Source organism: Glycine max, chromosome 17 (genome assembly GCF_000004515.6).
Source record: "Glycine max cultivar Williams 82 chromosome 17, Glycine_max_v4.0, whole genome shotgun sequence".
NCBI lineage: Eukaryota > Viridiplantae > Streptophyta > Magnoliopsida > Fabales > Fabaceae > Glycine > Glycine max.
The window spans coordinates 23,617,206-23,689,034 of record NC_038253.2 but is presented as its reverse complement, the minus strand read 5'-3'; the positions used below and the strand labels follow the sequence as shown (position 1 = coordinate 23,689,034).

General features: G+C 37.5%; 4 protein-coding genes across 8 annotated transcripts; 3 read left to right on the top strand and 1 right to left on the bottom strand.

Moving 5' to 3' along the window:
- Positions 1 to 30,492: 30,492 nt before the first annotated feature.
- LOC121173861 (ATP synthase protein MI25) lies at positions 30,493 to 34,838 on the top strand. Its single transcript, XM_041011385.1, has one exon. It carries the CDS (start codon positions 30,655 to 30,657, stop codon positions 31,240 to 31,242), a length of 588 nt encoding a protein of 195 aa, XP_040867319.1. The 5' UTR covers positions 30,493 to 30,654; the 3' UTR covers positions 31,243 to 34,838.
- Positions 34,839 to 44,815: 9,977 nt separating this feature from the next.
- On the top strand, positions 44,816 to 50,493 carry IQD60 (protein IQ-DOMAIN 60). 4 transcript variants are annotated; one of them, XM_006600963.4, is made up of 6 exons: positions 44,816 to 45,012; positions 45,706 to 45,789; positions 46,201 to 46,488; positions 47,701 to 47,928; positions 48,337 to 48,456; positions 49,114 to 50,493. In XM_006600963.4, the coding sequence occupies exons 2-6, from the start codon at positions 45,721 to 45,723 to the stop codon at positions 49,792 to 49,794; spliced, it is 1,386 nt and encodes a 461-aa protein (XP_006601026.1). In that variant the 5' UTR covers positions 44,816 to 45,012; positions 45,706 to 45,720; the 3' UTR covers positions 49,795 to 50,493. The 4 variants fall into 4 exon arrangements, with proteins under 4 accessions (XP_006601026.1, XP_014624844.1, XP_014624845.1 ...); XM_014769358.3 differs by having other exon boundaries at positions 45,012 to 45,064; positions 45,712 to 45,789; XM_014769359.3 differs by lacking the exon at positions 44,816 to 45,012 and adding an exon at positions 45,027 to 45,094 and having other exon boundaries at positions 45,712 to 45,789.
- A 2,191-nt stretch (positions 50,494 to 52,684) lies between these two features.
- Positions 52,685 to 55,404, top strand: LOC100808900 (mitochondrial import inner membrane translocase subunit TIM14-1). The gene is made up of 3 exons (XM_014769570.2): positions 52,685 to 52,759; positions 52,872 to 53,050; positions 55,260 to 55,404. Exons 1-3 carry the CDS (start codon positions 52,685 to 52,687, stop codon positions 55,402 to 55,404), a joined length of 399 nt encoding a protein of 132 aa, XP_014625056.2.
- Positions 55,405 to 68,225: 12,821 nt separating this feature from the next.
- LOC100815663 (NAC domain-containing protein 68-like) lies at positions 68,226 to 71,056 on the bottom strand. Of its 2 annotated transcripts, none has more exons than XM_041010923.1 (3): positions 70,495 to 71,056; positions 69,196 to 69,437; positions 68,226 to 68,652 (listed from the first exon to the last, which is right to left on the bottom strand). In XM_041010923.1, the coding sequence occupies exons 1-3, from the start codon at positions 70,676 to 70,678 to the stop codon at positions 68,416 to 68,418; spliced, it is 663 nt and encodes a 220-aa protein (XP_040866857.1). In that variant the 5' UTR covers positions 70,679 to 71,056; the 3' UTR covers positions 68,226 to 68,415. The 2 variants fall into 2 exon arrangements, with proteins under 2 accessions (XP_040866857.1, NP_001239882.1); NM_001252953.2 differs by having other exon boundaries at positions 68,252 to 68,652; positions 69,205 to 69,437; positions 70,495 to 70,846.
- Between the last annotated feature and the right edge of the window lie 773 nt (positions 71,057 to 71,829).

Below are 71,829 nucleotides of genomic sequence, written 5' to 3'. Positions count from 1 at the left end.
GAGAGGCGAGGGTGACATCATAAGTAGGATCGTCGAACGGATAGCAGCATCACATTGAGAATTGACTCGTCAGATTAACCACTTAGACGGAGAGTTCCCCATATTCCATTTCATTGGCAACCGAAATAGATCTAAACAGCGTGCCCGGAGCGAAGGAAGGGCTTCCAAAATGAATTGAAAAGTCAAATTAATGAAAGGCCCAGATGTAGCCTTTGTGTGCGGAGCAAGCCTACACTGGCTGAGATGAATAAAATTTCGACACGATGAAATGTTTGAAAACATAGACAGCGGAAGAAGTCACTCTTAATCCGATCTAGCAAGAAATGCTATACCAATAAAGTAAAGTGAGAGAGCTCATTAAGAAGGCCATCTTCCATCCGCCTTTTAGTTTTAGATAGGGCGAGGCTAGTACGTGACTCCGAACCACGACGGATCTTGTCTTAGGAAATAGAATGGGACGGGAGGCCTATCTGACCTTTTGTTTGATTCCATTTTCCAACCCTTTCTTTAGAACCAACCTGGAATGCAAACAAGGAAGGAAAGGGCTGAAATCTCCATATCTGATCCAGCAAAAAAAACCTGACCTTAGCAGTGATAGAGATAGCATAGCTGTAGACAGGGGGAGGGCCCGGATTACCTTTTCTATTAGAATAAGGAAGGGAATCGCTTTGATTGCTTGCGACAGCTTATCGATGCTCGTTAGCGGTGAAGTCCCTCAAACCAGAAGTTTCAAAAGCTTTTGACTGGGCAGAGAAATGAACTTTACATACTGATATCGCATACCGAAGGGAAGGCCTAATTGTACCACTCCCCCTGACCTTCCGCCTGAACTGATAGAAGTTGGCTTGAGCTGAGCGTCTCTTACAAAAAAGGTGCCCTAGTCGCCTCGGTGGAATGCATTGAAGAAAGGAATCCACTCTCAACCCTTTCATTTTATTTAATAGAATGGTAAGCCGGTCTTATTCTTTTATATATACGAGTAAACAACTTCTGCTCTAACTCCTTGAAGAAAAAGTCTTGCATCTCGCCCAACTCTTACAAAGCCCACCCCCGAAGGAGAAAAAAGTTATCAGCACCGATGTTACTAACCTTATGCTTCGCCAATCTTTATATGCCACGGGGAATCGATCGGTTGAATCCGTTGCAAGCCTATCTTCCGAACCCCGCATCAAAGTCTTGTCACCGTGCCTGCTTGGGGTCTGTCTGAGTAAGGAAAAAGCTCGTAGTCACGTGATAGGTCTTGTCTTGTTGATAACCTGGAGACCGGCGAAGACTGCGCTCCAGCTGGTGGTGAAGGAAAGAGGGAAGGAACTATAGAATAGAAGGAGCTGGACATGAACCGTCACGGTCTTTCTGGTGAATCAGTGCTGTTTGCATGGCACTCATAGGCTCTGGGACTGATGACCTTACTCTTCTAGTCTTTTCCAGTAAGCCTTGTTGGATGACTCAGAGCTCTTGTGCTCCCTCTTTTCAATATCCCTTTGTTGTCTTCGTAACCGCAGTGAGAGTAGGAGCTCAAGCAGTTGCCGCTGCAAGACTAGCCGCTCTTGAGTAAATAGCAGCTCTTATCGCGCTTGATGGTGAATAAGCCTTGGAATCCGTGTTGAGAAAGCATCCAATTGCTATTACAAAAGCATATCCCTTATCTAATTAGAAGGAACTTCTATCCAGCGAAGTGACAGCGGGGAAGGAAAGCAAGGGACTGATTACACTAGTCAAACATGCCCAAAAGAGGATAAGATCACAAAAAGGCACAATGCCTCTTGAGATTGTTGAATAAGCTATTCATCAATGCTCGAGTCATATTCTAGTAGACAAACTTTCTTCTTATGTCCACTGGGGAAAAGAATACAAAAGGATTGATAGGCCATTCATTCCCTTCTCTCTCTCCGAATCTTGCTCCCTCATTCCCCTCCATTCGACTATCGATATTTGCGGAGTTGAAGGCTTAGGCTTAGGTCTAGGTCTTCGCACCGTCTTGGAACCTTTTTTCTGAGCTTTTGACAGTTGAGTCTTGGATGCTAACTAAGGAGACTACTGCATCTCGCTCTTATTATAAAAAAAACAATAAAAAAGAAGACAGGTTGCCCTGCACTGTCAGTCTCGAGCTCGAGGTTGTCTTTCTTGTGTCACACAAGAGAAACCTTCTTTATATAGACAGGAGTTAGATAAGCATGTAGCTTATGGCTTTATCCTATAGATATATATAGAAAAAAAGAAACGAGGATTAGTCTTCATCCTTTCGCTTTTCAAAGTGAATGATCCCCTCGCTCTTAACCTTTATGTGACTGCAATAGCAAGGGACAGGAGCTCCCCCTAGCTCAGTAAGCAAGTGCTAGAAACCTTTGAAACTAGAGTAAAGGTACCCAGGGACATAAAATGCTAGGTTGTGAGGAAGTGAATCGGTTCTTACCTGACAGTTCCTAGAATTGGACAAAAAGGTTTTGCACGTTAATAAAAAAAGGAAGAATACGATCTTGTCGCAATTGAATCCGTAATTGCAGCTATTGAGTCTGCTGTGGGAATAAGCGCCTAGAAGAGAGCTTTCACTGGCTTTTTCTTACTATGAGGATGGATGTAGATATAAGTCGTCTCTTGGCCAAGGCATTAGCAGAGCAGCTTCCACTCCTCCCTTCGATAAGCTTCCCTTTTTGGGCACTGGACCTAGTTACTGCTCCATGGGAACATCTATAGATTCCGCTATCGGGAAAGTCAGGCATGGAATCACGCTAAGGTAAGGTTTCTATCTAATCCATCTAGAATAGGATCTACTCTATCTATTTGATTTTCCACTTCTGCCTGGCTGACTGAATAAAGAAATGGAACCATAGCTAAGACTGATCGATGAGCCTTCTCTCTCCTTGATCTGTCTAGTTCTATTTTTTTGACTAATCCGAATCTGTGGACTGAGTGAGTAGCTAACTAAAATAGAATATTTGAGGATACAGGAGTAGGGCTATTCTTCGCACCGAGAAAATCTTTTGTTAATCTTGTTATCTCCATGGGCACTGGGTTAAGGGCAAAATCAGACCTTGGGGAACCGGTACAAAAGGGAGCTAGCTAAGGCAGCAAGTCAAGAAAGGCAACATAGTAGGCCTTTTAGAATTAGAAAAGAAGCCAACTCTTGTTCGACGTAGGGTAGAGTCACTTATTTCATTCCATGGGCTTTCCATCCTATTATGGGGCTTGAATGCAGGTCTTTGGCTAGAGACAAAGACTTTCCCAGTGAAAGCGCTGGCGTTCAGTTTGGTTGCGTGCTTTCCGATCTCTTTCCCTTCCTTTCTGTGGTAGCATGGTTAACGGTAGCATGTTTGCTAGTCTTGTCGGACTAGGAGCTCTACTAGGCTTGACCGTGGGAAATTGACTTATTCTTGCTCAAGTCAAGTGGAATCAGTTCCATTTGGCTCTAGACTACGATTCGATAGAGAACGATTTGGCACATCTTCGATTTCCTGGTATGAAAGTAGTTAGGCTTGGTTTTCTTTGAGTTCAAGATATTTGGCATAAGCCGTCTTTGCTTTTGCTCTTATCGATGTGATCCTTGTCTTTAGTTTGGCACCAGGGCGGCTTGCTTACCTACCTTATGAATGAATTTCAGACTTTCTTCTTTTCTGTTAGCACGCATCCAGTGACCGATGAATCTGTTGTCGGAATAAGCGTAAGCGCAACAAGAGAATTCGCAGCTTTTGTGCCTAAAATCCCTACTTTAAACTGGGTTGGCTTTCAAAGATAGAGACTATCATTGGATTGCTTGCTCAGTTCCTCAATCCAATTTCCCATTTGACTTCCTGACATTTTCAAGAGCTTGAATAAAAGAAAGGCCTGCTTACCCGCTTCAACTTCAAAGAGGATTTCTCACGGGATTGGTGTAACTGTCTTTCTCCCACTCGATGGATTGCTCCTATTGACCTAGCTGTCTTACTCGCTGTCTAGCCCGCTCTCCCTGACTTTCTTTTTTATCCGTAGCTTGAAGGAGGGAGAGGCTAGATGGCAGAAGAGAAGGCAATGCCTCCTCGTTCTTCATTTTCGATTTGCTTGTCCATTTTATCATTTTCACGTGAAGGAAGCAAAGCAACCTTAGTCTTAGTCTGCCCTATCCTTTTTTTTCGAATATCCCTTTTCGAAGCTTCGAGCTAAGGCAATCCGAAGACCAGTACGGACAGCCCAAGCCCAGAGTTCAACATTCAAGTTTGTAGCAACTCCAATTCTAGCTGCATAACCTCGAAGCCAGACGCCCTATCTTCCTCGATCCCACTCATGTTCGGATTCACTAACCATTCCCTTTCTCTTTTTGCATGTATGATTTCTTGGTTAGTCGCTTCCTTTCTCTTTCATACGGAAGGCCCCCTACCAGCCAGAAATAATTGTTTTAGATAGTATAGAGCGTAGCGTTGGCTATGGTGCCATTTGCGAAGAAATGAGTTCGCTTTCTTTACTACTACGCTCTTTCTCCCGTCTCGGACGTGATTCGTATTGGATGCTCTTCTCGGATTGATTGGATGTTTGATTCCTTAGCAGAGCTACTGATTTTAGATGCAGAACCAGAGCAGAGCTAGAGAGTCTCAGCCTTGGTGAATGAGCCAAGGTTCCTTACTTCTATTCGCTATAGCTTCCATGCCAAGCTAGCATAGCGCTTTCGCTTTTTGTTGAGAAAGTCAAGCTCAGTTCTTTCTCCTCCCTAACACCCTACTCTCTTCTCTTCCTCAAGTCCCACAGGGCATTCTTCCACTGGCCATTTGAAAGATGAATCTCTAACTTTTGAAGAAGGTGCCTAGCCTTAGCAGATTCCTACTTAAAAGAGGGAAAGTGCTAAGACCGCGAATGTCGCATCCACGGGATAAGCATTCATTTACCTTTCAAAGATCGTTTATCCCGCAGCATCTTCAGTATGCTACAAAGAAGCATGAAAGGGTTATCCGAAATAGACAAAATCGGTTTCATCTAATGCTTGCTGGCTAGCGCTATAGGGCTTTGAACCATAGGCCTTTCTTCTTTTGTTTTGAGAAGAGCTTGCACACTAGCATTCCTTCACCCGATCGGAGACTACCCGGCTACGTCTTAATCAGAGAATTCCAGATGTCTTGGAATAGATTGATATAGGAATTTTTATGTATGCGAAGGCTTAGTCAAAAGACAGCTTTCAAAGACTACTTTCACTCGCTTAAAAGCGCCTCACTGTGCAAAGAATAGCCCATCAAGCTAGATGAAAGATCTGCCAGAGTCTTGATGTTAAACAAACCCCTCCCCCTGGCTTTCGGTTTTGCAATCTAGCTCGGAAACATCCCGCGTGAAGTCCGTACCACAAGCTATACGTTCAACGATTCTGATATCAAGCTGATGACGCAAGAAAGGATAACTTCTTTACTATGAAGATAGTCCCTTTTGGACCTTCTATAGATTTTTCATTCTGCCTGGAAGGCATTGGAAGTTGTCTGCGAGTCCTGATAGAAGACCCTGTCCCTGCCAACTCACTTGAGAGTGCTCTGAGCTCCTTCTCCCCTTCTCTCCTCTTTTTCACCGGCCAGAAAGCCTCCTTTCAGCCGGGTGGGCATAAACCAATGCTTTCCTCCTTTTCGCCCAAAAGCCCTCTTTTAGCCTGAAACCCATGTAGGATGGGATAGTCACACTCAACAGTGATTAGCGATTAAAGGAATATATAACTATGCAACAGCAGATATGCCTACTTTCGAATTCACTGTAACAAGCCGTTTTTCCACTTGCTTCTTGCTTTGAAAACCGTCCTCTTAGTTGTAAACTAGTCTGAGAAGGGTCAACGTAGATAACATTAGGCTGAGCGCAGCCATCAGAAAGACCTCGAGATTCACCGAAGAAAGACCGGAACCTTTTACAAAACTCAATGAGCAGAACGCTTCTGAACGGAATGGGATCAAATCCCGACGAACCCATCAGTACGGGTGAGGGGTCGAGATCTGTTATTAATGAATGTCTCCTCTGGCCGCTTCTTTTTTGGATTGCCCTTCTATCTTAAGGAGATTGCTGCCTTCCTCGTTCAGTGGGGAAGTCTATTCCCTCTCAATCAATGCCCGGGAAGGGAACTATGAGAAAGGCACTTCAAGAATACATATGGAGATAGGCCATTTAGATAGACCGATTCCAATGGCGTCCCACAAACTACCGGGAAGCCAACTACATAGGTAGGGGGCGTGCTGACATGCTTGACTTTCTCAATTAAGGAGGTTTGCTAGCTGCTTGAGCCATAAAGACTTCTTATTTCAACGGATTTCATTCACCGACTTTCCTTTCTAAGAAGTCAGGTCGATCCAAAGCCATTGCTTGAAGTGATTTCCTTGACCGAAGTCTGCTACCGAAGCAGGATTGCTTGACACACAAGCATACCAACCCGAGGGAAGGTCAATAAGGATGGTGGTCGATCAAGATATTCTATTAAGAAGTAGGAATCTGCTTCTCCATGCCCTTCCATTTTCAAGGGGTAGGCCCTTTGCGGCACACAAATAAGATTTGATTGTCTCACTAGCGCATTCGGTAGTCCCTTCTAGTGCGCGTACTAGGACTAAGGCTATAGCTCACTTCTTCCTTACTAGACCGATTGCCATGAATGAATGAACTGGCTTGACTTTAGCTACAGGGACAATTTCACCGACCTAAGAACCATTTCCTTTAGCAGCAGCGGAGGATCTTCTATAAAAGCAAAGAACACACCGAAGCTCCCTTTAGATCGAAGGCCTTGCATACTAAGATTCTTCTAATAAGTGCTTTCGTGGAAGTCTCACCTATCAAGGAAGTTTGACTAAGAAAGTTTATCCCTGCGGGAAGCATTAGCATCGAAGCTCAATATGCATAGAAGTCAAGTCTACCTCTATTTAGCTCTACTGGCTTTCTTATACCTATACCAGGAACCCGAGCCTACCTCTTCTGGTTGAAGTTCCGATGAACCGGGTATTCGCTCAAGAGAAAAATTTACCTGTACCGCACAAGGAAAGATCTCAATCGGTGTAGGGCGAGGGTCAAGCTCCACTACTGGGCCAGGGGAAGAGTCTACAAAAAAATCAATTGAATAGACAGAGAAGTCCGGTAAGCGTATCGATTCAAGCAAGTCCGACTAGTTTAGGCGCCGCCTTCCAGACTTCTGATGAACCGCCGGGTGGTATGAACTCCAGAGCCCTATTCTGGTTACAGAGTGCGGGTAGCCGACAAGTAGGTTAGCGAACAGGTGAATCAATAGGCTTTGCTCCTGCCTTCGCTTCCAGGAGAGAAAGAGTACTGGCCTGAAAGCTATTTTTACACAAGATAGGATGGCTGGGAGGGAGTTCTTGAATGCTGAATCCCTTCATACCCATCGGCAGGCTTTCTTCCCGGTTAAGATAGACCCGATTCCAGTGTATCATAGAAAAGAAACTTCGCTTCTGGTTTGGAACCCTGAGTAGACTCCGGTGATATTGAATCAGCCAAAAGGTTCACTCCTCACCTTTGAAATGGAGCTTGAGCTGCTAATAAATAAGTCAATACCCTATTTTCTTATTTCACACAATCCAGGAACTTCAATAAATATGGGAAGAAGTCTGTAGGAAGCTATCCGAAGATAGGACTTTCCTCTAAGGCAACCAAAGCCTTTAGCTACTCAACTACTTGAGCTCATTCGATACCAGACAAGCGCTCATTGGCTACCAGAACTACTCAGATCAGATCTTGGCTTCCTAACTCCTTTAATAGGAGTGCGTATGAGAGAATCATGTTCAAGAGAACTATGAGGAAGCAGAACCTAGTAATAAGAAGAGCTAGCAGCGGAGAAGATCCCAACAATGACTATTTGAACACCGCTTACTATACCAGCGGTTGCTGATTCAATTGGCTTAGATTCTATAGCTGCCGAGTCGATAACCGGATTCTTCAATACGGATACAAAAGCTCACTCATTCCGGAATGGTCGAGTAGATTCATGAGAGGCAAGAGCAGGAACCACTGCTTGACTGGAAAGACGAAAGGTGGAAAAAGGCTCCTTAACCCACTCACTCTGAAACCCAGAGAAAGAAAATGAGCCAAGCCCGTAGGGTGTAAATTGATAAGACCAATAGGGAATCAAAAGGCAAGATTGAGAGATAGAAGGCCAGGCTTGTCGCCAAGGGGTTCACTCTGAAAGAGGACATCGACTACACTGAGACCTTCTCCCCACTTTCTATTCCTTCCCGACACAAGTTATACAGAAGGGTGGCTTATACCAGCTAACGAAAACTTCCCCGCTAAAGAATATCATCACACAGGTGAAAGGCGATCCTTAATAGCCATAAGAGATTTTCGATTACTTAGCACTACCAAAAGGAAGGAGAATAAGGGAAGGTACCAAGCCTGATTGCAGCACGAGTAAGGGCTTATCTTGCCCATTTCCAAATAGACGGAATTGGAGCTAGCCATATAGAAGAAGACTATCTGCGTAGCTACAGAGAGGATAAAAGGTGGGAAGATGCCTCTAGCTAAGCTATTCAGGGTCTTTTCTGTACCCAGGATTCGATCCCGTTGATCAGTGATCAGGATGATACGATTGGTTGTAAGACTTGGTTGGAACACGAGGTTTAGCCGAATATTAGTTATTCGTTTTTGAACTGGAATGCCTACGTTCGAGTGCGTGAATTCCCTTCCAGACAGGAAGAGGAGCTTTAGCTTTAGAGCGCCCAGAGGAGTAAAGATCAGCTATTCTATTCCTATCTTTTGATGCTTAGCTGCTCTTCCGTAACTGGTTTTTAAACCTATATGTCTTAAGGAGGGCTAGCTCATTCTTTAATCCGCATTAAATGGGTTAATGGGAAGCTCAAGAAGGATGGGTATTGCGCCCGAGTGAGCGAGTTAAAGGTAGTCATAATCCTGAATAACGTGAAGTCAGTCCTGCGAAGCTAGCTAATAAGGAAAAACCCCTCTTCTAACTCCCTGCCTGTAAGCCTTCTTTCTTCCTTACTCTAACAAGTAAGCAAGTCAACTAACTTCTGTCTTCTTTTCGAAAAAATATCCCCAATAGTCAAGATCTCATGCAGGAGAGAAAGAGTCTGTTGATTCTATGGTAGCTGAACGTCTTCACTTTCATTATTCCTAAAAGAAAGAGTTCCTTCGCTTAGTAATCAATTCCATCGCTTCTCCTTCGGATCCTTCATTTAGTGAAATTCGATTCCTATAGATTACTCTTCTTAGTAGCTCCTTATTAGTCTAGGGCCCAATACCAGGGGTCACGAACGATAATAAGACTTTCTTTCTCTCTTTCCTCGCTATCTTGACTTAATGGCAAGCGGAGTGGGAAAGCCACTAAGAAGCTATTTTGTCAGGCCCTCCGCCATGGGACCCATGTGGGAACTGCTAGGATCAAGCACGTCCGTCCTGTCTCCAGGACTCCGCATCCCTCAGTTTGATACTCAATCTTGACCCTCTCTTGCATCCCATTGGACGAGGCGGACAACCGAAGTTCTGAAAGAGGAGCGAATACTCACCCCGTTTGCTAAGCGGGCTCATAGTCCAAGCCTCTTGGTCCGAGGAATTCGAGTACCAATCCGGTCCATGTGCTGGCTTGGCATGGAAGGCTACCCAATAAGTCTTTTTCGCAGCTTGGTTCGCGTAAGCTCAATGCTTAGGGCAGAGTTATGTCTTTACGCCTTCTTAATCTAGCATTGCTACTCTTCTTACTATGTCTAAAATGGGACCAGATCGACAACCCTCCTGCTGAGACTAGCCTCGCTCTCGTTCGGCTCATCCCCGCCTGTCTTCTTCCAACCATAGTCAACTTTAAGAAAGATCTTTCAGTTCACTACAGTTGGAACCTCACTGACCTTCTCGGGTAGTTACTCTAAGCTGGGGTCTCCGCCAGCTTTACCTTTCCCTCCCTCCCCAAGTCCGTCGGGCCGACGACAACCCACAGCTACAATACCAGGACTAACGAGATCTCTTTCTCCCTCACTTTTTGGCGCCAAAAACCGGTTCGCCCGGCCAGGGCACATAGAGGTGTGTCCCAGTCCTACGTTCAATTCAATCTCAATACGGAGCCTTATTTCTTTATAGAAGAGGAGATTTCATTCCTACTTGCTTGTGGTTTCCGAGAGAGCCCGACCTCTGCTGAGGTCTGTTTAAGTAGTAGAATTTTCATTTTCTAAAGGTCGAGGTCTTCAAAAAAATTTGTCTTTCAATCTTTCAAAGGTCTCGGAGTCCCGCCCATTCTCATTCAGGTCGTCCTTCAGGCGATAAAGTTCTTCTAACGACGTCTCTCCTGAGGCCGCGCGGGGATTGTCCAGGGCCCGCGCTCCACGGTTCAGCCAATCTTCTTCGGGGTCCTGGGGTGTCATTTGCCGGATGATATCCACCTTGACCTCGAAAAGATCTTCCGCCTTTATCTTGGTTATTTTTATTTCTTCCGCAGAAGGAAACTCGTATTTGGCTAACAGTCTCCTCTGTATGGAAAGTACATAATCCCCACCAATCACCTCATTCTCATCATATGGAAAGGGCACGACATGAGATTGACCGGCTTCAGCCTCCCCGGAAGCGACTGGATTAGCGAGAGGCACAGGCCATGCAACTCTGTCATTGACGGACGTGCCCGTGCCCCCCATTTCTGTTTCCGAAGATAGAAGGGCACCCATCCACGAGGATGAGGTGGATGGTTCGTTGGCGGACTCCCCTTCCATATTTGAGGTTAGATATTGATGCCAACTACTCACCCGATTTTCCGCTCCAGACGACGCCGCTATTTGATTTCCAAGACCGGGTGCGGCCTCGGCAGTGAAGAAAAGCACAACAATGGCCACGGTCAGACCTACGGAGCATCCCCTCTGAAGCAATAGCCTAGATAAGGCTTGATTGCCGAGGGAGAAAGCAAGTCTTCTCACCAGACTCTCGAATGTATCCATCGATGAATAATAGAAGACTGCAAAAAATGAGAAGAACAATAGATGGAATAGCAGCAAAAAGCATCTTCCTAGCTTGCATATTCGTGGAACTCAATCTCATTTAGTTGGAAAGGTTCTATCTATCTTTCAACAACTGAATGGGAAGTGGTTTAGGAAAGGACTTTTGAATCAATCAGATGCGCTCGCCCGGCAAGAAAGGCCCTGACCCTGCCAACCAAGTCAAAATAAAAAAGAAGAGAACTTCGTATTTTGGTAATTCTCTAGTAGTCATGTTTAACCTTGAATGCTATTAATAAATTCTACAGCAATAGTCCCTCGGACTCGGAAAGTGATAATGAAAATGGCTAACCCAATAGCGGATTCCGCAGCTGCCACCGTTGAAACCAATGAAGCAAATGATTGACCCATCATATCATCCGAAGAAACGGAAAATACCAAAAAGTTCGAATTCACAGCTAATAACATTGATTCAATTGGCATTGACATAATAGGAATATTTCGTCTATTAAGGAGGATTCCCCGAATACCTAAAATAGAGATGATCATAGAAAATGTAAAATATTTGATAGGATCCGTTTCGGAAATGTGGAATGTAAGAGAAATTCAAATGTTATAACCAATACGCCTAGTAGGTAAACGTGCGCCGTCGCCTTTATCGTTCTTGCCTTTTCTCCATTTCAATAAACCCATTTGGGATTCCCTTATCCTTAAATAGTTGCGGTTGCGACACAACCTCGTACAAAAGCGGCGTGCATCGCAATGTATAGGGGATGTCCCTTTTTTGTAAAAAGTCTATTGTTCCCTTCAGATTTCTTTGCTTTAACCATACAAATAAAAATAAGATTATGAGTAGAAACAAACCATAAAAACAAATGATTGATAAGGGGAAGTACAAAAGTAGGTTTTGGATTTCGATCGGATTATTTGGCACTTTCATTTGCTTTGGTTCATTTTTTAACTGCTTCCCCCAACAAGAGGAAAGACTTGTTTGTTGTAAATCGCTGGTTGGGTTTACCAATCAAGAAAGACATGGGAAAAGGAAAGAACTCATTGAGTTACTTACGAATCTGAAAGATGGAGGCTGACTACGGCCTCAGATGATTAGGCGGGGACAGGATTCGAACCTGCAATGTTCAGGTCATGAGCCTGATGAGTTGACCAATTACTCTACCCCGCTTCTTCCCTCTTGAAACTGAAAACATATAGATTAGCAAATGAGACTGCCCACACTGAAGACCAAGCCAATCTCGAAGAAAAAAGTGAACTACACGCAACTACATCTCCTTATTCCATTCAAAGGGCCCTAACGTGAACAGGCGCTTTCTCCAAAAACTGTCAAGATTCGCGTACTTACTTAACGATTTCTATTGTTATTTATGTTATTTCAGGATTTATTTTCATTGATCAGATCAAGCACATAGGGTGCGAGCTCGAAGTCAATTAATTCTCTTTGGCTGAAAGCAATCTTCATCCTTACAGCTGACCGAGGCGAAACCTACTGCTCAGGTCTGACGAATGTCGTTATGTTCCTGGTGAAAAAGAAAAGAGTCGCTTTCCTTCCTTCCCCATCTATCTTTGATACAACTAGAGTTTTCACACAAATGCCTTGACTCGCCTATCTGAATCCTCTACTTTCCTTGGTCGTTCACTTGCCCGGTCTGGTGAACCTTACCCGCTGGCTTGGACGAGTACAGTTCACTGATTTGAATCACTTAAACTAAAGCTCTGATATCCGTAGTACTTCAACCTTATTTTCTTACTTGTCACAGTACAGATCCCGCGCGTCAAATGATTACTGACTTGAACTAGCACTTGCTGCTATTCACTCAGTAGACGATCAGGCAAGATGCTAATTGGAGAAGGGCTAACCGGACCAGCCTTCCCGGAAAGCACGAGCATACATATTCGAAGTGATCGTTCGGAGATTCCACTATACCTTTTTCACTCGGGAAAGCCACTCTAGCCTATACTCTTTGTCTTGAATCACAGAGGAAGGACAAGAGCTCGGACAACAACTATCAAAACTGGAAATGCACCTGGAACCACACTGCTTTAGCTGCTTGAGTACTCGTATCTGCTCCTTCTATCATTGTTGTGGTGGTATCGTATATAAGATCCCGACTGCATTTAGGAGTGATCTTTTTCTCTAACTATCCATTTCATACATAGATGGTATCCTAGCATAGAAAAGAGATCAAAGGAAGAGAGCTTTTTCTACTGATTGCTTGTATCAAGCAGGACGTCCACATGAGAGTTGTACCAAGCAAGTGTTCTCCCTTCACTATCGGACCAGCTTCTTACTTATTTGTTAGCGCCTACGGGCGGAATCCAAGAAAAAGAAATACATGGGGCTTTCACCACCTGAAACCGACGATCATTCAAGATTATCTGTTTAGTATGTGTAGGCAAGAGACATAGTCTGAGTATTAGGAATTGCGAGTTATCCCTCCTGTCCGCAGAAGTTAATGCAACTGAACCATTCGCTACTCCTTTTTGTGTGACTGACTAACTTACTTAATCTCTAATTTCATATTTAAAAAGGAGGAGGCACATCAAGGCTGAAGTCGAATCAAGCAAAGGTCCTTTGACATTAGCTGCTTTCCTGGGACTTGCACTTGCTTCTTTTAGAGAAGGCTTGGCTCTATTTATGCTATTTCCATCCACTTGGCTATGACTGTTCATCGCGAGTCTCTTTCCTTTCTTCCTGGGAATCAAATGCATATGTAAAAGAAAGAAGAGTTCAACCATTAGATTATGAGAAGAGTGGAAAGAAGTGAATCCATATGAAACCATTCCTTGCCAGGTGGCTTGGGCTACGGTCCTACCAAGTACATCATCCGAACGAACTAGGTTCTATTGATTTGTAGGACACTCGATCCGTTTCAGCTAAGCTAATAGAATATATATAAATGAAATAAACGCTGTCACTTTAAGCGAGTTAGGAGATTCACGTGCTGCTGAGAACCATTCCATAATGGAGGACTTTATAACATCAACCGACTGTAGCCAGGAAGCACTTCTAAAATCTTTCTTGGCGAGTCACCACTGTCTCTCTTCGATCGAGCCCCCTATATGCCCTACCCCTCCGTCGAGGGAAGAGGAAGAAAAGACCCATTCCTAATGAAAAGAAGAAGTTAGCAATCCAACCATGTTACCAGAGGTGGAACTATACGTTTAACTGGGCGATCGCTATTTTCTATTTGGGTCGTTAAGGCTTTCCCACGGCAGACTCTACCAAATGGATTCCAATTCCATCTTTCCGAGAAAGAAGAGATGAATGGGCTTTTTCGGTGTGGAAGATTTTAAAAGTAAAGGTTCGAGCATATTGTAGATGGAGAAACTACTATTTATAGGAATTGACATTTGGAAAGTAACTTCATACCTTAGACGATTTAGGCTTTCGATTCGACAGTTGGGATTGAGCTTATCACTAAAGGACCTATTCTTGTTATTGCCAATTCCCAGTCCTCTAGGCCCAATAGACTGAAAGCAAGGAACTTCACTCAAAGCTGGGGAAGTAATGAAGGGTAAATAGCATAAGAAAATGCGTCGTTAGCTATAGCTAAGGTTGTCCGATTCGACAAGGGTAGAAGTCCTATCCGACCCAACCCCAGAACTAAAATAAATGGCGATATCTAATAAATCATCTCCATTTTTTCAAACTAATTCATAGGCGCTAACAGATGATGAGATTATAAGCACTCCTAACTGGAAGATATAGTAAAGGTCTCTGGAATGAACGATTCCTTTTTCTTTTAAAGAAAGAAAACCTTAATTAAAGAGCATACTGCGTGAAGAGTTAACGTAAAAAAATCGATGAAAGCTGAATTGGAATTGAATTACTTATTAAAAAGATAATTCTTTCTTATTTTGATACCTTTCGATCTTGGCATGGCTCAGTGACGTTGGCTTAACGGTATGCTCAGACTTCTTCACAGCAGTTCCCACCAGACTTTAAGTCAAAAAGGCGGTCTTCGCCATGGGAGCTTTAAAGCCCCCTGGCCGGATGGTTTTAAGCCTATCTTATACCAGAAGTGATGGGAAATAGTGTAAGGAGATTTAGTGTCAATAGTGCAAAAAGCCTTCACAACAGCATCGTTGGAGGAGAGTCTCAACCATACCTTCATCGTCGTAATCCCAAAAGTTAACGCACCCCAGTCCTTTGGCCAGTTCAGACCCATTAGCCTGTGTAACGTGGCATACAAGGTGAAAAAAAAGTCATAGCTAATAGGCTCAGAAAAATCATGCCTAACTACACCCCACCCAACCGCCCTCCATCCTTTATGTTGCATCATTGCATATAGATGATGATATTTTATAAAAACTAAAAAAGACAAGTGTGCCCCTCCCGTCCTCAGAAAAGAGTTTGACAGAGAGGTTTAGAACATACTGGATCACAGGACCGTGGGTCAGAGCTAGAAGAATATAAGGAAAGATTACTCGGTTTAGTGGAAGGGTGAGTCAGAGACTGATGCAAGATGGGAAGAGAGATTGAATGGAAAAGAATGTCGACAAAAAGGAAGGTCTCATTCCAGTTTGATTTCCATGCCTGCAGGAAAGATAGAAGATTGGGAATGCCGAAATTGAATAATATATGCTTGTTTGTGATTCAAAGCAAAGTGCTTGAACTGCACTTTTTCCTTCAATAGGTAAGGGCGCGTTAGCGCCCCTTGATCAAAGACCGGTTACACCGAATCAATCATGAAGTTCTACCCTTGGTACCGAGCGAGGATTAGGGGATCACTTTCATCCGCATCTCTTTCTTTTGTTTTCTTCTCTTATGCTGGGTCTGGGGAAATGAATTTCGAACTGAAAGTATGAATATACAATTTACCACGAGCGAGAACTAGAAACATAATAAGATAAGCAAGCGAAAGGCTAGAATGATTTAAATAATGTACAAACGCGAAGAAAACCTCCTGCAGTACCGGCCATGTCCTTGGCTCTCACTCCCATGAATCAGATAGTGCCATACGTCCCACCACAACCGTCTGATCCTCTGATGGAGAAGATCAGTCGCCTTGAACGGGCAGTTAATAAGTTGAGTAGGGACAAGTATGATGTTGCAGATCTTGAGAATCTCTCCTTATACCCCAAAGTCAGGCTTCCGTACGGTTTTCAGTGGCCATAGAAAAGTTATGGATAAAGCGGGTTTCGTCTCATTTTCCGGAAAGCCAGTCATACTATTCCACTTTAGCTAAGCTAATGATGAAACAAGATCTGGATTTGTCTGCAGATGATGATGTCCACTCCTAGCTTGATGCGATTAACGAAAGGGAACTCCCTAGATTGAGAATGAATTTCCTTCATAATTAAGCAGCATCCTTTAAGTGAGTAGGGGTGCGCCGGACCGCCGACGAATGAATAATAGGTAGCCCCAAACCCCAGGCAGAGTTAGTGAGCCGTGTAATAGGCGACCATTTTGCGCGGTTCGGGGGGCACTTGAGTCAGCCGCTGGCGCCCGACTGTGTCTTGACCCTATCCAATTTTTGGGCCAATTCCCCCTTCGTACTACCAAAAAATGAGATTCTTGCCGAATCCGAGTTTGCTGCTCCAACCATTACCAAACTAATACCTATTCTGTTTAGTACTTCAGGTGCTTCTGTTGCGTATAATGTAAATCCCGTAGCGGATCAATTACAACGAGCCTTTCAAACAAGTACTTTTTGTAATCGACTCTATAGCTTCTTCAATAAACGCTGATTCTTCGATCAAGTTTTGAATGACTTTCTAGTCAGATCGTTCCTGCGTTTTGGATATAAAGTCTCATTCGAAGCTTTAGACAAAGGTGCTATTGAGATATTGGGCCCTTATGGTATATCGTACACATTCCGACGATTGGCCGAGCGGATAAGTCAACTTCAAAGTGGATTTGTAGTGCGAAGAGTGCGTTATGACCTGTGGCCGCCTGCCTGGTCAGGTGGGGTCCTCCGTTGTGGGTAAACGGGAAACCCGACTCTACGAACCCAAGGAAAGGGTGCACAGCAGTGGTAGGGGTGTTAAGACCGGAGCTTTTTGTAGTGCTAGCAGGAATGCAAGTGAATGAATCCCATCCCCTAGCGAGTGAAGTGCTTACCCCCCTTTTAGAGAAAGGGGCGCGCTAGCGCTTAAATAATAATAGAAAGGTTAGGGGGCTGAGAAAAGCTTGCTGTCTACTTCTCGAGCCTTCACTGCCCCGTTCTGTAACTTCCCTTCTTTAGTCCGTCCACGAGGCTGTAAAAAGATAGATAGGGGCGGCTATATAGCGGGAGTCGTTTCGGTTGTATGCCACGAGGTCCCTATGGACAAGGGGAATCATCGCTTTTGGGCGCAGGCAGCCCTCTACCATCCATCCCATTGCATTCCATCGTCTCGTATTGTACTGTACCGTACCAAACCAGATACATCTATTGAGTGAGAGAAAGGTAGCTTCTCTATAGATATATTATTTATTCATTTTTGATATGGATAGGGATCCCCAGATTCCCGTCACTACGGATTGATTGTCTCTACCTAACTACATGGTAGTGGTCTAGGGAGCGCAATTGCTAGAGCACGGGAGAATGAAGAGTAATGATTTCAGCAAGAGCAGCCGGACGGACTACTATAGTGAGTCCAGTGACTACTAGAGTAGAGTGGAGTCAAAAGGTATGGTATAGCAGCCTTTCCGAGCGAGCCTCTGGGATCTCCTGTAAACCCCCATGATGTGGTAAAGGGAGGATATTAGGGGAAGCAGTGAGTGGAGATTCCCCTGCAGAGAGCCGGATGAGGGGAGACCTTCACGTCCGGTTCGGAGGGCGGGGATATCCCGACCCTACTATCATTATGCCTTTGCAATGTTACTTGGTTCAACTCTATTTGTGACCTTTTTTCGTATGTGGGACTCTCTATCTTCTTGGGTAGATAATCGATCGTCTTTCATTTTGATAGTTAGTAGTTTTTTTAATAATAAGTCAAGTCAATAATAATAAATAAAAATCGAACTGGAGGAGCGAAAAGCCAGGATGGCTTGGTAAGCAAGCAACCTGTTATGTAGGCGCCACCCTCCATTTCTTTCTCTTCTTTCTTTTTGAATGACAGTTCATCAAAACAATTGCTAGATCGAGCACGCGACGCGCATAGTCTTTCAAGAGCGGGTTGTCTCCTCTTCAACATTTCTACTACTTCCTTGCCTCCCCTTTTCAGAGATCTCCTTGTTCTCTTCCCAGATTTTCCTCTAAACTTTCGCCGCCTTCTTCATCATGTTGTTCCATCCTTCAGGGATGTTCGGTAGGTGTCCGGGCTTCCTAAAAAATCCTTCCGGCAAGAATGCTGCTTGAACATTGTAAGACATTGAACCGTCTCGTTCCTGTGAACACTGATCATAAGTGGCAAAAGCCGCTGGAATCCTAATTTATTGTCCATAAGCTTTCCTCACTACTGTAAAAATTGCAAATGTCTTTTTATATTATACACTGGCGCAGATGATTGCCCCTAAGGCACCGATGGACCAACGCCTTCGTCTATCACCCGAATTTATAGTAGTAGTGCCAGATCAAGCAGATAGCGCTTTCAAGGAACAAAGTTTTTTTAGTACTATAGTAAGTAGAGGTAAACTTCGTTCTAAAGAGGTATCCGACTCAACACAATCAGTCACTTAATAGGGCTTCTCACATTGGTCCACGGCAAAGAAAGAGCAAACAAAAACTGGATATGCTATTAAACACGGGGGGACCTCCCGGGCTTTCAATTCCTATTCCATAATAAGCCCTACCTACTAGTATAGTACTAGGATCAGGGTTCATGTTCAAGAATGAGCTACTAAAGCCTTTTAGTTGCCTTTCATGACGATGAATGAATAGTCTTCTCCCTCTGATCATGATCATGGCTTGCTTACTAGGACTTCACTTTTCCCTTGGATGGAAGTAGCCTCATCTCGTGGCGCTGGTATCGACCATCGCACGAGCAGAGTGGCCATTTCATTCAGCACTATCTCAACATACATAAGCCCAGCAGACGTAGGCTTCTAATGGGTGATCGCATTCCGCAACTGTAACGGATTCACCCTAGGTGTTCTTCCCTCTGGTCCTCGGCAACCAGCAAGTTTATCCTTCATCGGAAAATCTCGTGCCTGAGGAGGACTCTTACATACAAATGAAAGAGCCAGAGTCCGCCTTAGAAGGCCTTCTTTGTTGTCCATCTGTGTGAGAGGCATTCTTCCACTTCTGGCCCGATTTCTTCTTGTCAATTTCAACCCCTCTGTTGTGCACAAAGAACTTTAGGAAGTTTCCTGTTGTTACGCCAAATACTGTCTTGAGATCAGACAAATAACCCAAATAAACAAGGAAAGACTTCACAACTACATCGTCAATATACACCACCTCTACGATGTTGACAATAAAGTAATGGAAGATGAGGTTCATTGCTCGCTGGTAGGTAACTATAGCGTTATTCAGACCGAAGGGCATCACCTGCCAGCAGAATAGTCCGTCCAACAACACCTGGACAACGGAACGCTGTTTTTGCCTCGTCCTCTTTGGAGATGAAAAAAAAGGTTATACCCTAAGTGACCGTCCATGAATGAAAGAATTGATTGCCCATAAGCTCTGTCCACTAACAGATCAGCGATTGGCATTTGGTTCTGGTATTTTGGTGGGGCAACATTGAGATTCCGGAAATGCATTCTTTCCCCCCAGCCCTTGCTCTGGGCTTTTTGTTGGGGCAAAAATACGATAGATAAGCGGATCTAATGCGAACCTTGACGCCCGACGGGCGATAAAGGTAAGGTAAGGGACAAAACCAATGTTGTGTGGAAAGATGCAACGAGGAAACCTCTTCCCGTCCCGGTCGAAAACTGTGCAAGCAAAGACGTTAGAGGATACTGCATCTCGTAACGGTAAAAAGAGGAAAGGCTAAGCGAAAAAGGTTAAGATTTCTTATTGAGTTATGGCCACTAGTCATTCAGATTTCTCCTTACTCATGTCAGTATTCTCAATGGGCATTTTAGCCTATATCTCCGCTTTTGCTTCCGTACTCAACCGTCTCTCTCCTTAGTCCGATCTAGCCTCTATTGATTGAGAGGGTTGAAGACTCCTTTTATTTTATCAAGGAGTCATATTATTAAGGAGTCTTATTATTGTATCGGCCTTGTAAGGAGGATTAGGGAGATCATAGCTAAATAAGTCGTAGGTGAAGAGAGATAGAAGGATCGGTGACAGATAAGAGTATGAAGGTCCCCTACGCTCGCTAATGAGTAGCCCATCCTCATCATTATAACCTTCCCTTTCCCATGGCATACATAATGGATATATATGGAGCTTTGGGTGGTGCATTAATAACTTCATGATCTAAGGAATAAGCTTTTCCACTTCATAAAACTCAAGGAAGGGCTTTAGACCTTGGTGCATTTGAAAAAACTACTCATACTTCCCCGGCCACCTTGACTTCGGTCGTAGGTTGAAAGCCTATTCCAGTCTGTAGCCCTTTTGTTTACCTTACTCAAGATCCCCGAATAGAATGAATGAGATATCCCTTTCTTTAAGAAGAACTGTTAGCAAGAAGACAATTTATCGGATCGGCGAATAGATTGTCGATCTTTAGCCAATAGCAGTAGGAGTAGTAGTCACTGGTCTTTCTTTAGCAGGGAAAGATCTAAAAAGAGAGCAACTCGTAGAGGAATTCTATCTTTTGGTTTACCCTATAATAGAATAGGCTCTTAGCCGGCTCGAGAATTCACTATTTGTTGAGATAAGACAGTTGAGATGGAGCTTTCCCCCATAGCAAGATGGGATTTGGCTCTTTGTTTGAAGGACAACTACTATTTCATCAAATGCTATTGAATCAGAAGAAGAAAGCATCAAAGCAGAGGAATAGCTATCTTTTACAAACAATAGAGTGTCGATGGAATTGAGGACTTTCTTTCTCTACTGTTTAGTATGAGATCGCTGCCATAAAGAGGGAGTGAGATTCGGCTTAAGTGAGTTCAGTGCCCCGATAAAATGAGTTCGCTTCGACAGCACAGCGAGTTAGTTCAGTGACAAAGGGGTCTCAATCAACATAAATAAAGTACGACACTGCTCTTTAATTTAAAAGGGTCCGGAAATCTCATAAAAGTCAAAGAAGACATATCGTAGCGGATTCACGGTATCCCGGATCGAAGACTGTCCTTCTTATTCCGCTTCTCACCTTAGGTGAGTGCAGTTACTTCCGAATTCAATTCTTTTTGATTGAGTTCCCGAGGAAGGGTAAAAGAGTTAGGAACGATCCCAAGTGAGACCGTCTTCGAGTTTCTTTGAATAGCCGTAGTCATCTCGTAGTCAAGTACCCCAGCGATTCGACTCGTCTTATCAGACTAAGATCAGATGCGGGATTACTTGTTGATTGCGGTGTGCTTGTCTTGGTTGATTTCACATATCTCTTTCTTGTTCTTCGGCAAGCTACTCTTGCTCAAGTGGAATCAGTTGCAGTTGGCATATATAAATAAGTAGAAGATCCTGTCTTCTTTTATTTAGGAATTTAAAGAGAGGAATCCACTGACCTTAGCTCATCTAGCCGTAGCTCATTGGGCGGATTGCTTTGAATAGCCAAAGTCTTTTTTTTGAAAGAGAAGAATCAACATTCTTGGATTAGGCTGGTGCTATCTCTTATTTAAGAGAAATAATAAGGAGAAAGGCTGCCTTAGGTTTAGGAGTTTTGAGTTTTATCTGCTTTCATAGGCTATCGCTCCTTGGTGCCTAGCCTTTCGAAAGGAAGCCTATCTGTCTGTACACACCTTATAACTCGAGTGTACCAAAAGAGATCGGATCCCATCCCGATTCAATACTTCCGAGATTTAGGGGTTCGCTGAGAGCTTCTTCACTCAATTACCAAGATTCAATCGACTTTCTTTTTCCGCTCGCTGCCCGATGCGTTCTTTAAAGCCCTGCTATACCTGCAAGGATAGGTGGAAGGCACATGCTTCTCTTTACGACGTAAAGGAATTACCTCTCTTCTAATTCGATACTAGTTCCTATGACGTAAAAGAGTTTCATTTCGGCTATTACATCTATGGGTCAACTACTTTCTGGAGTCTCTTAAAGAGGGGATCGAAGCAAGGTCCAATCCCATTATTCTAACTTATAATACGATCATCTCACAGATGAAGAAGTGAGCAAGCCTTTCTCCAAGGGATTCTAACAACGTAGACTAGGCATCTTTATCTGATTTCAATTTCTATATTAGTAATAAAGCCCCTTGTTTCAAGGCTAGGGCTTCCCGGTTTAATTGCTATTTGAATTTAGCAGCATTGGTCGTTGAATCAAATATGGACGGTGACTGACCATTAGATCTGTCGATCGAGACCTTGGTCTTCCTGCAGTGCTATAGGCTTTTGACTCTCTCTCTATGGGCTTCGGGCTAACGCCCGCAATCCTCCAATGGTGAGACTGAGTGTCTTACTTTCTCTTAAGACTACAGAGGTACGTAAAGTAGAGGTCCCTCAATTCAACTATCTTTGAATACTTTTCTGGGTGACCAAGACATAGACTAAGATTCCTTTGTATCCGGGCGCTTACCTCGCTTGTTAGGGATCGATGCTTCGCCTCATCTGTGCTCATTGGAAACCTTGACTCTTCAATAGATTCATCTTAACTTAAGATAATAAAAGTGGTACTTTCTGTTTGCCTTCCAGTCTTTTCTCAGCGGATCCGCCACATACTCCGAAGTAAGGTTAGTGACGGGAACGTAGCTATCTTTTGGTCAGGTTTTCTGGGGGTTGGTTCCTCTACTAGAATAGGTTCCGAACGCCTCACTTCTCTTACTTTCGGTGCTTATCTTCAATCATAAGATGGTCACCCGCCCTAAGCAACATCGGTTCACCATAGATATCTGGAGAACTTCTCTTCTTGAGTAGGATAGCGCTCTTCCTTCTCAAAGATTTGCCTTTTCTTCACTTCTCCCAGCGCTGCTCAAGAATCATTCTGGTATCTACTACTCTGGTACCTACTATTCTTCCCGAACCTGGGGCTTCGCTTGCTCGCCCACCGTTCTTTTGTAGGGGTAGGCAGCATAGCATCTTTTGGTTTTCCACTTCCAAGAAAGACTTGAGTGAATTAACCATTCGCTTACTCTTCTCTTTGTTATTCAAAATCTTTCTTACATGGGTAGCCGGATCTTGATAATTCGAATAGGCAAAGCTCTTCCTTTGGTGATGAAGTTGGGCCGTCTTTATTATGTCAATTCTGGGTCAACCATATTCCCATCCTCGGCTTTCAGCCTCAGATACTTTCCAACCGGAAGGATCACTACAACTTTACTCAGGTCGGGCACTACCCAATGAGAAAGTACCGGTTACAGTACAGGATACCACAACTAATTCACGACTCCTCCATCGAGCAATGCAACTCGAGATGGAACATGTATTATTTCATTCAAAATAGCTATTCTAAAAATATGATATGAACAGTATTTTCTCATGAAAAATGCAACTTTGAAATTTCGGCAGAAAATCTTCAAACGGTGGTGTGATCCACACGAAAAGATACAAAAAGGCTGTCATTGGGTGGAGAATTTCCATCCATTTGCTGTCTCGTTCGCTACCTCAGGTCATAATTACGCCATTGGCCCAGTTGGAGTTCTGACTATAGCTGCAATCTATCTCATATTGGGGAGAAGTGTACCGCAGTGGAGATATTGATTTGGTAAAAGGATTTACCGGACCCCAAGCAAGAGAGCTCAGACCGGCATATATTTAAAAAAAAAGAACTGGATTGACCAGCCAACCGGCTAATACATTTATACAGAAAGACTAAGCTGGTGTGCCACACCTTCAACTCTAACTACTACAGGAAATATTCCACCTCCCTCTCATGAATCAATTTGATGGATCGTACCTTCCTCTTTTGGAAGTTGGAACTCCCGCCAACCGGTGACTCTGGTTTACCATTATGATGATTTCCCGTTACTTCCTCTTCCCTATTATTTGATTAGTGATTAACTACGACTTTACCCTCGAATTAGTATGTTGTGTTGGATCGAGTGGCCTCAAAATAATTAAGAAGGGGGGGTTGAATTAATTATTTCTAAACCTTTACCGATTAAAAAATTACTCTTTTAAGACTTTTACTAAATTGTTAAGAGAATGAGGAGTAGAAGAGAAACTTAACAGAAAGTAAAAGCGGAAATTAAATGCACAGTGGAAAGTAAAAGAGTAGGGAAGAAGGAAACAAACACACAAGAGTTTTTATACTGGTTCGGCAACAACCCGTGCCTACATCCAGTCCCCAAGCGACCTGCGGTCCTTAAGATTTCTTTCAACCTTGTAAAATCCTTTTACAAGCAAAGATCCACAAGGGATGTATCCTCCCTTGTTCTCTTTGAACCTAGTGGATGTACCCTCCATTAGAACTGATCCACAAGAGATGTACCCTCTCTTGTTCTCAGTCAAACCCAAGTAGATGTACCCTTTACTTGTACCACAAAGGATGTACCCTCCAATATGTTGAGACAAAGATCTCAGGCTGTTAAACCTTTGATACTTTGTGAATGGGGATACAAAAGAATTCTCAGGAAGTTAGTCCTTTGAACACTTTTGTATTAGGGAAATGGAAGAATCAAAAGAATTCTCAGATTGTGTCATTTTGAATTCTTTGACAAGGGAGAAGGGACATACAAAAAAATTCAGGCAGTTAGTCCTTTGTTCTTTTGGAAAAGGGAGAAGAAAGACACAAAAAGAATTCAGGCGGTTAGTCCTTGGCGAATTCTTTTTGGCAAAGGGAGAAGAGAATGAAAAGATGAATAGCACAAGTTTTCAAGGTTTGGAAAATCAGAAAACTTCAGAAAGCTTTTGGTACAAAGAAGAAGAAGAAGTTCAAAGAGATTCAAGGCTTGTAAAGGATTGATTGGAAAAGTAAAAAGTATTGAATGAATTTATAATTTGCAAAACAAAGCCTTGCTTTTATAGACTCTTCATGTTTGGTCAAGAAGACCATTTAGAAGAGTTATAACTTTTTAGAAAAACTTAAAACCAATTTGAAAAAGTCAAAACCTTTTTGAAGAGTTACATCTTTTGATTTATCAGAAACAATCACTGGTAAACGATTACCAAATTAGTGTAATCGATTACACAAGGCTTTTAAGTGAAAGGATGTGACTCTTCACATTTGAATTTGAATTTCAACGTTCAAGGGCACTGGTAATCGATTACCAAAACATTGTAATCAATTACAGCTTTTTGAAAATAATTGAAACGTTGTAAATTCAGTTTGAAAACTTTTTCAAACTCATTTTGCTACTGGTAATCGATTACAACAATATGGTAATCGATTACCAGAGAGTAAAAACTCTTTGGTAAAAGGTTTTGTCAAAAACTCATGTGCTATTCAAAGTTTTGAAAAACTTTTTAATACTTATTTTGATTGAGTCTTTTCTTCATTCTTGATTCTTGAGTCTTGATTCTTGATCTTGATTCTTGAGATCTTGAATCTTGAATCTTGAATCTTGATTCTTGATTCTAGGCTTTCTTCTTGAGTCTTGAATTCTTCTTGATTCTTTTCTTGAACTCTTGACTTGTTCTTGAGGCACTATTCCCACAGCAGCAAGTTGGATTCTCCAACTTTTGCAAATGAACACCGTTCAAGCTCAATCCCAATAGTCTCATCTGGATTCGAGAACAAGGCATTCTAGCGAAAACAGCTCCTTTTCTGTGCGTGGATATCTTATACCAATTATTGCAAATAACCCAATCTTCCAAAGAGTCAAAAGAACCATAAGCAAGAGACCTAAATAGGGTGCGAAGAAAACTACATCGTCGAAGGGAAGCCGGAAGCGAAGGCTATCCACAAGGAAGCGACTTACCTTCTTACTAGCAGAATGACATGGCAAAGCCTTTAGCACAATCAAGCAATCAAAGTAAGAGGAAAAGATCCAAGCTAGCCCAAGCCCCGAAAGGAATCCATCTCAACCCCTCTTACTAGATTGAGAAAAAGCGATCTCAATACGATCTTTTTAAACCAATTTATCACTGGCATTGGAACGCACCATTCTATACTAGTATACTGAGCAGCGTGATCAAGTCAAGTCCTTCTCTTACCGGATTTCAATTAGATTAATGTGCGCTCGTATGGGAGTAGAAGCCACTACTTCCCTCTTCCCCCGAGATGAACTACTCTCGCAAAGAACCTTCCTTCTATTCCTTACGTCAAGAGCCAATATCTATTCCTTCTAGCGAGTTGCTTATTCTCTGGGTGCACATGGAGCTTTCCTCTTCTTTAGAAAGAGTCCTGCATGCATGAAAAGTGGACAAGGAATGAATGGCAGTTGCTAGAGCGATAAAGACAAGGGACGTGGGATAATGGTAGGAATAGCTCCTAGGAAATAAGCAGTCGGGGCACCCGTTGAAGATAGATTTGCCCGTGCTACGGCCGGGAATGGGGAGAAGGCATAATAGAATGTCCTTCCTTCTTTTGAGATAGATGTTATGGAGCCCTTTCCCAGAGAATCTTTAAGGATAAGGATTAGCCCCATGTTTAGGGAATCCGATGAAGAATCACCAATAGACGTACCTGAAGACGCAGTCTAACGCTAACGAAAGCCCTTACGGCTTGTTCCTGAGTTCCAGATCAGATTGAGAGTTCAGACCATTAGAAATCCACTCCTTTTTATCAACAAGGGAATGGCCAAGCACAATAGGGATCCGCTCGGGAAGAGGAAGGAATTCGAGTAAAAAGGTTATTAGGATCCTAGCCTAGCTAAACGCAACGGAAAGGAAAAGAGCTTAACGAAAAGCAAAGATTTCTCGGGCAAGTGCTCTATCAAAGACGAATTCCCTGGAAGAACAGCAGGATTCAGGGTCAGCTCTTTCATCATAAAGAAGTGAAAATGAAGACTCGGACTCGGCTACCGGCTGCCAATGGGATAGCACCAGAGCTACTGCCATCCTCTTTACTTCTCTATTATTTCGCGCATTTTTTTCTCCGGAATAAATCCACTATTAAATTCTTACACCTAAACTTCTTAGCAAACTCAGTGCCACCAACATCTGAGACTAAAGACTTAGGAAGTGATATAGTCACACCTAAATCCTTAAGTTAAGGATGGATGACAGTCATGCAGCTCACACCTTAGGTCATACCAAGGTGCCCAATATAGATAGGGTTCCCACGCAATGATGGGTTGGTGTCGAAGACCAATCTTGTGAACGACGCAGAGGGCTAATCCCTTCTCGTCGCTCAATCTGGAGTAAGAAGCCGGCTACCAACACGAGTGTACACATCTTGGGATGGTACATCTTGTGACCACCTGCATTGCAGGGCACCGAATGAGAGTTTTCATTCTCCATCCTAAAGCCTTGGCTTCGCACCTTATCTAACCCTAACGGGCTTATGGGTACTGGTGGGAAGAGGGTGTAAGCAAAGTGATTATGAATCATTTTGCCTCCTTCCCAGATTCGTCTTTCGCCATTACGACAGTTCTTCGAAGACTTCTCTCAACTCCAAATCTAAAGCTAGTGGAAGTAGTCCTTTTTAAGTTGTCTAATCACAACTTTAGTGGAGATGCGGGTGAAGAAAATTAAGAAGTTGCATGAGCGAGAAAATTTCTAAGCAAAATGAGAAGAAGTATCAAGCTCAAGCTAACAAGCATCGCAAATTTTCTGAGTTCAAAGAAGGTGATCTGGTGTAGGTTCATCTTTGAAAGGAGCGTTTCCCGTGAGGACAATTTGCTAAGCTCAAGCCTAGAGCTGATGGACCATTCAAAGTTCTCAAACGCATGGGTGAAAATGCCTACAAGATTGAACTACCAGCTGAGTATGAGGTTTCAGAAACATTGAAAGTTTCTGATCTTTTTCCTTATTATGGAGAAGAAAGCATTAACGACTTGGGGGCGAGTCTTCTTCAACTTGACAGGGAAAACTAGAAATAAAGGAAGTCGTTTTAGCTATAGTTTTTCTGGGTAAATTTCTTTAGAAATGTCATAAAAGAGAAGGGCATTCTGCAGCATGTGAGGGAAATGCCCCGGGTACCGAAGTTAGCGGATAGAGAGGGCGGCGGGTGGAGGGAGCTTCACTTACCGAGAGGGATGAATTCGAGTAGTAGTTAGGGGAGGATCAAATCCGCTACACCCCTTATTTATTTACCTTTTTGCTTTTATTAACTTCTTCATTGAAGACATCCATGTAGAAGAACGTTGAATCCATTCTCGATCAAATAGAAGTAGGGGATGGATGGCATGTCTCATTAGCTGGCACTGGCTTTGGACACAGGGGGCAGGCTATTTGGCTAGAATATTATTGCTTTCTATCCCTTGATGTGAGGAAAGGGGAAAGGGATCATCATGCAAAAACTAGAAGAGGCTCCTCTCAGAGGTGGTCCTTCCTTCTATTGATCGGTTGAGTCGACGAGAGCTTTCCTAGAGATTCTCATAGATCGAATGATCCTGAGACCTATTGTACCTCAGTTGGGGAATCTTCCAGCGACTAAGCTATTTGTCTGGCCAGGCGCTTCTCTGTGGGCTCTTGGGAAACAGTCTCATCTGGTGGATATCAGGGAATTAGCAGAAAACAGTACCAAAGAGGGACTTAGCGGCAAAGAGGCGATTAGATAAGGAAATATGGAATTTTGTTTACTGCACTTTCTCTTAAGCAGTGCGCGGTGTCACTGCAGCAAGCGTATGCAGGTTCCGAATCTCCGAAGACTCTGTTACCTTTTCTTGTCTCGTTGACAAGGTCAGGTTATCCCATGACTTTCTTATGAGTCAGCTGTGGCATTTAGGTTTCCTATCTACAATTCATTAAACACCAGAAAAGCATTGCAGTCTTTCTTTATTTATGATCTCCGACCCCGCAAGGCACTACTGGGCCAAGCTTCTCAATCCAATTCCTTACCACAGCTGCTTTAAGCTTTCGTTCCTTTCGTATAGTGGAAAAGGGCTGGCTTTCCCAAGACGGAAGAAATAATAAAAAAGAAACTTACTAAATTAAGAAGACCAAAGCCATAAGCTACAGCTTCCCCTGCCAGAGTTGTTCTTGGTGGAATTCAGGCCTCAAATCATCACTTTCTCACCGACCTTTACCCATGCTAAACGTGTCCCAGTTTACTAACGAACCGGTGACGTAAAGCTTCTATTCTCAATTGATCCTTTTTTCTTCCCCTCTGCAGCCTCGCAGTTGTCTTTTATTGCCCATCGATAAAGGAATGACTCTTGGTGAGCCAATGAGCTCAAATCAAGCTAGAGAACTTCCTGAACCAGATAGTGTGATGGCAGAACTTATTGCTATCTATCAATTCCCAGAGTTTATTTCAGAACCTCGTAGGCTGGGAATGCCATCAAGAAGCCTTTTCCTCTCGGTGTCAGTGTCAGCCAAGTTAGCATCGGCTTCGCCAAAGCCATCATTTTAAGCGGATGACATTGATGAGTGACCCAACAGTCTTGAGTGGTAGTTCTCAAAGGAGAAGGGATCTGAGGTACTAAGTAGCTATGGAATGAAGGCGAACTAAAAGCTTTCTTCCATTCTCCTTCGATTCGTGACGTGATTAGCTGGAACAGTCGATTGATCTGATCTACTCATATCAGAGTACCGTGCCAATGTCGTTTAAGACAGCGGAGTTTGACAGACTCTGTACGGGAAGAAGGGCGGCTCATTAAATTATTCTTATTTTATTAATCACAGGTATGCGTTTTAGGGCGACGGGCCTACGCCTACTATGAGAAGTGCCCATCCTTCTCTCAGGTATTCTTTCGACCGTGTCTAAAAAAAGAAAAAAACTTGACCTTTTTTAAAGACATCCCTCGAGCTCCGCAGCTTTAACACCGGATGGAAGTACGGTCAGATGAATAGAACCAATACTATTAGTCTTAGCGGTTGACGGCAAGGAAGGAAATGAAGTTTTCCCCTATCCTGTATGACTTTTAAAAGTAGGGTCTGTAGGCAGAATAGCTGCCCTAGGCAAAAGACTAAAAAATCAGTGATTCATTAGATAGAGAAGTCGTGAAAAGTTCTCCGCAAGAAAGAAGGACGCGACTCCTCTCTAGCCTAGCACCCTTTCCCTCAAACCTGAGAACAGGCATCTCAGAAGGAAAGTTTTTGAAATTTCGGGCGATATCCTTACTAAAGGACCGGATAAGCAGCTAGATCGATTCCTAACAGATTGGAAAATCTTTCTTTGCTTAAAACACAGGAGAGCTAACTCGATGATCGACTAAGCCATTCAATGGCATCGGTTTTTCCCAGACCTCAAAGACTGGCACCTCCTTCAGATTCTAGAAAAGAAAGTAGAAGACAAGGATAAACAAACCAGACCTAACCTAGTTCCCCTTCTATTCTAAAAGAAGGCTAGTCTAGGCTAGTTGTCTAAGTAAGTCTCGCTAGTACCTTTTCAATTGGAAGAAAGGATAGTTCAATTCTAAGGTAAGCTTTCTTAGCCGACAAGCCAGCCTTCTTTTACCTCAAGCCTAAGGAGAAGATCGGTACATCGATTCATCGACCAAAGAGTCCGGGAACTGAGTCCCTATAAGCAATAGAGGCCTCTCTGCAGGCTTTCACGGAACTACTTAGCCTAGCCTATAAGGATAAGGAGCTTTTCTAGCTCTTTTCTTTCTATTTACGAGAATACTTCGCTTGTCCTCCTTCCTTTCCTGAGCTTATGTCAATCAATAAAAGAAGTCAGTCTACCCCTTCTCTTTATTATACTAGGATAGCTAAGAATTACCAAAATACGAAGTTCTCTTCTTTTTGATTTTGACTTGGTTGGCAGGGTCAGGGCCTTTCTCGTTGGGCGAGCGCATCCGATTAATTCGAAAGTCCTTTCCTAAACCACTTCCCGTTCAATTGCTGAAAGATATATAGAACCTTTCTAACTAAATGAGATTGAGTTCCTCGAATATGCAAGCTAGAAAGATGCTTTTTGCTGCTATTCCATCTATTTGTACATTAAGTTCGAAGAAGATCTCAATCTATAATGAAGAAATGATAGTACCTCGTTGTTTTATAGGCTTCATCATATTCAGTCGGAAGAGTTTAGGTAAGACTTTCAAAGTGACTCTCGACGGGAGAATCCAGGCTATTCAGGAAGAATCGCAGCAATTCCCCAATCCTAACGAAGTAGTTCCTCCGGAATCTAATGAACAACAACGATTACTTAGGATCAGTTTGCGAATTTGTGGCACCGTAGTAGAATCATTACCAATGGCACGCTGTGCGCCTAAGTGCGAAAAGACAGTGCAAGCTTTGTTATGCCGAAACCTAAATGTTAAGTCAGCAACACTTCCAAATGCCAATTCTTCCTGTCGCATCCGTCTTCAAGACGATCTAGGCACAAAGTTTCACTTATTAGTTAGGAGGAGATTTTGCCCCCAGTGTATCTCGAAAGCAGAAAAAATAGAACTCATTCGAGAGAGCTTGGTGGTCTTAAGAATGGTTCGGGTGGGGGGTTCTCTTAAGAATAAATAAGACGAATAGAATCTAATTCATGTTCATGCAAATAGAAGAGCGGATCTAAGACACAGACAACTTCTTTCTCAAAAAGTACTTGCTGCACTTCTTTCTCATGAAGTTGCAAGAAAGGAGTTAGTTCCCTCCGGGGGTTCTAAGAGCCAATGCTTCCTACGCTCCAGCCCTTAGCCCTGAACTCCTTAGCACAAGCACTAAGTAAGCCCGTGAAGGCCTTCAATATCGCACCTACTAGGACAAAAATTTCGTTTTCGAATAGGACTACTTCTTTCTTTTCTGTACGCTAGGGTCGTTCGGGCGGAAAACTGAGTTGCATACTGGGTGAAGCTTAGTCCTTTGGACCTTTCAATCTCGCAAATTTTTTAGATTAGCTAGGGCCGCCCGCACGCTTTAAGGGTTGTTGAAGGTATTGCACTAAGAAAGACTTTTGCCGTTGCTATGCTAAAGGTAAGATTTTCTTTTAAAGCCGCTCAAGTAATTTCTTTAAAAAAAGAAAAGCAAGCAAGACAAGAAAGATAAGGCTCGAAATCTGCGAAGAAAGAAAGTAGAGCTGCTCTAATCGAGCTGTGAAATTGGTGTGGTGAGGTATTGGAAGTGTTCAGCGAATTTAAAGAAACTAAAAAAGAGCACCGTGCTATACTGGCAGAGCTTCAGCAAAACTAGGTAGGTAGCTTTCGCTAATGAGAGATGGATTTGGGAATTCGATTAGGTCTCCTAATTCATGGAATTTGTTTTCTCTTTATTAGTTTCTTTTTAAAGCAGCATTCTCCCTTGACTCGATCTTTAATTGAATTATCGATAGAACGTTGATCAATATTCAGGAAGAGATCGAGGATCATAGCAGGATCCTATCTGATCTTTGTCAACACAGGACTCGAAGCCCCCTACTCAAACTAAAGGGTAATCCTTCGGAATTGAAAATTCCTATCTTTCGGATTTCTTTCTTATATTAATTATAGTGGAGGGGAGAAGACTTATTTTGAATTCTATCTATAAAGGGGGGAGCCATTGTGAAGCCTAGAGAGGCGGAAGCGGCAAATCGCTTCTACCGAGTTCCACAACAGCAGCTTAGCTTAGTAGCTTAACTCTTTCTACTGGTGTGGCGCTGCTGGATGCTTCTGATCAATAGAACAGGAAGAGGAGTCAGCCAAAAAGAAAGACCACCAAAAGTAACGACCACCAAGATACGCATAGTGATTCGATCTTTTGATCACCCATTTTTGGAAAACCATTTTGGGGGGCTTCAGCCTTACACACGGAAGATTGGATTGCCTGAATCACGAGTCTTATATATTGTGTCACGATCACCTCATATTGATAAAAAGTCCAAAGAACAATTTGAAATGGAAATAAAGAAAAAATTTCCGATCATAAAAACATAAAAGCATGAATTGCGCAAGAAGTTCTTTCGATTAAAACGTCGTGCGACTCGAAGGACATAAGACTTCTTGGTCATGCCAAAATGCCGGCAGAATGCTCTTACCCCACCATGCCTAGCCCTTTACCTTACCTTAAGAAAGAAAAGAAATGGGGGTATGAAGCGTGGGAAAGATTGAGAGAAGTGTCTGATACAACAGGTAACCTTAAGGAGTGGCGGCAAAGCTCTTGATTGATCAACGCGAGTGAACTGTGCCTAGACGCTTCGTAAAACCGCATCGATCTACGAGAGGAGCTAATGGATGAGTAGGCTTCCCCTTTCGATTTACGGAATGTGATCTGGGACACGATGGGGGTTTGCGTGCCTCGGTAGGAAAGAGATCACCGAAGTATAGCACAAGATCGCCTTTTTTTCTAGCTGCCATGGGGTCGACCTGTAAACAAGGTAAACCCAATGGGAACCAAAAACGGGAGGGTACCACATTGATTAACATTGGGCAGAAGACAATCCAAAAAGCGAAGGCTCACCCAGCTGAGATCGGCAGTGAGGGATGCTTACCTTCTTCTTAGAGAAAGGGGAAATGGGCAACCTATCTTACTAATAATAAGAAAAGGGGTGGCATCGACTGGGGTTTTACACCCAGTTGGTGTAAGGGATGAATCACCCTTTGCGGTCGGATTGCCAGAAATGATGCCGACTGTCCATGAGGCGAACAATCGATAGCGAGATACAGATCCAGAGAGATCTGGGTCTTCTATCTCAACATTTGGTTGTTTAACCTCACTCCACGACACATGGAGTCCTATTTGTTTGGTTTGGTTAACTAGGTGCCCCCCCACGACTGATGCGACATTCAGTCGTTTAGGCGAGTTTTGGTGTTTATTAAGATAAACCAATTTATCAAATGAATCCGGTTGGATTCGCAAATGTCTTACACTTGAGTATTGACATTTAAGGGCGGTGATCTGGAAGCCATCCCAGTGGAGGTTAGTCTAATGACTGACTTTTGCATCAGGTACCCAAACCGGATAAGGAAAGACATGAAAATGAATTTTTCCAGGTATTTGTTTGACAAACTGTTATCTCTTAAGGCCATCAAATGGCACAAAATTTTGGAAAATCTTATTAATTAGTATTATAGATACAAATAATAGCTACCGACGATCTAACCAAGGAACTCTGTATAGGAGCATACCTCGTAGCCAAACAGGTCATTCAGTTAAACTGACGATCTGGCCCTCTGTTTACTGCTTTATATCTAAAACAACTACTTGATGTAAGCAAGCGTATGCAGGGGTCAGTCAGTCGCACAGTTTATTACATGTGCCAGTGTCTCTGACGAGGTCAGGATACCCTAAGATTATACCTTCCTTCCATCGCAAAATGATTATGAAGAAGGATCAGAAGGTCGACTTATGGGTTCATATATATTTGTCTTTAGTCTTTGTCGGGCTATTCGCCTGGCGAAACGGATTGACAGATCAATATTGAAATCGATAGTCACTTCCACCGGCCTGCCAAGACAGTCTCAATTAAAAAAATGATATTATCGTTTTCTCTAAAGACCTGATCCTAAGGTACTATCCTAGTTTTCTCTCAACTCCCTTGTGTCAGGGGTACGTTGGGAGCCAACTTGGAAAGCGAGACCTTCGTGGAGGCTGTAAAGGTGAAAAGACACGTGGAGGAATATTCTACCCTACCATTTGCGTCATGAAATCGTTTGGTTTGTACATCAATAGCCATTGTGACTATGATGCAGGGTTTCCTCAATGGTCCCCCTTTATCCGATACCCTTATGACCAAAAGAATGAAGAAAGATCTCCATGGTCTACAAAGACCGCTGAGAGTACCATCCACTCTCTTTCGGGTCTAAACACTTCAGTGAGTCTATTGACTCAGGCTCCCCTGGTAGACTATCGCAATCTACCGAGGCTGGCGCTGGTAAGAGATAGTCGCCATAGGTAACTTTGTGAATCAAAGGGTATTGAAGCCTCTTCATGATTTCCTCATGGACACGCTTCGGTCTATCCCAATGGATGGAACTTTTAATCAGCTCCGACTATTCGTTGGATAGATGAAAAGGTTTCAGTAAGGTTTATTCTTTTGACTAGAAGTTTGCCACCGATAGGTGGCCCCTCAATCTGAAGACTCACCTTATTAGAACTTTATTTGGTAAGTCTGTTGGACATTGTTTAGATGCAATCTTCAGCAGATCTATGAAGTACTCTTTCTTCGCTCAGTTCGAGGTGTCGTATTCTTTAGAGTAGGACAACCTCTTGGCTTTCTATATTCTTGGCCTCTCTTCACTTTAACACATCACTTAGTGATGTTTTATTGTGCAGAGAAGGTGTACCCAGGACAGCGTTTTACTAAGGAACCATCTTAGAATGTGTGGCGATGACATTTTTGTAATAAAGAGGAAGACAATGACGACATTTCCATATAATTGTCTTTGTAGAATAAGAAAATAGAGATGCAATGCCAAATTTGTAAATTACAAGTTTCGTACAAAGACAGTTTAAACCCAAAAACCATCTCTGTTTGCTTGCTGATTTCTGAGCCTCAGTGACTCAGCCCTTCATTCACTCTCTGAATCCTTCACTCACTAACCCGACCATGCCCATACCATGACTGAGATCGTGCCCTTCGTTAATTGCAACCCACCCTGCCATCTCCCATGCCGCTCTGCCGTCGTGTTCCTTTGTCATCATCGAAGTGCATCAACCTTTGTAGCTGTGAATGATCCAAAAGAAGTGATTCTGTATAGAAGCCCAACCCCAATTTAGGTATGTGTCCTAAATCTTGTATTAAATTAAATTGCAGGTTGGATTATTTTTTTAAGTGATGCATTACTCATGTCATTTGTTTGAAACTTTGTACTAGTAGAAGTTTACCAATTATTCCAACTCACACTATACGAAGACAGGAAAAGCTTCTTTGAAGTTCTTGTTGATCAATGAACGTACAAATTTCTCCTTTGCGCTATTTTTAGGCAGACTTTTAAATGTGCTTCCAGGCTCTTTCAAGTGTTCTAATATTTAATATCTCATTCTCATTCTAACTAAAGCATGCTAATTTGCCAATTGACTCTCACCATAGATGTACCATGGCAGCCACTATTTTACACTAATGCACTTAATATGGAACCAACATATGTTCACTCAGACTTTGTACTTCATTTGTGGGCTGACTTATAGTTATCTGATTGAACACTGTAGGCTTAGCTTATGCCAGTTTCCAATTTCATATCATTTGTGAATCCTAAAGTGCCTCTGTTTCCATGACTTGCTTAGGGGAAGTCTTGGGATCAAGTAAGTTTTTCTTCATGCTTTGAGGTCCTTCATATTTTGGTCACACAAGTAATACTATTCATTACTTCTATTTCTCCTACTATTGCTTTGCTTGTGATGCAGTTCCTAAATATGAAGCATGTTAACAAGTATCCTATGTAGAGTTAATAATAGAGTTGATGTGGGATTGAATTAAAACTTCATACAAAGGATGAATTGCAATAATCTTCTTTAAAACCTCTTCACTTTGTTTGATCTCTACATGACTTCCCTTGTCCCTCTTTCTCCCTAATCCATTTTCTACAATTTGTCTACCTTCCATATCTATCTAGCTAGCTTTAGTGTCTTCTGCACCAATTAAATCAGAAAAAGTTGGACACAAAAATATACTAGGCCAATGTTATTATATATATAACAACTTATCTTGGAAAAAAACGGTTTGTATTAGGTTATTGACCAACTGGTGTGCAACCTAGCTAAGTGATGAAACGTAGTTATGAAGAAGTACATATGGGGTTACTCTGCAGTATGGGTTTTTCTGTTCTTGATTTTGTTAACCATTGGAGTTAAAATATATAGTATGAATGCAACAAGTGCATCATGCATTGGAAAAAAAATGGGTTAAAGAATCCATAGTTCCATGTTCCCCCTTTTTTGCCTTGAAAAGAACTTGTGAATGTTTTGTTGTTATGATTGAAGCACCTTTTAGGTCTTTGCAACTTGTAACCCTTGATGGTTTTGGCATTATTCTATAATTCCCCCCAACATTTTTTTATTTCATTTAAGTATATCTGTAACGCTCCTTTAGATCAAGTCCCCTAGACTTGATCTTCCATCCTAAAAAAAACAATTAAAAAAATAATGTTTTGTGTAAGATGTCTGAATGTTAACAATGATAACTTTTAAGCAAATATAGTTCCTTTTGACTTACTTGCAGTAGAAATTCAATATAGTTTTCAAAGATCTCCATTTCTATTAGAGTTTGAGCATTTATGGCTATACCTGCTTTAAGAACTTGGTTCACACGATCTTTCTGATATTGGACAAACCTTGTTCCTGCATCAGATAATAAGAGTCCACGGGAACCTTAGGTGTAGCCATCCACCACTTGGTATCATTATTTCTATCTGCATTCTCTGCATCTTTTGATACATAATATTGTGCCATTTTGGTCTTTAGAGATTAGTTGTTTGTCGTGTTGTCATAACCTATTCAATAATTAGAGATTAGTTTCAATCATAATGATCTTACAATAAGCATTGTATCAAGCTTTTTTGCTGCATTCTCGGTAAGAAAAGAATGAGAGAAACTAACAATAAATTATTTTAAACATTTCTGCTGTCAATCTCTCCTGAAAATGGACGGAACAACACAATGTTTTGACATGATGATTGGAGATTTGTAGTAGAACAGAAGGATGAATGCCATGTCATAGTTGAAGGAGAAATAAAGCGAGAGGTCAACATACCAATAAGGCTTGTGAATGCATTTGACAATGCCAAAGATGAAGAAACACCCTTTCCTCCACCAGACTAAATCAAGAAGTCCTCGTTATTACTCAGGATTCATATTTATCAGTCATATGCATTGTCTGTGAAACAACAAAACATGGGGTTTCCAGGTCCGCGGACTAAGACAAAAATAAGGAAACTCAAGTTTGGTGCATAGTGGCAGGGGAGGAAAATAATAGGGGAGAAGCTAGAGTTACAAATGAAATAAGAGATTTTTTTTCAAGGAGTGAGAGTTTGCCAAAAAAAAGTAGTTGGAGGTTAATATTTGATGGGGTTTGGGATAGTTTCTATTTCTTTTTTTGAGCTTGGTTCATTGAATGTGGGGTGCATGTTATAAGAAATGAGGCTAGTACAAGAGTTGGAAACAATATTTACCATTTTTTTATGTTGAGAGGAATATGTTTTGGCAACCAAGTGGGAAGTGGGATGGTTAAGGTTTTAATTAAAAGGTCAAAGGTAGTTGAAGACTAGGGAAGACATACATGCATGCCTAGGCAATTTACAATGACACATACATGACTTTCTCTTAGCTGCAGAATCTAAAGGCAGAAAATAAACTCCCTGAATTAGAGGCCCGGGGGAAATACCTCCAGAAGAACAGATAAGAGAAGGGTTTTGGTGAGTAATTTTATGTTATGTTTCCTTCATTCATACATGTTATATAAAGGCTTATTACAACTAACGAATTCCTAACTGATTTTGTTATCACTATAGCACTAAGCAAGCAACACTACAAGCACGAATATCAGATTCCTAACGTCAAATTATTAGTTGACAGCTGGCTCATCACTAGACAAAAGCTAAACCACTAACTGAATCACTACAACACTCAATTGTAAGGTCTAATGAATGTATTCGTCCCAGCCCTTGGGTCTTTTGTTGATTTTTTTTTGCCTTAAGAATATCCCCTGGGTCATGGGTGCTATCAATTTCTTCCATCAATGGAAGGGGCAGATACATCACTTAAGGAACATGTTTCAATCTTAATTTTCACGTACAACTATTTTACTGTTCTATTTCTTATTTGTGAAGTCCAAAATTTTCATAGTAATTCCAAATTATTGGTTTTCGATTTCTCTAATGATGCCACCTGCACACACCGTGAGTTAGCGGGCCCTACCAATTTATTTCATGAAACAAAACACTCAAAATTTGGGCTTTTTTGGTCATATGTGTAACATTACTCATGTTTAGTTAGTTGTTCCTACCAATCAGTGTTTTAGGTTTTCATTACTACTTAATTAGATAAACAACACTTAATATATTATAACAAGTTTATCATTAGTGAACCAAATTTATGTTGTAACATATAATTTGTAATTATAATTAATGTTGTTATGACAGTTCTGTTGCTACTCAAATGTTGAACATTTGTTGTTGGGTGTAGGTACAAGTATTTACCTACCATACGAAGTGAACACACTTTGATCTTCTTGTTGCTTGAGTGAAGAGGAAATCATATATAGCAATGCAATTATTGTTTTTCATAGTCATCATCTCTTATGGTATGTATGTCATTGTTACAGTTATGTGCTTATTACATGTTCATTGTTCTATTCCTATTATGTTAAAGTTATGTGCATTGTGAGTGAACCATAGTTTCTCGTTTGAGATTGAATATAATGATTAATACGGATAGTTTGAATTAATCGTTGTATTTAATCTTGAATTGTTCATTTGGACAGTTTGGGAAGAGTCATTTTTTTATTCATACTTATAGGTTAAGTATGTTGTGTTAAATTTGATGCAATTTTAGTTTACTGCATATTGCTTTGTTCTCCGAGCACATACTTGATGGTGGTGAGTACATATCACTGCTTTCATGTTGTGTACTAGGAGACCAATGCGAAATACTGTCAAAATTTCATCAAATTTAACATAACATACTTAACTGTTATGTATGAATGAAGTATAAAAAATGTCTTCTTGAATGGGATAGGGCCACACTTTTTTTATGAAAAAAAGTGGGATTTTCATGCATTTGGCATAATGTAGTCAGTATGACAGACCCATATCCATGGATCGAACCTGGATGAAAGCATCACACATAAGTGACGTATACGAGAATGGGGTTGAAGAATTCTTGCAATTTGTGCAACAAAATACACCAGTAATGGGTGGAAAGTATTTCTGTCCATGTGTGAAATGTACGAATGGGAGACGACAGACACTGAATGACATACGATCTCATCTTATATGTGACGATATCATTCCAAATTATAAAAAGAGGATATGACATGGCCAATTGGCAGACACGACAACACTCCCCCACACTCAGGTCATCGATGTACACATCAAAGATCGTATAAAAGACATGATACCCGATCTTGGACAAGAGGGTTTTCGCCAAGCAAATGCACCTTATTATGATAATTTACAAAGTGATTCTAAGAAGCCATTGTATTCGGGATGCACAACCTTTACACGATTATCGGCGGTGTTAGCTTTGGTGATCTTGAAGGCAGGATTTGGCTAGAGTGACAAAAGCTTCATTGAATTGCTTGTGTTATTGAAGAAAATGCTTCTTGAAAAAAACTCATTACCCAAAAATCATTACGAGGCAAATAAGATACTATGTCCTATGGGTATATAGTACCAAAAAATACATGCATGCCCTAATGATTGCATTTTGCACAGAAATGAGTTTGCCGAAATGCGCAAATGTCCTACATGTGGGGTATCACACTACAAAGTGAAGGATGATGCCTGTAGTGACAATGCAACCACAAACAACGACCGTCCAGCAAAGGTGTTCTTGTATCTTCCAATAATTCCAAGGTTTCAACGATTGTTTGCTAATGAACATGATGGAAATTAACATGCCATGTAGTTGGTAGAAAAAGGTGATGGATCGCTTCGACATGCCGTCGATTCTCCCCAATGGAAGACAATTAATTGTTTGTATCCAGAATTTACATAGGGCCCAAGAAGCCTAAGGCTTGGCCTTGCTTTAGGCGGAATGAATCCTTTTGGTAACTTAAGCACTAGCCATAATTCATGACCTGTTTTGCTTATGATTTACATCCTTCCACCATGGCTGTGCATGAAGCAAAAATACATGATGTTGTGTATGATGATATCGGGTCCAAGACAATGAGGAAATGATATTGATGTGTATCTAACTCCGTTGATTGAAGACTTGAGAAAATTGTGGGTACAAGGGGTTGATGTGTATGATGGGCATGTCCAACAAACCTTCAGGTTGCATGCAATGATTTTTTGCACAATTAATGACTTTCTAGCTTATGGGAATTTAAGTGGATATTTGTGAGAAAGAGCATCCAACTGAAACATGGGAAGAAGATAGTATATACAAGACATCGAAGATTTTTGAAACCTTATCACCCGTATCATCGATTGAAGAAAGCATTTAAGGAAGCGAAGAGATTGAAACTGCGCTGATACCGTTAGCTGGACAACAAGTATTTCATCGAGTGAAGGACATCATAACTATGATTTTGTACACAACATACTTATGTCATAACATTTTGTATTATGTGGTTCATTAATATTGGTCTTTCCTTGCCTTTCACCTTTCAGATGGGTCAATAACCTGAGGGCATAGCTGAATTATGACATCATAACAAATTGTCTATGCCCTTGGTATGAGTTTAAAAGTTCATTAACAAAAATTGTTTCCTTGTATGTCATTCATTGCAAATTCACTTTAACATTAATGAGAAACTCGGAAAAATTTTGTATTGGAAACTTAAAAACCTTTATATTTCATGGAATACTTTCCATCTTTGAATCCTTAACAAATGTCCCAAGGGAATTTGTTACTCGTTAGATTTGCCATGTCATGGTTTTGTACATCATGTGCTTTTGTTTTCAGAAGTTGAAAAAGTGGTAGGCTAGGCAAAAAATCATTACTTGTCATCATGATTGCTTTCTTCTGTTAAATGAAAAATATTGTGCCTACCTCGTGAAAGGTATAAATATTAATCTTATTATTCTAAAATATATATCTGATTGGGTATAATTTTAAGGTTCACTTGTTCTTTGTTTGTAATATGGAAATTGCAGTCTTAAGATTGATGGACCTGGAAACTATGTCATGGAAGCCTTCTCAAAGCCTCAAGGCATGTTTTTTTTATTATTATTGTTTTGTGTTACTATAAGTGATATTTTTTTATAATTAAAATGTTATTATGCATGACGTTAATGTGCGAAGGGTATTTGTATCCTCTGGACTATATTATACTACATTGAAGTATTGGCTTAATGCACTTAAGATGCATAAACCTGCACCCACAAAGGGTAAAATTTCTTAAAAATTTTAAATTGAGGGCCTTTTTTTTGTCTTAGGTTGATTTTGTTCATATAAATATTGTAACAGAACCTTGCAAAGGATGAGTTTGAAAGCAATTTCATTTCAGATGTAGTATCTCCTGGTGAAATTTGATGACATAGGTGCTCTTGAAGATGTGAAAAAGGCACTTAATGAACTTGTTATTCTTGTAATGAGAAGGCTAGAGCTTTTCTCTCATGGAAATTTGTTGTGGGTAATGATTGTTTGTTTCTCGTATGCATTCTCACTGTATCCAAATTTATTTTGTTCTCTTCCTTACATGTGTGCGTAACTAATTTGAAAAAACTTTTTCCAACTCTGTTAAGGAATTTTACTTTTTGGTCCTCCTGGCACTGGGAAAACCCTTCTAGCCAAGGCACTTGCAACTGAAGTGGTGCAAATTTTATCAGCATAATTGGTTCGACCCTTACTTCAAAGGTAATTTTTATTGTTGGACATTTTTCTCTTTTAGTTCATAATGTTGTTGCAACACCCAAATTGGGTGGTTAGTCTATGCAAATTTTGTTTGCATCTAAATTGTAACATATGCATGATATCCTTGATCCCCCAAAAAATGATATCAATCAAATATTATACACAACTTCAACCTATATCTCATAAACTGATGTAGCTCCATATAGAGCTTGTAAGCATTGGATCTTCTTCATCAATAGAGCCCTTTGCTTCTTGAAGATCAATGACAACGGAATGGAAAAGAAGGAAAGGTGATTGGAGATGCCACTTCAAGGAGAAGATGAGTCAAGAACAAGCTCACCACCATAGGAAGCCATGGATACAAGCTTGAAGGTAGAAGAAGATGAGTAGAAAGAGAGGGAGAGGGGGGGGGCACGAAATCTATACCTCAAATAAGGTCTGAACTTTGAAGTTTAATTTCTCAAATGATCAAAGTTGAAAAATGCACACACACGGCCTTTATTTATAGCCTAAGTGTCACACAAAATTGGAGGGGAATTTGAATTTCTATTCAAATTTCACTTGAATTTGAATTTTGGAGCCAAATTTGGAGCCAAAATTTCACCAATTATGTTTAGTGAATTTCAGCTATGATTCAGCTCACTAAATCTAAGATCAAGTCCAAGATTCTCCACCAAGTGTGCTTAGGTGTCATGAGGCATGTAAAGTATGAAGGACATGCACAAAGTATGACTATATGATGTAGCAATGAGGTGTAGCAAGCAAATGCTCACCTCCCCCTTAGGCTGGTCCAAAATTTAATTGGATTGGGCTTCTCCCAATTCAATTAAATTTCTCTCCCAACACACACATCAAATAGTGCACTTAATGTATGTGAAATTACAAAACTATCTCTAATACAAAAACTAGTCTAGGTGCCCTAAAATACAAGGGCTGAAAAATCCTATAGTACTAGGGTACCCTCCCTACATTATGGAGCCCTAAATACAAGGCCCAAAAATAATGAAACCCTAATCTAATATGTACAAAGATAAGTGGGCTCATACTTAGCTCATTGGTCCAAAATCTATCCTAAGACTCATAAGAATCCTAGGACATTCTCCTGTATCTCTGGCCTAATCTTCTTGGAGTCTTCTATCCGATGCCCTTGGGGGGTAGAATTGCATCATAAACTCTCAACAATTTGTATTAATCCTACTATATATCTCTCCTTAAAAAGAAAAAAAAAAGACCTTAGAGGGTAGTTTTGGACTTCCAAATGGATTTATCAAGTAAACATTTAAAGATTAAGCTAGACAATAGGCTAATTACAAACTTAAACAAAGAACTTGCAAGAAAACACACCAACAGAATCTGAAGTGCAAGTACTTCAATCTGGATTGGAGGATAGCTAAATAGAATTAAGTAAAAACATATGGCTTTATAATTCACTATTTTTTCTAAAATCAAGATTCTTTGAAGTTTTTTTGCCCATTTATTTTTCTTATATAAAATGTTTCAGTCGTTTAAAGGTGTATTAGTTTCTTCTTATATATGTTTGTCATTTTGCTTTTTAAAACATTCATGGTATACTTGAAAAATAATGTATTTTATTTTCGGTACATTGGAATTTGCAATCTTTTCAATATATATTAGTTTTTTCTTTTGCATGTGATATCTTATATAAGTTGTTCATGTATAAGAAAAATTGCAGTCTAAGAAGTTCAATAACATCGACTGAACCTTTAATGACTAACCATGTCTCTTCTCTGTGACAAGTCTCTGCTATTGAATTGGTTAGTTGAAATGGAAATAGAACTCAAATCTATTCATGTAGAACTCATTCCTAATGTTCTACATTTTTATTATATATATTCTCTACTAATTGTGTTGCTAATTTGAGGATTTTATATTGTTTTTTATGTGCAGGTTAAATTAATAGTTTGTATGTGATATAATAGGTGCAACATAAAGAAATAAAAAAAATACATATTTTAAGACAATTTTAGGACGGAATTATCTTAAAATGGTCCTCATTCTGCATGTGATAACTTTGACCAAGATTTTAATTGTCTTAGATTTTTTAATTACTTCAGAGAGAGTTGCTGTTAAGTCTTAACCATCATTTTTAATATTAATATTATTTTATAACTTATATTTTATGAGGATATCCGAAAAAAGAAAAAAAAATAACCATAATATGATACCGATCAAATTATTCAATCAAAGCTTGCATAGCTAGGGTTCAACAATTTACCCAAAAGGATAATTTCATATTTTATTTAGTTTCATACAGTATAAAAACTATTAATAGTATTTAAAAAAATAAGTTGATAAAATCAAAATATTTAAACATTAAATATTACTCATCCAAATATTTTAAAGAAAAATCTATTTTAAAAAATTGACAGAAGTAAGTGGGAGAACACACACACACACAGATATATATATATATATATATATATATATATATATATATATATATATATATATATATATATATAAACTTTAAATTAAAAAAAAAACCTACCGCTAACTGTACCCAAAAGTCTAAAAAGTTGGTTTTTGAATAATATATAATGTATTTTACACAGAAAGTACATTTCTGTCAAACTCTAAAGAAATCTATTGCCAGCATTTCTTTCTTTTATTACATTTTGTGCTACTTTTTGTGTAACTGTTCTTGTTTTTGTTTAGTTTGTCTGTTATTTAACGTTAAAATCAGCAAACACAACAGAATTGGGACCCAGTTAGCATGTGGATATTGTTATGTTACATTTCCGGTAGTTGAAGTTTCCTCCTTCAAGGCAAGATCTGGTCCCTCTCTCTCTCTCTCTTCTTCTCTTGTTGTGGGCCTCAACTTGATCTATTACTCTGCCACACCAAGTAAGTGTACCTTTGAATTTGATTTGCAGGATTCTGGGATTCTCATGCAAAGGTCTCGGAATGTTTTTCCCACTTCATTTGGGTCCTCATTCTCTTGCACTTTGTCCATTTTTGTTGTTGTTGTTTGGCCTTCAAAATTGGAAGTTTTGTACTGTGTTTCATAGTTTCCTTTCTTTCTCCTTTTTGGATTATATACTATATTATGGATTCTTCTCCAGTTGTCCATTGCATACTAAATTTGCATTTTTCAAATGATCATATCTGGGTTCTTCTTCATTTGACAACAGCATACCAAATTTACATTTTTATTTTTATTTTTGTTAGTTTTCTATTAAGAGGAGATTTAGAAACAGGTTCTTATCCATTTGTTCTCACCACATTAACAAACTTGATGAAAGCCTTTTACTTTTCTTTGTTGGGTGGCGTTTTTTGCTATTTAGTTTCAGTTTCTTGTTCTTTTCAGTTATTACTGATTATTTTTTTTAATCAGACACGCTAGTCGTAGATCTGTTTCCAGAGCTTGAAGTTACGGTTGAATCTTTGTTGACGTTTCCATGGCAGTTTCCTGTCCCCCATTCTATGCATGAATTGTGTTTTCTTTAACGGTTTGCTTGGAATTCAAAGCACATTCATAGAAATGAGGTTTTTAACCGTGTTATTAAGATCTAATTTGTCTTTCCTTTGTTATCAAAGGAACAGAAATTGCAAATGGGGAAAAAAGGAAGTTGGTTTTCTGCAGTGAAGAAAGTTTTCAGTTCAGATTCCAAAAAAGACAAGGTTTAATTTAATTATTATGAGCATTGAAAAAGGAAACAGAATTAGCATTACTAGCAGTACATTTTTTAACACACTTTTCTTATATACTCTCTATGGTATCAAGAGAAATCTAAAGGTTTTGGTATAGTTGTTTTTTGGGCTAATAGTTGAATGCTTACTTTCCAATATAAAAGTACCAAATCCTTAATTTTCAAGAGTACTGCAGAATTTGTCTAAATTTTGTTGGAAACTATAAAATCACCAGTGAAGGTTATTAAATACGAAGTAAGATCCACGATTTTTTATTCTCAATAAATTTTAGGATTAAATTGTGTTAGAAAGTGTGCTGCTAGTATTTCTCAATTTTTTTTTTATTGATTTTCATGAACAGTTTCTGACTCAAACGACCCTTTTATTTTTGTGCATTAAAAGAAAAAACAGAAAAGCGACAAGTCAAAGAAAGCAAGCAGTGACAAGGATGCAGAAGCAGCTGTTGTTCTTCCACCAATAGAAGATGCCAAATTAATTGAGGCAGAGAAGGAACAGAGCAAACATGCTGCTTCTTTGGCTTTTGCCACTGCTGTTGCTGCAGAGGCTGCTGTTGCCGCTGCTCAGGCTGCTGCCGAGGTTGTTCGTCTCACAAGTATGCCACATTACACTGGAAGGACTAAGGAAGAAATTGCAGCCATCAAGGTTCAGACTGCATTCCGTGGATATATGGTATTGACTTCTTTTACTTTTTATTTGAACTTTGGTGTATACACAAAGTCACAAATGGTTCTATATTGCAGTTCGCATCTGCAATTGCAACCGCAATGTAGAGGTTTTTGGACTTGTTGCAAGTGCATTGCAACTGCAATTGCGTCTGCATCAGCCGCATCTCCCCGTAATTTCCCATAATATCAAGAATTATAACGAAAGTGCAACCTTAATTTAGAACCATGCAGTCACAAGCTACCGTTTAAAATAAAAAAAAGAAAAAATCTCACCCACCTTTTGGACAAAGTTTGTTCATCCTATGTTATATAAGGTAGTTGAAGCTGGCAGTTTACAGATTTGCAACATGAGTGTCCTTTCTTTTCGTGGCAAAAGAGAGAATGAAACTGGTTATATTATATACCATAAATGTCTACATCTCTTCTTCACGGTTTTTATTGATTAAGCTAATGTTATTGATATGACAGAGATAGCAGCAGAAATAGAAGCATATCAATTTTGTCTTACATACTTTTCAACAAGTACTTATAATAGAAGAAATTAAGAAATAAAATTAAATAAGCTTCTTTTGTATGTTAAAACTAATTTATACATCGCTCTTTTGAAGAAGTTAAATGAAAGAATTTCTGTAAAAATTGAAGTACGTAATTTGGATTTAACGGGAGAAACTCATTCATTTTATCTTTTTTCTTCTCCTATAAGTATTTATTGAGAGGTTCATTGAAACAGGCCATAGTGTACTATATTCAGCTATCTACCTTACAAGAGGTTATACCTAATAATACCGTATAATGGCAACGATGCGTTCAATAGTAATTACATAAAAAAAAGAGGGAAATTGAGAAGTTACCATAAATTACAATTATGTCAAATAGTGCAGTAATATGGTTATATTATGCTAAAAGTAGTAACAGGCTCAGCAGGATTTTCCATGGAGAGAAAGTTCCATGGATTTGGAGAAATTTTACATTTGTTGTATTCATTTTCAGATGATATTAAATTGTTTCATTTTCCTTTTGTACAACTAGATTTAATTGCATGGTTATCAACCAAAACTTTTTGTTGATACGATGTGAAGATGCATGCTATAATTATATTCAAAGGTGTAAAACTTTTTTCGAAACAGCTTCTTTCATTGGGAATAGATTTTGTGTCTAAACTAAAGTTGCTTTATGTGGCATATATAGTGAATGGTTCTTGTTTTGGTACTTGTAGGCAAGAAGGGCATTGCGTGCGTTGAGAGGATTGGTGAGGTTGAAAACATTAGTACAAGGGCAATCTGTTAAACGGCAAGCTGCTAGCACCCTACGAAGCATGCAAACTCTAGCAAGATTACAGTCTCAGATTCGTGAAAGGAGAATTAGAATGTCCGAAGAGAACCAAGCTCTTCAGCGCCAACTACATCAGAAACATGAAAAAGAACTTGAGAAGTTGCGTGCTGCTGTAAGAATTCTGTGCATATTTTCCTCTTCAGTTATGACTTATGAAAGTATGTTAAGAACCAGTGTGATTGATGTGCTCTCTAGAAGGCCTTTGTTTAATTGCTCAAGATTCGTGAATTCGATTTTCTTTAATGAACTAATCTTAATGTTTTCTTGGGTTGATTAAGATGTAAATATGCTGATTCTCTAATCATTGGCAGGTGATTGTAGGAAAAATTTCTCAGGAAAAGCATGATCTAGAGTAGTTTTTAATTTACTTCTGCCAATGACTTGTTCCGTGGTTTTAATCTGTTTTTTGGATAAGAATGTGTAATTTTTCATCTGAAAACAAGAGCTTGACATGAAAGATATGTGATGATGAGTGCTTCTCTTTAAATATGTATTGAAATGGAAAGTGCTTTTCCAACAGGTTGGAGAAGAATGGGATGATAGCTCGCAGTCAAAGGAGCAAATTGAAGCAAAATTGTTGCACAGGCAAGAAGCTGCTTTGAGAAGAGAGAGAGCTTTGGCCTATTCATTCTCACATCAGGTGGCAAGCAAGACTACCTCATTCATTTTTTTTCTGTTTTGGCTTTTAGTGGATCAGAAAAAATAAATCCATTTTCACATTCCATTCTCACATTAAGTCGCTTGATCGGTTCGCTAATTAGTCACAAAATAGCCGAAGAAACATAACAATACAACATTTGTTTGTGTATGAAAATTGTAGAACAAAAATAAAGTTAAACTAGGTAAGATTTATCAGTTTTTTTCTTAAAAAAAGTGCATTATGAATCAGATTAATTAAAAAAAGTTATGGAAAGACCATTTTTCGAGTGATTATACAGATATGCTATAGGAAATTACCGTGGTACAGTTCTATAATATTACACTGCTTATTAATGCATTTCTTAAGGACCTATCTGCAATTCCAGATAAAAGATATCCAATTAATTAAAACCAATTCATATAAGAATGCTATTGCACCTTACATTCTCTGGCATGCTGATCTTATAAAATAGTCATTTGATTTAAGGTTGTTTGCTTACTTAGTGACAACTGACAATATTAGTATGGCTTTGGATGCAGCTTTATATGTGTGCTTATAAATCTGTTTGGATGCTTTTGATTGACTTACAAATCTTGATCAACAGAACTCTTGTTTTTTCATTATGTATAGCTAAGAACTAATTACTTTCTGAAACAGCAAACATGGAAGGGCTCTTCAAAGTCATTAAATCCAACATTTATGGATCCAAACAATCCCCAATGGGGGTGGAGTTGGCTAGAGAGATGGATGGCTACTAGGCCATGGGATGGCCATAGCACTGTGGTGGATCACAATGACCATGCATCTGTGAAGAGTGCAGCGAGCCGTGCCGTGTCTGTAGGGCAAATCACCAAATTGTACTCTCTCCAAGATAAAAAACCTTCCCCTTTTGGCTCAAAAGCAAGAAGACCTGCCCCTCAAAGTTCCCATTCAAAGGCACCATCTACTAATGGAAAAGCAAGGCCATCAAGCTCAACAAAGGGTAGTAGTGTTTGGGGTGGAGATGAGGACTCAAGAAGCATGTTTAGTGTTCAGTCGGAGCGCTACCGCCGACACAGCATTGCAGGATCCTCAGTGAGAGATGATGATAGCCTTGCAAGCACACCTGCCATTCCAAGTTACATGGCAGCCACAAGCTCAGCAAAGGCCAGGTCCAAAATCATAAGGCATTCACCTGAAAAAAAAGGTGGTGGTGGTTCTGTTTCTGCAAGGAAGCGACTTTCTTTCTCACCCTCTTCTGCTGCTAATTCAAGAAGGCATTCTGATCCTCCTAAGGTGGAAATGGTTTACAATAAGGATGCTGCTGCGGCTACAGTAAGCAATGGAAGGGGAAGGTAGTGTGCTGGGGATGTCATTGCCACTTCAGCAATTCTTGTAGGAGCACAATATCTATGGATCTATTTGGATAAACTTCTCCATAATCACTTATAAATGAAGAAAAACAAAAGTAATATAGTCAATTAAATTTCTTTCGTAAGTTAAACTCAACTCGTGCACTTCGACTTTTATATAACTTCACTCATCTAACTTTTCCACAGATTGAGGTAGGTTGATTTTAACTTTAGAAAGCTGTTTGATTCAATTTGCTTTTTTATTTTTCTTCTTCTTTTATAAGTGTTTTTGGAGAAGTTTATTCAAATAACACCTATTAGCACAACCAATTAAAAGACTCAAGATAACATTAAAATAACTTCAGCACAAATTATATTTTAATGCATCTTAAGCTTTTGATTAGTTGTGTCTATAGAGACTGTCTCATGCGAGAACTACTCTTTTGGCCCCAAGTCTCTTAGAACTATGAATGAAGATTTTGATAGTTGCTTTGGTCCTCTTCTTCAGCTCCCCTCTTGATGGTGCCTTCAGGAGTGAGATACAAAACAAAATTGGCTTATTCAGTTTGTTCATATAAAAAAAAATAGTTATTTTCGTAAATCTTTGTCAAACATCTTTTACATTTCTTCTTAACAAACTGTCTAGGTAGATTGGTTTTTAGGAGTGACCCTAGTTTGTTTTATGACAAATTATTTTTTTGGTTTAGTTTACTGCAACCCTTGTCGGGTAGTATGCTATTTATATTTTTTTAATTGTAAATTAATTTCTGGATTATTGGTTTTGATTTTGACTATATTAGTTACATTCTTGAAATGATGTCCGGAGAAGAAGCAAAAACTAGGAAACTGGATACGGGATATATATATATATATATATATTACCTGGGACATTTGCATATAATACAAATATCCCTCTATCTGGAATCGTTAATCGTGTGGAAATATTACACATCAATTAATTGGTGGAATTGTGTAACTAGGAGGTCATAATCTTGAGATTTTTGTTCACTCATCTCTTCTATAAGGTGTGGACTTATTGCATGAGACTAATTCTAATTTGATACTCTTCTTATTTGAGATGTGCGGAAAGCGTCGCAACCAAATAATACATGTTATGTTATAAACGTGCATTGCTTCGAGAGTAGCTGAGCTCAAATCTTTTAATTTTGGTTTCAAATTGTATAAGATTAATTTGGTTTGGTTTAAATTTAATATTAAATTCAAAGCGAATCACATATAATTACCATGAAAACCCTTACAAAATATATTAGATTAAAACAATCCAGGATAAATATTCATTTTCATTCTTTAATTTATCATACATTGATAGTTAGGTTCACGGATGTAAAAAAGTGTGATAAATTTATTCTACGGTTAACTAAAAAAACCTATGTGACACATCGGATAATGATGTAACAACTAACGGTTGACACGTGATTGTCACATGTCATTTATGTGACTGACATGTGTCAAGAAATTGACTTTTTAATTGGTATCTAAACTTAAAAATTTGTTATCATTTTAGTTCACAAACTTAATTACTTATTGACGTTTTAGTCTCTAAACTTAACACATATTGTCATTTTAATTCCTGAAAACACTTTTAAATTTTTAATTAAATACCAAGATCTTTCATCTCTAATGTAATTGTCCTATGACAATGACTATAAGCGATCCAATTTGAGTCCGATACATGTCTATATATCAGGATAATAAAAGAAATTCAATTAAGTGTTATGTCACATTAAATTATTAGCAATAACATATACATTTATTATCAAATTTATATGTAGTGTAAGATTTAATTAAAAATTACTTACGAGAAGAAGTACAATTAAATTTAAGGACTAAAATATTAATAAATGATTAGATTTAGGAATTAAAATAATAATAAATTGTTGAGTTAAAAATCAAATTCAAAAGTCACTACTTTGACCGCTCACAATCAAATAAATGAAATGTCATAATCACATGAATTAAAAATTTATCGCAAAATTTTAATTTTTATCTTTTGAATCTAACTCTCAGCACCTAAGAAATTGAAGGATGAAATCCAGCATTTACCATTTTTTATCGAGCTTTTGCTCTCTTTGCACTGCTCAAGTCTTTACGATTTAAGTGATATGTTGATGTCGGAAGTTTGATCATTCGCTATACCACACCTCCATGAGGTGTCTCCAATGTAACCATGAAAATTTAATGTAAAATAAAAAGTTGCTTGTACGAGTGGTTTGACACTTGATCCTTTAACCAAGGTTGGGATTTGATCCTGGCTTGGGATTGAAGTCGCGTCCGGAAGTATCTTTTTATTCCAAAATAGGCTGACCCATATGCCTCTTAGTTACACAAAAAAAAAAAAAAAAAAGTAAATAATGAACTTTGAAATATTTGGTATATAGAGATCAACGATAAAACTGTCCCAATGAGCGAGAGAAAATACTTACCTTTGTATGCATCTGAAAACGATTGCAATGCACTAGTTTTCACAGGATGAAAAAAAAAATACACAGTTATCTAATGATTCGGCTAAAAAATTACTGCATACCCTGTTGTGTTGTACATGTTTGTGCCTTAGTGGAATTATTTGCTCTTTTACCCTTTGGCAATTGTCAGCATTTTTTTTTGGTTGGGTATTGATGTTAAATACGGTTGAGGTTGTGGCAGATGGTGTCATTATTAATTCCTAGTCACTGTAGCATAAAATAATTGAGCAAGCATATATGGTCGTTTATGTAATGATATGCGCAATAATAATGCCCCTCCCCCCCTCCCTTCTCTTGTAATAAAATTCATTTTGGAAGAATAAATACATAATTAAAGCTTATGCTTCATTTATTTCTTATGGTTCACAAAAGTAGGCTATTCCTATTTTCAAACTTGTTATAGTCTTTTGTAAAATGTGGAAAAGGTATCATTTATTCAATGGTATTAGTGCTGGACTCTTGATAAACTTGACTAGTTGCAGTTGGAATGTGCTGAACTAAACATCATAATTAGTATGAAGAATGTTAATTACAATTTCATTCCTCGTTTAGTTGTCTTTAATTTCGAATTTATCTGTTAACAAACTGCTATGTACATCAGGCGACACCATTTCTTGCTGGCCTTGCTGTAGCTGCTGCAGCACTTGCTAGCAAGTATGGCATCCAAGCTTGGCAAGCATTCAAGACACAACCCCCAAAACCCAGATTGCGCAAGTTCTGCGATGGTGGTTTCCAACCTACAATGACAAGGAGAGAAGCAGCTCTAATATTAGGCGTCAGGTAACGTTGATATTTGATTTCTCATAGGTGTTTTGAACTAAAACAATTTATCAAATTGTATTTATTATTTATGGGTGGAAAGTGACTCTTGAAGTTAAATGATCAAGTATATGGTGTTTATGTTGATGCATTGTTGGACGTAGTTATGTTAATTTGTCAAGTCATATCTTTAAATTGGATTACTACTTTCTCCCTTAAGTTTTGCTGATTGATCATATATTCTTACACTAATGAAATCTTATATCCATTTTAAATTCATTTACTTTCCCTAATGAAGGAGTGGAGACGATTAAAAGTGAGTAAGAGAGTGTTAATGCAGAACAATAAAAAATTGATGGAGTGAAAATATAAATGAGGTATAGTTTTAACAAAAAGATCAAGTTTGTCAACTTAATTTTGTTTTTTACTATCATCAATGTTATTTCTAACTTGTGCGCTAACCCTAAAATGACAGTTATTCAGGATTGGAAGTGGTATGTTTGATGTTTGATTATTCTTGATGGAAAAAACAATGAATTTTGGATCTTCATATTTTATGAAATTTGTATGTTTGAATGTCGCAATCATTATATCTTTCTATATAGAGAAGAAGTTACATTGGTTCAACAAGTGTATTGGTTTTAAAATAGTGAGGAAGAAAACCAAAGTTTAACTACTAGTAACTGATCTATGAACACCCAAAAAGTCATTATTCTGTAGAGATATGCATAACCAATTCTTCCTAGATGATGAATCCCCAATGCATAATGCATCTAGGGTAAACCAAGGAATTTTGGATCTTCCTTCTTGGGGATAAGACAACTTGAGTGTCTCTACATCCAGAGAGGTGATGAGAATCCTAAAACTGTCTAAATACAGGGACCTATGATCAGGAGTAGGACCAAACAGTCAGTGGATATCCTCTAACAAATGGTAGCAGACATACTTAACAAGGTCCAAGTGAAGAAGGATGAAGGCCCAGAGGCAGAGGCACTACTTAGACATGGCAACGGGGAGGAGCAGGGAGGGGTATTGTCTCCCCAGTCCCCGACCCCGACTTCCCAACATATACTCGTACCTGTCTCCGATACCCGACGGGTTAAAATTTGTTACCCATCATCGTGCCCATCGGGTGTCGGGTATCCCCGTTCCCGTCCCGTCCCCAGTTTAGATTTGTAAAAAAAAAATTGTAAAAAAGTTATATTGAAAATCTGATTTAAAAAAAATGATTCTTACACATTTATTTTGAATTACTTGTATTTGCAGAGCATTTGTCTACAAAAATCATCAAGAAAAGAATCTTAAATTATGTAAAAATTATAAAAAATTAACAAGTAATTAATAAAATTTTAATAATTTTATCATCGAGGCGGGTACGGGAATGGGTATGGGACGGGGAGTGACATCGTTGTCCCCGACCCCAATTAAAAAAGTCGGGTAATTCCCGAACCCGCACCCGGTCAACTCGGGTATTCCCCGTCAAAATCGGGACGGGTTTGGGCGGATACCCACGGGTACAAGTTTCATTGTCATGCCTAGCACTACTAAAAATATTAATCGTTGCTGAAAGCCCAAACTAATTTGAAGGCCCATGTCAAATATGTTCTATTTTTTATTTATAATTTTTTCGTTGTAATTTTGGCCCAAATTGATTTGAAGGCCTATGTCTATTTCTATTTTTTTTTCATTCAAATACACTATATGTATGGATTTCATTTTCAATAGAAGCACTTTTGGCATTTGATAAAATTTTGTGAGAACTTCCCTCTGGGTTCCTCGCTGAACCAATCTCGGGCTTATCAAGATAATCCTTATGGTGTCTACCCTGACTTATCTTCCCTCTCTGGAAGTGGCGTTATCCAAAACTTTGTAACTTGTATCAAGCGATCCGCTCCTAGTAAGGATCACATCAAGAGGTCACATGCAAAATCCTATTAGCATATGCATCCTCCAACTATATAGGATTGTCGCTTCTTTGAACACTCACAAAAATTCAGCAAGATCATTTAAGTTATGTTTTTCTACTTAAATAAATAAATTGAACTTTGTAACATTCAATGACTCTTGATATTGATCCCCTCCTTTTCTGAGGGCAAAAGTAAACATGCTTCTACCTTCATCCTATAAATATATTACTAGGCCTTGTACTTTTGCTCCTCCAAGACTGGAATGTTGATCTTGTCTTTGTCGTGAAGCTTTTCTAAATTTATGTTGTTCCATGATTCATCAGGGAAAATGCAACTGCTGACAAGGTGAAGGAAGCACATAGAAGGGTTATGGTTGCAAACCATCTGGGTGGAAGTCTTGCTTCCAAAATAAACAAAGCCAAAAAGGTTATGGTTGGGAAGGGAAAGGGAAGTGGATCTGCATTTTAACATTTGTTGCAATGTCTTAATTCTGGGCATTACTTGAGTTTTATACATCCTCATGAAATATGTAACACCATTCGTTACAATAACAATCTGTAATAAAATATAAAAAAAATAATATAAAATCTCAAAATTATAGTAGTCTGAAAATATCTTAATAAAATAAGTCAAATAAGTAAGACTTTATAAAAACAAAATATTATCCTCAAAACATGCACATCTAAACTAAATGAATACTAAAAATATAACGAAAGTAGTCGCATCCAAGGTCTTATTCTGAAGTAATAACCAAGCTAAAATAAATATAACTAAGAAAACTATGTCTTTAAGTCTCCTCAAACTTAGGAATCTTTTCCTTGTACTCTGAAAACAACACTTATAATGAGATGATAATCCCAGTGTTGTCCTCAGTTGGTACGATAATCCAAAAAATACATTCCAATAAAAATCATATTAAAACAATCACAATTCATGACATTCTAAATAAATAAAATATTTAAATAAACGACAACATATCATCGCATCCAAATAAATATAACAGACACAACTTAGTGATTCCCAGAATCACAAGACTCAATTCTTTAATTCCTAGAACCAGTGTAAATCTCAAATTCTTCAAAGGGTCTATGAGTTTATATTTCATGTAATGGCGTCACAGTGTCTTTCTCATCATAGATGGATATATCTAGAATCTCTTTCTCATCCCAGATGAGGTACCTATAAATAAATATCATTCTCATCCCAGGTGGAGATATCTAACATTATAATCTCATAATAAAATGTACATCATCATCCATCATTAGAAGGTGATGATTAACTCACAAAATTACAAAAATGCCATTCTAAAAAAAACTACCAATAAATTTTTTAATTTTGTGCATCCAATAATAATTTTCAAAATCACACCGTAACAATAATAGAATCAACTAATAATATGAAACCACATATATAACAACAATTATATACGTAATATAATAACTAAGACATATAATATTTACAATGGCTAGAGCATGACCCATATACGTACCAATTGGTCATGATCCTAAAGGTTAAATTATATATTCATTAATTCAATGATAAAACCCTTTAGTTAATGTCAACATATATATATATATATATATATATATATATATATATATATATATATATATATATATATATCGTAAAATAACAATCTTCCAACATTTAAGGCATATAATCATTCACTTATTCATTCAGTTAATAGCATAGAACATGTGATCACATCATGAGAAACGAAACCCCTCAATCAATTACAAGAAAACATGCAAGAATCAAGAATTCTCAAATTTTTAGGTTTCTAACATTCAAAGCTAAACACTCAATTAAATCATCCAATTCGCATCAGGGCATCAATTGACCCGTCAAACATAAACAATTCATAGTTATCATTGTACAAGCAAAATTAAAATGCATAAAAATGCCCAAAAATTAACTCTAATTTGATCCTCTAAGGATTCCTACACATGTTCACTCTAACCCTAATTGTGATAAACTCATCTCTTGTGTGTAGCCCAGTAGCGATAGTGGCGTCTAGCGGTTCTCTAAGATTCCTCAAGTTTTTCCTCTAGTTGCTCTACTAGAGTTTCCAAGCGTTAAAAAGAAGGAGAATGAATTGAAGCCTTAATTTCATTGTCTCCGTGCGAGGGGAATTTCCCTCTCTACAAGCATTATTTAGCAAATCCCAATGGTGGGAATATGAAAAATGAGTTCCGACGAAGTTGTTGTCCAAAATTTAGAACGATCTAACAGTTAACGAGTCTGTGATTGTAGTTTTACTAGGACGTGTTTGAGTGTATGCGTGAAAAATAGATGATTTTGGAAGAGGAAGAAGGAGAACGAATTTGGGAGCAAGAGAGAGTATATAAACATATACTAAATGTAAAAATTAACCTAATATGTCTCTATTTATAGCTAGGGTACTTTGGACCTATTATTTACTCTATTTTTATTTTATTTTATTATTTTATAAAAAGAAACTCTATTTTACTATTTCATTAAATAAATAACCAATTAAAACATTTCTTTATTTTCTAAAATATCATTTTACTCTATTTATTTTCTAATACTATGAAACCCTTATTTTAATTAACAAAAATTATTTTCTCCCATTTATTTAATTTCTAAAAAATTCTATTAATTTTTAAATAAAATTCTTTTTATTTATTTTACAAAAAATAAGATGTTACATTATCAAGTTCATCTCACTCACCTCACACCAACATAAAAGGGATCTACACTTCCTCCCATAAATTATTTTTGGGATGTTACAAAATACATACCATAGTAACTCTGTTTTGAGGAATTCATTTAATTTCTAAATATTGTGGCCTGCCGGTGATTTCTTTCCCCTTGTATGTGCATTGCAAATTCAGACTTCTCAAAGCTGCTAGATATTTAGTTCCTGTCAAATATTGCAATAATGAGTGGTAATGAAATACTATGTATGGTCCATGGCAGAAGTGTGTTGTACTGTTTTTCTTCTTTATTGTTAGTATAACTTAACCTTACCCTTTGTATACTTGTATTATGCCTTGGTAACTGGTTTATTAGTCATGGTTTGGAATTTGGAAGCATTCTCTTTGCATATGCAAGACTAAGATTGCGTACAATGATCCTTTTCTATACCTTCGCATAATCAGGAGTCTTCTAACACTAGAGTGTGTTAGTTTACTGTTAAATATGTTAACCTACATTACAATTATTTTTATGACTGGTGATTGATAACTGGTGGTAAGATTAAAGAAAAGGCAAGGGAGAAAAGATATGGATTTTTGGCATGGGTCCTGTTTTGGAAACTTCTCTACAGGCACATGTAGAAGAAAGGAAATGAAATAATTCAAGAAGTTAAAGTTTATTAAACTTATCTCAAAAGTTATAATGAACTTAAGCACCTTAACTCTTTTAAAGGCTCTCATTTAATTTCTTTATAAGATGGGTTCTATAAGTTGATAAAGTTTGATTCATTTCCCTTTTTAAATTAATTTTTTTTAAAGTGTTTGGTAAGAAGTTTATCTAAACTGACTCATTGTCTTAAGAGTCAAAAGTCCTGTGAGGCATTTTATTATTGATGCATATCTGACATTGAGATCTAAAATTATATTACTCAAGAGTTTGTTTGTCCGGTAATCCTCTTTTGAATTTCTTTCATAAATTTCGCTTTAGATTATTCATTGAACAACTTGATTATTTGGGGATCAACGAATCGCTACTTTGTTATATTCGTATGATGTTCCTTGAATATTTTTTGACTTGTTAGTACTTTTTCAACCCTATACTTACTTACATTATTGTTGTGTGCTTAATTTGTTAAACACATTTTTTATAATATTTGGAAATAACATTTCGTATTCTCAGAAATAATATTCTCGAGAATAAAAAAATTGTTCATCAAACAAACACTCCCATAAAAAATCCAACTATGTGATAATTATCCTTTATAAAAATATTAATTACGTTTAAAAGATAATTTACAAATTATTTAAATATAAATATTTTACACATACATAAAGACATGCCACATAAGTAAATCATTTAATATAATATCTTTCTTTCCATCATAGGAAACAAATGCATACTCAACTCTGTTTTATTTTTTTTTGGTATTGGAAGGGGCCAAAGGTCCATAGAAGAAACTCGGAAGCTATTTACATGAGGGAAAGAAATTCCCACAGCATCACTAAAGAGCAACTGAAGCAACCATGAAGGTTGCTGCTCAAAAAAGCAAAATCCTCATCCATACCACATGCATGATCATTCCCTTCCCTATAGATATGCATTAATCGAGCATTAGGGATGATTCCCAAAAGGTGAAGAATTTGAAGCACTAATTTCCAACCTGCAGAACTGCCTATGTTATTACCCTTAATGACTTTGACAACAAACAAGTCTTCATTTTTTTTAGAGCAAGAAAAGAAGCGGAACTACAAGAAAGTGAAAGCTCATGGTTTAAATGAAAGACCAAAATCAAAGGAGAGATGGCAGATCATATAAAATGCACATTCCATTGTTGCCAACTAAGAAACAAAGAAAGAGGAGCTTATGATCTTGTTCCAGCAACAGATGCTACAAACTTTGTTTTCTCACACTTGATTAATAATGGCTATAAACTACTAAGGGCTAATCAATATCAATACTATATTAATATAATTAATTATATTGATCCATCGTTGAAAGAGACAAAAATATGTTAAGACACCAACATGTATGTTTCTAAAACAAAACAAGCTACCTAGAAATTGTGGATGCTGATGCAAAATTACAATTAAGTACAGTCATTCACTTGCATTTAATACCACAATTGTAAAAGAAAGGTTTTCATCATGGTTTCATAACATTTTTTAGGTCACTCAACCACATGTCAGATCAGATCAGTGAGTGAGGAATTTATTTCAGAACATTGAATTGGAGAACATTAAGGGCTTTAGCCAAGAAAAGGAAGATAGAAATACTTTACACTAAATCAACACTCACTGTTTTTTGAAATATAAGGCAATGACAGTCACAGTAGGAAACATTCAATAGCAAAAAATTTACATCCGAAGCTTCCTTACAAGTTACAATCAAAATTGTCCAGCAAAAAATGTAACAATTAACATCTCAATAACTACTTGGTGATATAGAGCTTGAGAAAGGTTCCTCCTCTTTTCCTTGCCTATGATGATAATCAGCTCCTTAAAAATTATCTAACAAGAGACTCGTTCATAACTTTGCAATTTTTAATAAATTTTAGATAATAACAGAATGTGTTAAAAAGAGTATCTTATTTTCCTAACCAAACTAATAACATCTCGTGCTTACATGTTTAACTTTAAGCAAAATTACTTAACTTTTTTCCCATGGGAACAGATGAAGCACCAGTGCTTATATAAACAACCTTTACTTAACAAATTTATACCATAAATAAAATATTTTTCAAGCATTATAAAACCCACAAAATTAAATTAATCATTTATTCAATAATTTAGTATTCAAGTGAATTTCATGCCAAGTGTTTAAATCTACATAAAATTAGAAGATCCCACAAAATTATAATAAAGAACTGTACATTATGTATTATGTATTGAAGATGCTACCTAGACGTTCTCTTTTCTGGTTCTTTTTCCTGGCATAAACTTTTAATAACCTGGGCCTTGTAACCCCCAGGCCCAAGCCCAAGCCCAATATTACACCCTTCTCATCTTGTTGCTTTGTCTCTGTTCTTGATTACCTAGACATTCTCTTCTCTGGTTCTTTTTCCTGGCATAAACTTTTAATACCCTGGGCCTTGTAACCCCCAGGCCCAAGCCCAATATTACACCCTTCTCATCTTGTTGCTTTGTCTCTGTTTCTTGATTAACACTATCCCTAGTGAGCACATACCTGCCACTGCCACCACCTTCAGCAGCACATGCAATCTCTCCAACCTGGCAAAGCCTCTCCAACTGAAGTGCCAAAATCCTCTCATGGGCCAAGGGCAAGTCGTCACTGTTGTTGTTGTATTCCCTCTTGATGAACTCTGAAATGGCCTCCTTAGTGGACCCAGTTTCCTCGTTCAGGCCCATTATGGCGCTCTCTATCATCCACGCGTATGGGGGGTGAGTTGGGGTGCGAAAAGCAGGGAAAAGCTCTCGAAGGCGACGCTCGATTACGGAGGAATCGACGGTGGAGAGGGATGGATGGTGATTCAGTTGAGAAAAGATAGAGTCTTTTAAGTGAGTCATGATGATTCGTCTGCTTCTTGAATTTTCCTCGTCGCGCTCACAATTTTCCTTTTCCTTTTCCATTCCCGTCCTCATCACTGTTGAGATATACGGAGATTGTTGTTTGCATTACTACCCTAATTTACATCTAATTTATATGATTGATCTAATCAAATCAAATCTTTAGTAAATATACCTAAAACACATTTTAAGTAAATCTTCACATGGGCCCACGGGAGTTGTATTTATAACTTTTTTTTTCCATTTATATCTAATCCTAAAAATTGAAATTTTCTTTTAATTTTTTTTCTCGAAATCTAAAAATATCATTGTCAAGTCTAATTGTCGAATAAATCTTTTTTTTTAATATCTAATCTTAATTATCAAAGATAAAAATTTATTCTGATGTTAAATTTTAGCTTGCTAGAATATGTGATCTGTGTCTTGCACGAATAAATATTATTTGTAAACATACATATTTCTTATCTCTCATGTATAAACTATAGAAAATAAAAGTTATACACTGATAAATAAAAAAAATTTACATAATAATTTAATCATAATCTATGATATAAGTTAACTTTTAAAATAAAATTATTTTATACTGTCGTCAATGTGTAAACATTAAAATTTAAAACAAATATTTATAATTTTAGGACCAAAAACAATGATTGATATTTGGATTATTATGATTAAGTTTTTAATTAGTATAGTTGATATTGTCAATAAATTTAAAGAAGTCAAATTTATTTTCAAAAAATATCATCATTAATTTATTAATAGCTAATGATGTGAAATAATTTTTATGTTGTTCAGTCTTTTTGTGCAGAAAATTGTTATATTACGTTATTAAAACTTTATCTATATTATTGTTAAATAAAATAAAATCATATTATTTATGATTCCAAATAAATTTATAATTATTAATTCAAAATGAATTTATAAGTATAAGAATTAATTGTAAAGAAAGATAATAATGTGTGTCATAATTAAAAATTAATTACATTTCAAATCATATCATAATGTCTAAATTTAATTTTTTATTTAGTTGAACATTTCACTCAAAACATTTTCTCAAGTTACTACTCAAATCATATTATAACCTAGTGATTAGGTAGAAGTAATTAATATGTTAAAATTAATGTTGAATCATTTAGATACTTACCTCCTAGGCGAACTCCGAATTTGTTAGAATCTTTTTTTTCCTAAGGAATCAGAGAATTAAGACAAAAAAAATTCATTTTGTATAACTCTTGAGAATATCATGCATAAGTTTCCTTCTTCTTTTTGGCTTAATATTCAAATTGGTCCCTTAATTTATTCTAAGTGCTTAATTGGGTCTCTTTGTAAAATTTACCCAATTGGGTCCTTGTCATGAGAGTGAAACAAACACTATTAACTGAGTGTATATGTGGCTTTGATTGATGATATTTTATTACTATTTTGGTCTTCTTCCCCAAATTGCATAAAAAAATTAGGGTTCCTCCTCCCCCTCGATCTACTTTGATTCCTCCCCTTTACTCATCTTCATCGAAGTGAATGTTGAAGTTCAAAGGTTCTATCAATGGCAATGGCATGTCGAGGAGCTCCTCTGGTGTTGGAAGGGGAAGGCTCGTGCCCACTTGCAACTGCAAGTAGCTCATTGTTATGCCAACAACACACACAACCAAACATGATGGGAGACGATTTTGGGGATGTCCTCATTGGGTGAGTTTGTCTTGAACGGTTTAGTCATTTCTTTTTAATAGTATGGCTTTGTTTCATGTTTAATTTGTGGGTTTTTCCATTGAAAACAAAGTTGGAGTTGGATACAATTTTTTTGAATGGTGTTCATATGAACTAAATGATGAGAAAGACTTGATGATTTTTCGACAAAAGAGAAAGATTGTGAAAGTTGAAAGTTCGTTGAAGGAAACTAAAAATTGGTTGAAATCTTTCATTGCAAGTGTTGTTTTCTTGTACTAGTGAATGTCATTTGGATGACATTAATGTGGAACATAAGAGGTAGAGATGGAAAGAATATGTACTTAAGTAGAGAGTATTTGTATTATTAGGTTTGAAGCTTGTGACACCCTTTACCTCAACATGTATATAAATGGGAAAAACATATAAAATGCAGAATCTAATTAAATCAATTTTGTTCAATAAAATCGTAAGTAAATCCACATGGGTAAAATGTCCACATTCATTTCACTATTACTAAATAAAATTGCTCTGAAATATTTCTGGCTCAAAACAAGGTCATTCAAGTTTATAAAAGAACTCAAGTTAAGCAGTATACCAAAACAAAGTAATATAACATGTTTGGAATATCAGACAATTAAAACATAAATGCATGCTCTAATGTCACATCCTATCAGAGTATTGTGTCCCGACATCCTCCAATACGAGGTTTTTTAAAGCAATCCACCTAGTCATCTGCTCCCATGAACATAAGATCCGAGTTCATCATAGGATTCAAACACAAATAACATACAGGAAGTGAGCCATCACATTCTTCAACAAATAGAGGTAAACGAAAACATATATGTATGATATAAATATAACAATAATATAATTATAACAACAATATAGGTATAACAAGGTTCAACTTTGGCACAATTCGTATCATTTCAACACTCAACATGTATCATCACTTGTTCTAGAATTTAATCACAAATGCCTTCACGATTAACCACATATTCAAGACAACACAACTCAAATACAATACTCCAACTCACACTTACACAATTCATTACACACAATCACATAACAAGTCGCAATGATCATTACACATGTGTTATGCAACAGCTTCATTAAGACTCAATCCTATATGTAATGTGGTACCATGTTAGTAAAAAACCTCGTCAAGCGCCTAGGAGTACATGATAAGACAGACCACAAACTGGTAAGTCATGTCACTCTCCACTAAGTAAAATCATAGAGAGACCAGTTAAGATCACACCGTTTTGCGAGAATGCTCCAACAATATGAGATCGGCACAAGTTTACAAGAACATTCAAACCGGGTTATTTACCCTTAAGGCCTAGACTCCAAAGAGTCTGTCAGGGCCTCTCCTTCCTAATTTAGGTCCAACCCATAAAACATTTTAACACGCAGATTCTATATATGAAATATACAAGACATACGGATCCTCAAGTGTTTTCAAAATAATTTTAACTCGTCGTGCCTCAAAGTGGTTCAACTTGTCAAGTTCTCATAGTGAATCTTATCATAATACTTGTCGTGCATTAACTTGCCACCCTTAAAGAGTTTTACAGTCGTGTGATAGTACAATTCATAACCCACAACTCAGTGCACACAACATCTCAATACACATGTATCTTATTTTTCAACACAAACTCAACTTATCACATACACCCAATCTCAATCACAATGTTATAATCTCAACGCAACATGTTATCACACCCCATGAATCATATAAACATCACACAATATTAATATTTACATGGCATAAAACATGTCTATATTAAATCGAACTATATTATTTTCAATTAAGAAGAGTTAATAAATAATTAGACTAAAAATGCATTGAAAGTATTTATTATTGAGTCTTAATATATTAATTTCCTTCAATTTAATTTTATTATTTGAACTAATAATTCCTAATTTATTTTAACAATTCGTATACATATATATGTGTTATAATCATCAACACGTAATAGGCTTATGAGACCAAAACATGATAAAGAACACTTTCACCAATCTAATTCTCACGCTAATATAGTAAATCTTGTCCAAAATTAACACGAACGAATTATACAGAAATGTTTCTCACAACATGGGAAGTAAAATTTCTCAAAAAATTTGACATGATGATGTCAAAATCAAAGGAATAAAACTCATAGGTTCAAAAACATGAAAACTCCAAGAGCACTCAATTTTATCATCCAATTCGCATTAGGGCATTAATTGACCCGTCAAATATAACAAGCTCGTGATTATAATAGTAAAGGCATATCATAATACAATAAATATCCAAAAATAAATCCCAATTTGATCATTTAAGAATCCCTACATATGTTCATTCTAACCCGAATTGTGATAAACTCATCCATTACCCCTAAGTGGGCTCATGTGTGTAGTCAACGATAATAGCATCTTGAAAATTAGTTTTGAAGGTGATGTTCAAATTTCAAGATGATCCAATGGTTAACAAATACAAGACCGTAATTTTACTGAGATGGATTTGAGTGTATGTGAAAAAAAGAAAAAATTATGGGAGAGGAATAAGGAAGAACGAATTTGGAAAGAAGAGAGAGTGTAGAAACATATCACTGATATAAAAACTGACATAATATATTTCTATTTAGAACTAGGGTACTCTGAGCCTATTATTTACTCTTTTTTCTTTATTTTATTATTTTATAAAAATAACTATATTTTACTATTTCATTAAATAAATAACTAATTAAAACATCCCTTTATTTTCTAAAATATTATTTTACTCTATTTATTTTTTAATACTATGAAGACCTTATTTTAATTAACAAAATTATTTTTTCACATTTATTAAATTTCTAAAACTCTATTAATTTTTAAATAAAATTCTTTTTATTTATTTTATGAAAAACAAAATGTTACCGAGCTATATTGGTTTATTGGTTCAAAGTTGCAGAATTTTATGTTTAGATGAGGTACATCTATATGTTTTGTTCAGTAATGTATTTGAAGTCATTGTTGAATATGGACCTTTTGACAAGCTTGTATAACACACTGGATGAAGACTATATATATATATATATATATATATATATATATATATATATATATATATATATATATATATATATATATATTTTGAATTTACATGGCTAAACTCTTTTACTAAATATTTATTTTATATAATTTAATATATATTTAATTATATAAAAAAACAATTATTAACATAATCACTATTATTTTCTGCAAGCAAAATTAGTGTCAAGTGTTTTTAAGCAATTAATATCATTTTATTTATTTATTAGCATCTCGCTTAAATAAATCATTCATAATTTTCTTCTACCAGAATAAATTTATTTTTTTATACATTTATATGTATATATCAATATATTTAAATAAAAATTATATATAAAATATAGCACACAATGATGAATTTATTTATTTTTGAAATCAAGTATAATTTTTTTATTTAATTCACAGATATGAACATTTTACGTGATGCCACATTAATATCCAAATCAATATGGTAAAATTATCATTTTCATGAGTATGAAGATAAAAGTAAAACATCCATTACATACAATGCAAAATCTAAATAAAAAATCTTAAATTGTTAACCCTGTGCAACACACAAGTCAAAATCTAGTAAAATATAAAAAATAGTAGTTAGTTAATATTATATTTTAAGAAAAAGAAAACAATTACTTCTTAACGTATAATAATAGTCTAAAATTTTAAATTGTAGAACAATGATATTTTAAAAAATACAAGAAAAATTTACACAAAATGATATATTATCAATAAGAAAATAATTTTATAACCTAAAAACTTAAAAATATTTTAAAAAATTATCCTTGTGTATCGCACAACACGAGTACAAGTCTAATTTATATCTCATAAATAAATAATGTATTACACATTGACATTATTACACACAACAGTGGTGACCAACTAGCCATGAGCGCACCATTGAGGTGGGCGACCGTCCAAGGTCTCATTTAAAAACGAGCACCAATTTTTTAATTATTTAGCCAATATAAATATTAAAATAAAAAATTATATAAATATTTTTTAAGAAAATTTGCCAACAAAAATTTACCTACAATTTTGAGAAAATGAATTGAGAATTTATGACAATGTTGAACATAAAGAGAATAGGGTGGTATATTATTTTTTTCAATTTTATTAGTGTTAACTTAATTATGTAAACAAAGACATTGAGCTCTCTTTTTTTCCTCTAGTGATTGTATCTCTAGCTAATCTCTTTCTAATATCATTGTCGACTCATCGTATAGGACTACTTAAACCATAATTATGTAGAACAATTGCATTGCATCATGTCATTTGTGCCCTTTCACAATCTGTCTCGTTCTCTCTAATCTCAGTGTCACTTTGTGTCTTACTGTCGTTGAGGTAGGGACTTCCCCATTTCAGGGCAATGAGAAAGATGCAGACCAATGATAGAGGGTAGGTAGCAACTGGGTACTTTCACCATGTTGTGAATCATGATTCGTGGCCTTTATTGCTCTGTTGGAATCTCAAAATCAAACTACATGAACCTAATATATATCAAAATCAAACTACATGAACCTCCACCTATCAGTTGTCGTGAGCTTCTCTTGACATGCCACAATCATTGACTGCTCTTTCCATTACTTACTGACCTTAAGGATTACTTGTACATTCTTTTAGCAAGTCTAGGTTTAGTTGTTTACATTTTGGGAAATTGGGGTTGCAGCTACAATGTTATATTGTAGCAACGTCAAAGTGGGCCATAGTTATTTTTGTTTAGTTTGGTTGCCAAATGTAGAGATAAACTATGAACTCGTAAGGGAAAACAATGAAAATTGAAACTTAACTTAATTGAACCATAATAATTCTTATAAAACTTGATAGTAAGATTTTATTTGAATAATTAAAAGTTTTAAGAGGTTTTAACAATTGAATAAAAAGAATCAAGCTTTATATAGTATGGTGTTTTTTGAAGACATTGAATTGTTTTCCTAATGCATGTACAACTTATAAAATAATATTAACAATTCATGTCACTAATGCATTTGTTAAAAGAAGTTCATTGAAATTGAATTTATTAAAATTCTATTTGCGATCCTTTGTATGACAAGATAAATTAAACAGTTTTACTTTGATTTCTATTGAAAATGATTTTTTTATGGAATTGAAAATATTTTTTTAGAGAAGGCTAATTATGAATGTAATATTAATGATTTTGCAACAAAAAGATGCAAGAAATACAATATTCAAATGATTGTGAGGACAAAATTTTCTAAATTTGCCCACGGCACCAAAAATATCAAGGCCGATCATGTGTATGTCTGAGTTGTTTTTATTTAGTTGGGCTACAAAATATAAGGAGGATTAATAATATTGATTTGATTTTTATTAAAAATGATGTTTTAAAGAATATATGATGATAAAAGGATTCTTAATGATTTTTGCAACAAGAAATTCAGAAAATAATATTCAAATAATTACGAGGACATAATTTTTTCGTTTCACACTGCAGGGCAAAAAAAACTCAACATCAGGACTGTAGTAAAGACAAGAGTACTTGTGCTTTAGAGGCTTCTTGATCATATCTCATAAATTGAGGAAAATAAACAAAGCATGCACTGTTCTACACTTCTACTCCTAAATCCTAATCTAACTTGCTAGAGGAGATTTCACTACAGCCTTCACTTAGACATGGGGAACAAGGTGTGGGAGGCCCTATATCGTCATGATTAAAATCCACAGTGAAGTCAAAGAAACTAGCTTTAACATCAACAAGTCTCTGAAGTTTGCTGCTACTAGAGGGCTTCTTCCCATGTGATCTTCTTGTCTTCATCTTGTTTTTCTGAAATATGCGATACACAGCAAAATCTGCCACTGGCATCTGCATTAGAATTGAAAAATTCTCAAGAGGTCAAACACTGGAAAGCCAAACAAAAATAATGCAGCTTTGGCACAACTCTCTTATTGGAACAAAATATGTACAATACTAAATGAAATAATGGTTACTCTTTTATTCTAAATACTTTTTTTAACACCCTCTTTATTCTGAATTAAAATTTATTAGAATTTTCAACATAAATATATTAAATAAAAAGTGAGACTTTCAAAGTATACAAAATTTTATAATTTTTAATAAATTTGAATCAATAATAAAAAATATATTTAAAAGAAGAAAACACCACAAAAAATGTGTTATATATCACACAAAAGTTGATACAATTAGTAATGACTTGTATCTCTTAATCAAATGATCTAAGGTTCGAATCCTTATTGATTCTTAGATATGAACTAAATCATGTTAGGATCAACATGTTCACGTGCACGCTTATTGTTTCCAATGAAAATTAGTCATCACTTTTGATAGAAACTAATTTGTATCAATAGCATGGAAAAAAGAAATGTGTTATATATCAACATTTCTCACTTTAATTACCTGACATGGGTAGGAAGCTACAAGGCGCAATTCGTGCATGACCCACTGAGTTCTTGTCTCATGGGACCCTTTGCAAAAAAACAGTGTTTCCTTCATCCCAATTACTTGATTGCTCTCTGAATGGATGATTTGTTTTTCTTTGCCTACAGATTTCCAGCACCCAGAACCAGCAGGTCTCTTGATGTTTCCATTTGATCTATTGCTAAAAAAGTACCTATTTTCCCTCAATTCACCTACAAGTACGAGTTAGCAAAGAGGACATGTTCAATAACGCAGCACCTTGTTTTCAACTGAGGCAACTACCAGAAACAAAGAAAAAAAATATGGAATATAATCTTGGTTTTTTTAATCTTCTATAGACAATTTTACTAGAGATATAGGATATTAGTGTAATTAGGATTGACTATATGTACCAACAACAAAATAATGTGTATAAGCCAGAAATAATTCCCATCCCATAAACTAAATGGAGTACTAAATTCAAATTTTAAGATATTGGACCCTTATCATACCAGTACAATTCTACAAACTAGCTAGCTTTGAGATTGAATTACTCATAAATTCAAATGACACTTTCTTTAGCTGAAATCCAAACTAAGAAGCAGGCAACAATAAAACAGTATGTATAATTGAAGGATGACTCATCCGTGAATTAACTTTTGATATTGAGAGATATATATATGGAGGTCCAAATTTTAAGATAATACCAAAATTTGTCGTAGAGTGTGTTTGTTTTTTAAGATGAAATATTATATTGTCAAGAAATTTTGTACTTTTTTTTTATAATTTACATTTTTTATGTTTTATTTTAATTTTTATTTTATTTTTATCTTTTTTATTTCTATTATGTTAATCATACACACCCTTGATCATTATTATTGAAACTTTTTTTTTCTTCACCCATTATTAGATTGATATTTTTATTTTGTTGATCAAATGATCATAATATTGATATAAAACATTTCTGTGAAATTGATGATTAATTTTCATGAAAATCGTGAGCACATAAAATATAAATATTCTTCTCACAAGAAGATTCATTTTATGTCTAAGAGTCAATCAGATGCCAGTCCTGATTTCTTGATCAAAAGATATAAGTGATTACCACTTCTGTCAACTATTGTTTTATTAGACCGTTTTCAAACTAATGCATATGAGCTGGTTTTGAGATTAAATAAGACCTAAACTAAATTTTTTAAGACTTTTCAATGGCTGAAATCCAAACTAAGTAACAACCAAGAAAAAACAAATGAAGCAGCTGTAGGAAAGAAAAAAAGAATTCGGACCAACCTGGAAGTTTCCATGGCTCAGTCTGAAACACGTCAAACTCTGAAATGACTGAAGCGGGTAATTGTTGAGCAAACGCCTTCTTCTTGAGGTAGTGAAGGAGAAGCTCTTCATCGGTGGGACAAAACCTGAACCCAATTGGCAACTTGATGCCTCCTTTGACAACATGGTTTTCGAACCTCCCCATCTCCCCAAAAGTGATTTTTGTAATCAGAGAAGCAAACCCATGTATGTCAACAGGGAGATTCAAAGCTAAGTATTATTACTGGCTTGTGGAGTGGCCTTGGTTGTGTGAAGAAGGTTTTCAATTTATTGACGCAACTAACTTCCAGAAAAGGATGTGTGGGCGAGATGCAAAGAGAGAGAATAGTTACTGACTATGGTCTAGAAACGCATGTTGTTGACTTGAAACGGTCGTTGTTTCTTTTTTTTTTTGTTTGGTCGTGTATCTTTTTTTTTTTCGGCAAGGAATATATTTGAAAGTGGTAAGACTAACTCTTAATTGGATATGTCCTCTGCTAACTTAGGGTGACAAAATGGTTGATCCATCCCTATTCGCTCCAACCCACCAAAAATGGACAAACCTTTCACATTTCATATATGGGTTGAAAATATATTCCATTTTTAATTGGTTTGAAAAAATTAAAATATTTAGAAAAAATAAGTAATAATATATTTTAATTGATTTTATCTTTTATAAATATTAAATAATAAATATTTACTAAAAAAGTTAAATGTATTATCTTAAAATTTGAAAAATAATTTATTTAAACAAAAAACTAATTAAAAATTAATAATATATGTATAAAATACTAAAATAAATATTAACTTTTTAAAAAAATAAAAAAATGGATTGACATGTCTTACTTTTCTTTTAACCTGTTTTTCGGCCGACTAAAACAGATCAAATTGAAGTAAGTTGGCCGATTGAAAATCTTAATTGGACCCGCCAAATGGGCTAAAATGAATTAATTTTATGGATCAATCCATTTTGTCACCTCAATTACAAATTGTGTTGGATTTTTTTGATTTTTTTTTTCGTGTAATGTTTAGACTGTTGTAGTGGAAAAATAACATGTAAAAATATGCTTTCTGCTTTTGGTCAAGGAGCATGCGCCCGGTACAGTGTACCCCATGTGTACCACGCGTTCTGAATCTGGTTTCCGAGTAAAAGTTAGTACCTGCTAGGCTGCTATGACCCTTCTGACATTGACTCGTTTTTCTTATGATTTTGGGGGTTAATGTTTACTCGGTTCCAAAATACGGGGCTTGACCCTTCTGACTTTGACTCGCTTTTCTTATGATTTTGGGGGTTAATTTTTACACTGAAGAAGTCAG

What these genes read in the sequence shown, in the direction of transcription:
- LOC121173861 (XM_041011385.1), top strand. Translation starts at nt 30,655, where the DNA reads ATGAGATTGAGTTCCTCGAATATGCAAGCTAGAAAGATGCTTTTTGCT.
- IQD60 (XM_006600963.4), top strand. Translation starts at nt 45,721, where the DNA reads ATGGGGAAAAAAGGAAGTTGGTTTTCTGCAGTGAAGAAAGTTTTCAGT. An exon ending in CTGCATTCCGTGGATATATG is followed by an intron (nt 46,489 to 47,700) that starts GTATTGACTTCT and finishes TGGTACTTGTAG; the next exon opens with GCAAGAAGGGCATTGCGTGC. An exon ending in CCTATTCATTCTCACATCAG is followed by an intron (nt 48,457 to 49,113) that starts GTGGCAAGCAAG and finishes TTTCTGAAACAG; the next exon opens with CAAACATGGAAGGGCTCTTC.
- LOC100808900 (XM_014769570.2), top strand. Translation starts at nt 52,685, where the DNA reads ATGTGGAAAAGGTATCATTTATTCAATGGTATTAGTGCTGGACTCTTG. An exon ending in TGACTAGTTGCAGTTGGAAT is followed by an intron (nt 52,760 to 52,871) that starts GTGCTGAACTAA and finishes TATGTACATCAG; the next exon opens with GCGACACCATTTCTTGCTGG. An exon ending in GCTCTAATATTAGGCGTCAG is followed by an intron (nt 53,051 to 55,259) that starts GTAACGTTGATA and finishes ATGATTCATCAG; the next exon opens with GGAAAATGCAACTGCTGACA.
- LOC100815663 (XM_041010923.1), bottom strand. Translation starts at nt 70,678, where the DNA reads ATGGGGAGGTTCGAAAACCATGTTGTCAAAGGAGGCATCAAGTTGCCA. An exon ending in TGAGCCATGGAAACTTCCAG is followed by an intron (nt 69,438 to 70,494) that starts GTTGGTCCGAAT and finishes TCGTACTTGTAG; the next exon opens with GTGAATTGAGGGAAAATAGG. An exon ending in ACCCATGTCAGGTAATTAAA is followed by an intron (nt 68,653 to 69,195) that starts GTGAGAAATGTT and finishes ATTCTAATGCAG; the next exon opens with ATGCCAGTGGCAGATTTTGC.